The sequence below is a fragment of the Ictidomys tridecemlineatus genome, chromosome 5 (assembly GCF_052094955.1).
Source record: "Ictidomys tridecemlineatus isolate mIctTri1 chromosome 5, mIctTri1.hap1, whole genome shotgun sequence".
NCBI lineage: Eukaryota > Metazoa > Chordata > Mammalia > Rodentia > Sciuridae > Ictidomys > Ictidomys tridecemlineatus.
The window spans coordinates 131,789,547-131,856,774 of NC_135481.1; the positions used below are offsets into that span (position 1 = coordinate 131,789,547).

Consider the following 67,228-nt stretch of genomic DNA (forward strand, 5'->3'; position numbering starts at 1 on the left):
ATTACATTCAAGTTTCCCAGTGGAAATGTCAGGGCACACTGACATATTTGTAGTGGAGATGTTACAGAGATACTGAAATACTGAACCTTTTAGTCCCTAGTTAGCATATCTCATCTGAGTGGGTCACACAAACTTCACTACTGGCTATATTTGGCATGAAGTGGGAAAGGCTTGCTAGTTCTGCTCTATGGCCCAGAACTTTGGGGTTTTAATTTAATACAAAAATCAGAACAGTCATACCTCCTGGGGAATATGTGTTATTTCAGCCCACCTCTGCAAAGATTCCTAGCAGGATGAGAATAAAAGCCAGTCTTTTATTTATGTGCTTATTTATTGATTGATATTATACTGAATTACATCTCACAAGTCTTTTGTGGAAAGAGATAGGGTCTAAACAAACAAATGTCTGTCTCTTTAATTTTCCACCAAGCTATATTGAATATGAAGGCTTTCTCTCTCTCTCTCTCTTTAGGACTAGGAATTGAACCTAGTATGTTGAGCTGCATCCCCAACCCTTTTCACTTTTTATTTTGTGTTAAGTTTCTGAAACTGGCCTCAAATTTGCAACCCTCTGGCTTCAGTCTCCCAAGAGGCTGGGATGCAGGTGTGTGCCCCTAGGCACGGCATGAAGGTTGTCTTTTCCATCGAAGCACAAAGATATGGACTTGAGATCTCATCACAATCCCCTTTCATGACCCATATGATGTTCAAACCTTGTCAAGAGACAGGTGAGAGGAGTGGTTTGAAAAAGATTGGTCAAGGGATGTGGTAGACACTCTTTCATCTAAGTTCTCAAAATTCTTGTCCTGCATTAGATTAGAAAGTAATGCACTTGGCTGTCACCTTTGCTCCCCTCAGAAACATCACCCTGAACTTTCCTCAAGTTTCATGAAGAGTTGAGATTTTTAAGACACATAAAAACAAACAAACAAAACTTATTGTGAATCTTTTGCTGATACCCTAGATTGTAAGGTCTGAGAGTAGGCATTATCTTACCTTTTGCAGTTTTAACAAACACCTTGGGGTGCTGTGGGCAAGAAAAAATTACATGCATGTATGTTGAGTACAAAAAAAAAAAAAAAAGACCAAAGTAAAGTATACCAACATGCAGCAACCTTTTTTTGGGGGGGTGGGGGAAGTACCGGGGATTGAACCCAGGGGCACTTAATCACTGAGCCACATCCCCAGCTGTCTTTAAAAATATTTTATTTAGAGACAGGGTCTAGCTGAGCTGCTTAGGACCTTGCTAAGTTGCTGAGGCAGACTTTGGATTTGTGATCCTCCTGCTTTAGCCTCCAGAGGTATTGGGATTACAGGCATGCGCCACCAGTCCCAGTTTACAAAACTTTTTTTTTTTTTTTTTTTAAGGAAATCTAATTCTGTGAAGCTAAAATTTGGCTTTAGGTGAACAGTTTCACCAAGTGTGAATAACTTTAAAACAGACTTCAAATATGTAGTCTGAACAGGCTTAAAAATAAAAAAAAAAAAATTTACCAGGTTTTTAAGAACTAAGTTTAAATAGTTCAGAAACACCTAAAAATTGTTTCAGTAGAACGTCTTCAACAAAGTTTTCAAGTTTACTGAAATCAGTATGGGTAAATTCATCTAAATGAGCGTGCTCAAAATTCTTCTTCTAAGAAAGCTACAACAACAACAAAATTCTTCTCCACACGCCAGAGTTAAACCGCAGGTGGAGTGGAGATATGGCAATTTCCGAGCTCCTAGTTGCCTTACTGCCTGCCAGGCCAGGAAAGGACCTCCTGCCAATTCCCCAAAGAGAATTTAGGCCCGCCAAGGCAGGAGGGAAAAGGGAAGTGCAGAGGCTGGATGAGATTGGCACCAGAGCACGCACAGTTTCAAGGTATTGAGTTATGTTTGGAAAAATCATTTAGAGGTGACTGCCAAGATTATAGTGAATTAAAAGATGTGGGGATAGGAAAGATAGTAGAATAAAACAGACATTATTACTATATGTATATATGTGACTACACGACCAATATGATTCTGCAACATGTCCACTAAGAAAAATGAGATTATATCCCACTATGTATAATAGAAAATCTACCCACAAGAAACAGAAAAGACAACCTCACCAAGGTTTATTAAGAAATACATTACGGCCTCGTTACAACAGCTGACCCTTTCTAAGTGTTGATGGACCTTTATTTTATTCTTTTATTTATATGCAGTTCTGAGAATGGAACCCAGTGCCTCACACATGTTAGGCAAGCGCTCTACCACTGAGCCACGATCCCAGCCCAATAGCTGACTTTTATAGATACAGGAATGTTCTAAAAGTGAAGTCATGTCCCTAGAAAGTTAAGAATGTTGCTTCATATGCAGAAACATCTACATGGAACTGGGAAATACATCCATGATTGTCCCATCCCACATCTCTAGTACCCCTTATGGTGCGGACACAGGTCAGAAAGTAGCACAGACACCAAGAGCCAAACACTGAAGGTTCATTTTAATTCCTTTCCAGTCGTTAATTTTCTTTTCAATAGATTCCCAAGAACCACCATCCGACACAAAAACTTGGATTTGGGTAAGGAAATACCAAGGGGAGGGGAGTGAGGGGAACACTCACTCAAGAGTGACGCCTGTGTCCCCCTCCCAGTCCGTTCGCAGTATCAGCCCAGCTGCCCAGCTCTCCGGAGTAGCGCTCCAGCACGAGGCACGAGGACGCGCTCTCCAGGCCCGGGAAGGCAGGCGCCCGCGCCCAGCACGGCGGCCCAAGGCGGGTAGCGGGGAGCCCCGCCCCAGAAGCCGCCCTGCGCGTCCCGCGGGGGCGCCGCGGCGCGGTAACCCGGAAGCGGCGGCGGGCGTGCGGGAGCGCGGGCGGCGCGCACAGCCGGCCCTGGCCGCCGCCGGCTTTGTGTGCCGCGCGCGGGCCCCGGCCGCCCGCGCGTCGCCCGGGCCGCGGGGCAGCCGCTGACCCGCCCTCCCGCTCCTCCCTCTCGCCGCGGGCGGGCCGCAGCCGCCCTCCTTGTCGCGCCCGCGCGCTCCCTCCTCCCCGTCAGCCACCAGCCAGCCGGGTCGCCGGCGGGCGCCAGGCCGCCCGGATGCCTGAGCCAGGCCCCAGGATGAACGGCTTCTCGCTGGGAGAGCTGTGCTGGCTCTTCTGCTGCCCGCCCTGCCCGAGCCGCATCGCCGCCAAGCTGGCCTTCCTGCCGCCCGAGCCCACCTACACTGTCCTGGCGCCCGAGCAGCGCGGCCCCGGCGCGCCCTCCACGGCCCCCGCTCCGGCTCCGGCAGCTGCGGCCCAGCCGGCGCCGCAGCAGCCTGAGGAGGGCGCGGGCGCGGGGCCCGGCGCGTGCAGCCTGCACCTGAGCGAGCGCGCCGACTGGCAGTACTCGCAGCGCGAGCTGGACGCCGTCGAGGTCTTCTTCTCGCGCACCGCCCGGGACAACCGGCTCGGCTGCATGTTCGTGCGCTGCGCGCCCTCCAGCCGCTACACGCTGCTTTTCTCTCACGGCAACGCCGTGGACCTGGGCCAGATGTGCAGCTTCTACATCGGCCTCGGCTCGCGCATCAACTGCAACATTTTCTCCTACGACTACTCGGGTTACGGCGTCAGCTCAGGCAAACCCTCCGAGAAGAACCTCTACGCCGACATCGATGCCGCGTGGCAGGCGCTGCGCACCCGGTGAGCCTGGCGGGGGTCACCAGGCCCGGCTTGCAGCAGTAGACAGGCGGGTGGGGGTCTCCTCGGCGGTCTTCAGGGAGAGGGGCCTCTCATCTCCGACTGGGGCGAGTAGAGAACCCCAGGTGGCTGAGGATTCGCATTTCGTCCCCACTCGTGTCCTGTTTTCACCCTCTTTCAAACCTGCCAGCACTCGGGTTGCTGGAGAGCTTAGATCCCGGCGCTGTGCCGCTGTAGCACGCCCAGGTGCCGCAGGTCTTGGGGCTGGGTCTTTTGTGGCTCTGGCCACCGCAAGTGGCGGCGTGGGGACGTCTAAGTACTGGGCAAAGAGAACCAACTTGTTTCGTGCTTAGTTTGTATGAGCTGGCCATCAAGACTGAAGGTCCTTAGGCAGAAGTGACCTTGGGCAAGACATAAGTCTCTAGACCTCTGTTTCGGCCACGTGAAACAGGAGGCCAGATGGGATGGCCTCGAAGACTTTCTGATTGTGAAGTGTGCCCTTGGAGCAAAGCCTGGGCAGCGTTACAGACAGTTGGGGGGTCGGATGGTATGAAGAGTTTGCCTCCCAGTGGAGCAGAGTAGCTGGCACTGTTTGGACAGGAAGTTAGCTGGTGACCTGGCACCTTTCATAGAGCCTCAGTAAACAGCCCAGAATGAGTTTGAATCATACAGGGGTGGGGAATGTCTTGACCTTGAATTAGTACTCATGGAAGGACTGGAAAGTATTGAGGGCCTTTTTATGTACCAGGCACAATCTGGGTTCATGATTTAGGGGCTAGACCTGGTAACACAAGCAAAAACCTGAGTTTTGTGGCCAAATCAGGTCACCTGCTTGTGCTCCAGTTTAGATGTCAGTCACCTTTCTCACCTACCTCAGCAGTAATTGGTGAAGATACTTGAGGTCATGTCTATACAGAGGTTGGTTTTCTTCAGAGGAAAGAGTCCTCAGAATAAACACAATAGGCACTGTGTTGCTGTAGACCTTTTTATAGTTCTTATCTAAAGCTTGTTTGTTCAACTCATAAGCATGGCCAGTGTTAATGATTTTGTTTCCATTTGTGTTTATACATAGGTTCATAAATTACCCATTGCCTTTCTGGGAAATGGCTTGTCATGTTCTGAAGTCCTGATGGGATGTCCTCATTTAGAGTATATAGCTTTTGGAAATTGGTTTAGGCAAATGAGAATTTATCATATGCTCATGTATTGAGTCAGAATCCACAAGTAGTTAAAAGCCACCTGTTCAGGAAAGGGTTTCAAAAGTATGTGCAGATTGCTAGAATTTGCCATTGGAATAGGTATTAAAATGTAAGGTTGGTTGGCATTAGATCTTTTTTAAGTGAAACATAAAAATTCTACTTTGAGTATGTTATTCAAAAGTTTCTGTAGCATTAAAATGAAAGATTTTCGAAAGAACCCTTGCCCTGAGCAAGTAGGTGTGTCTGAGTTGCCTCATATGTAAGGCATAGTTAACTTCCTGAAGTCTTCTGTCATCTTTAGTTTTGGATTTGAATTATCTTATGGTATTCCCAAACTTTGCTCTCTGATATTTCCAAATTTTGCTTGTGATTCTCAACTAAAATAGGTTAGAATTTAGTGGCTATAAGTGAGAATCTTAGAATTTGAAGAAAACTTACAAGTTCTCTGGTCTAGTTCTTTTCAGACTTTGGATCCTACAGTAAAAAAAAACTTGTTTTACATCTTGATCAAGCACTGTGCTACATATTTAAAGTGAATGTTTCACAAAACAATGTTTTTCCTTATGAGTGATTCACATAGCAGAATGTGTTGTGTTCTGTTTTATTTCACTTAAGAAAGTAAAGAAAATGAATGCTGGTTGTAAGCTGTTAGATGGATTTCCCAGCTCATGCATGGATCCTGCTCTTGTCCACCCACTTCATTTGAAAGAATGATAATCTTACCAGTAATAGGTCTCTTGGCTACTAGTTTAGAATTCTTTACACTGTACCTTGTAGTAATATATTTTACATATATGTGACAGAGTTGTTCTATGAAGCTTAGGCATCCCAAACTGCCTTCCCGAGTCTTTCCTCTCTTTTTGTTTCCTATGATTTTTCTTCTGTAATCTGACCATTGCTGTCCTTTTATAGCTCTGTTCAGGTATTTTGGCAAGAATACCTTCCATACCATGTGTCCATGGTAAGGAACCCGCCTCCTCTTGAACCCCCTTCTTTTCTGTGGAGCTCTGATCTCCTGGTTCTGGTATTGTTCAGAACACTTGATTGGAGAGCTTGCCTTATCCTGAGTCATCTTTATTTCTGTCCTTAGATTATATCCCCAGCAGGACTGTGCTGTGCAGCCCCCATAGAATCAGGCTGAGTCCCTTGCCTCATTTCTGATGCTTATATCTAGCCTTTAAATATGACCTAGTATGCTGAGACTACTGCACCCTGACTGGACCCTAAATGTATTCCCTGTGCTTGCACTTTCAACAGTGTTGTTACTTCTGTTACTTAATTGAATCCCCACTCAATTCAGAGTTCTTAAGGAAAGGGATTCTATCTTGTCTTCTGTGTTCCCAGCAACTGGCAGAAGTGCTTTTAAATAAAAGGCATTCATTAAATATTTGTTCAATGAATTGCATGTGATGGTTACCCTATCAACAAATGGGAAACATTTAATTTTTCTTAAATGTTTAACATTTTTTAAATTGCAAAGAGTTGAATCCTATTTTACTTCTAGAGTTTAATATCCGTACATACAACCATAGACAAAAAGGGGTTCAAATGAATTATCCTGAGGTATGATCCACTTTGGTCCATTATCTTGGTGTTCATGTAACACTGAAGTGTCAGCATTGAAGAACAGAGCAGCAGGTGCCTTGCTATCTCAGTAGGTAAGCCATCAGTCTCATAATCTGAAGAAAGAGAGCAGCAGGAACCCTTCACTTATCTTGCTCCTTGTCTTCTATCCACTACCTGTCTGTGAGGTCTCCTCTCATGCTTAGTGAGTTGCGCAGCCCTGAGTGAAGAACTTGAAACATGAATGCTTTTCAGTGTGCGGTCCCCACGTGGATGCACAAAGCAATGAATGAGTCCCCTCAGAAGAAGGTTAAGATTAAGATGTGCAAGTAATTTACAATAAGGGTTTCATGAGGCAAGAAAGATGATTTGCTCCTTGACCAATAGATGGTTATTTTAAGGATTCATACCATTACTGAGAAGGACATAGAAAGAGAGGTGGGGGGTTGAAAGAGGCAGGAGAAGTGTGGACTCAGTATAGAAGAAGGAAAGTTGGTGTGGAACAGGAAGGAGGGGCAATAAATCTAAGCATGATGGAAAGTGCCAAGATTAGGACATGTTTTACATTTGTGTTATATTGATGGACTTTGTAAGTATGTTGTGAATGGCAAACAATTGAGGGCATGAATTAAAATCACTTACAGGTGTTTGTGAAAAGGGCACTGTAAAATTCAGGACTTCCTTACTGAAACCTGTGAGTCAGGGAAGTAAAGTGATCAATCTGTGTAGGTCAATGGAAGAACACCTGGGTTCAGCTCCCTTGATGCACAACCTTTGAAGATATCTTCCTGGACCTCAGCAGTTGTAGACTGTGCAGAAGTGGGACTGTGATTCAAGTGGGAAGGAATCTAGCTGGTTTGAAAGTATAAACCCAAATAAGCAAACAATCCAAAGAATGAGGTGTAAAGCAGGCAGAGAGGGTTTGAGCTGAGACATTTTAATCAGGAAAAACAGAAGAGTGGGGCATTTGTGATTTAGTTTGTTATTGGTGTTTACCAGTAACACAGAAGTCATCTTTGAAACTTCTATTTGATACTGTTGCCAAAGACGGTGAAGACAGAAAACAAATGCCCAGAGAGGAAGATAAATAAAAGACTTTGTGCCTAGGTGCAAAAAGCAAATTACAAAAGAGTTAATATTTCATTATTTTATTCATTTGACCAATGGACCATTAACCACTAAGTACACATTTAATAATAGTACTGTGCTTATTTCAGACACTGGAGGTTCTCTTTGAGTATCATTAATCCTGACTCTTTCTCCCCACCGCCTTTCCTTCTTTCCTTCCCTCCTTTCATGAGAGGACAGAAAGTCCTCTCATGAAAGCATTTTTAACACATACATGGTTAGCTGTTTTATAACTTTGATGTCTGTGATTCACAGGGTCCGTGACTGGGGAATCCATGTCCCCAGAAGACTGTAGTGGCCGGGGGTGTTGGGGTCCTTGGAAGCACCTTTGTTGATTGTGAATGGTGTTTATAGTTGCCACTCTCAGGGTGGAATTGCCCTGAGAGTAGCAAAACTTGCCTTTCCTTGACATAATGGCATAGCTTCTTTGTTCTCAGTTTTCTCAGAGGGAATACTCTGGGGCCATTAAAGGAAGAGAGCCTAGGATTTCTACTTGACTTAGACTGATCAGAGCCAAGAAAAACAGAACATGTTATAAGTACTATTTGACATAAGATGAAAGCACAATGATGTCTGTAAAAAGGAAATATATTCCTTAGTATCCACAGAAAGTTATTTCCAGGACACTTTGTGTATATCAAAATCCACAGATGCTCAAGTCCCTAGTATTAAGTAGTATAGTGTTTGCATATAATCTGTGGACATCCTTACACATACTTGAATCACCTCTAGATAACTCATAACACCTAATGCAGTGTAAAGGCTACATAAATAGTTGTTGTACTATATTGTTTAGGGAATGATGACCAAAAAAAAGTATATCTGTGTTCAGTACATATACAGTTTTTGTTTTTCAAATTTTTTTGATCCTTGGCTGGTTGAATCTGCAGATACAGAACTTGAAGATATGGAGAAGTGACTGGCAGAATGTTGGTTTGCATTTCTAGGCATCAATATGAGAATATCCTATTAGGAAGAAGATGATTTTTCCTAAGAACAGACCTGATGATATGTAACTAGGGCTGGGCACAGTGGTGCACACCTGTAATCCCAGTGACTCAGAAGGCTGAAGCAGGAAAATCACAAGTTCGAAGCTAGCCTTGGCACTTAGTGAGACCTTATCACAAAATAAAAAATAAAAAGTGTGTATATAGCTCAGTGGTAGAGTGCTTCTGAGTTCAATCCCCTCTACCAAAACAAAACAAAAGTAGGTCACGTATGTTTGGGGGTCAGCTCAGAGCCCTTCCTTCTTTTGAGCCTTTCTTCTCTTCCTTCCTGGCTCTTCAGGCTCCCCTTACTCTGCCATCATGCAGATTTTGTTCCTGTTAGCAGTACCAGAATCTGAGCTTCTGCCTGCATCCCACCAAAACTCACTTATGGTTCTATTTTGAGGGACTGCACTTTTAGCCAATAATCCAGTTGAGAAAGATCTGAAAAACACTTCCATTTTCTGTGTTAATGGGCAATAACTCTTTGATGTGTTCTCTTTTAAGCACATTTGCTTTTATTTAGGGAACTCTTGGAGACTGTTTCGACTAAAACTTACTCTTAAATCTCTAATTGGTGGAGAAAGCATTTTCTTTTCTTTTGCAGAAGTAAATTACATCATACTGTCCTGTGATTACTTAGACCTTACCTTTAAGGTCATTCACGCCCTTCTGCTGCTTTCCCTCCTCACCCTCCAAATTGAGTAACTTCTGGGCTCTGGCCAGCATTGATAATCCCATTTAAGACTTCAAAGCCCGACTTGAGGGATTGCGTGGTTCCCTTTGGTAGTAACTTTACGCTATGCAGACTTTTGCTTAGGCTCATATTGAAATTACAAATCTGTTCCCCTTTAAGAATCCTGTTGTATAGGAATCCAAAATCTCAACACAGAAAAACATAGGAGATTGTTATTTGGATAACAGGGTGATTTGTTTATAGGTGGTTTAGTCAGTTTTTGTGTCACTGTAACCAAAATACTCAATATGAACCATTTAGAGGAGGAAAAGTTTATTTGAAGCTCACTGTTTCAGAGGTTTAATCTTTTTTTGGCTGACTCCATCACTCTAGGTCCAAGGTGAGGCAGAACATCATGTTGGAAGGGCCCAGTGAAAGAGTGTAGAGCATTTCTCCCTTGGTAATGGTGTCAGAAGCAGAGAGGGGAAAGGAAAGATTCACCCATCCATACAAAGAGGGAACCAGACTTGCCCTTAAATAGTGAGCCCACTGTGCAGTGAGGCATAGTCTATTTGTGATGGTGGAGCTGTTGTGACCTAATCCTCTCTTCATAGTCATACTTTTTACTCCTGTAAAAACGGGAATTTTATTTCAGTATGAGTTTGGGAGGAACAGACATTCAGATTAGCTTCAATGAAACATTTGACACTTTTGGTGTCCACATTCCATTATATTTTTGGGGGCGGGGGGTTGCAGATACCAAGGATTGAACCTAGCCCTTTTTATTTTTTATTTTGAGATAGGGTCTCGCGGAGTTGCTTTGAGCTTCAGTAAGTTGCTGAGGCTGACTTTGAACTTGCAGTCCTCCTGCCTCAACCTCTCAAGCCGCTGCTATGCCTGACTATTCCATTGTTTTAAAACATGGAACAATGAAATGTAACCCAACTACAGGAATTTTGAGGTGCCTTCTGTAGGTTTATATTTTGTAACTTTCAAGAGATGCTCTTAGTGCTTTTGAATTTGCTTGTGTATCTATTGAGAGGTTTACTTGGATGGAACCCAGGGGCACTCTACCACTGAGCTACATCCCTATCCTTTTGTATTTTGAGGCAGGGTCTCACTAAGTTGGCTAGGTAGGCTTTGAAACTGCAATCCTCCTGCCTCATCCTCCATAGTAGCCGGAACTACTGGTACGCATCATTGTACATGGTTGAATTTGCTTTTCTTGACCACACTGGGAAACTTGGTAGATTTCATCTGGTTCAGTGGATCTCATCCCTGGCTTTTCTTTACAATTTTCTAGGTTAATTTTTTTTTTTAAATGTATGTTTTAGTTGTAGGTAAACACAATACCTTTATTTTTATGTGGTGCTGAGGATTGAACTCAGTGCCTCACGTGTGCTAAGCAAGCACTCTACCACTGAGCCACAACCCCAGCACCCCCGGGTTATTTTTTTTAAAGTTTGTGATGTGATGTGATGTGTGTGTGTGTGTGTGTGTGTGTGTGTGTGTGTGTGTAGCCAGAATTGAAATACACAAATTTAGAAACATCCAAATGCTGGTGTACAAAGGTTGGCCCCCATAATAACTGGTTAAGAGTGGAAGAAAAGAGGCTGTTAAAGATCTTTGGTGGACAGGATCACTCTAGAATAAACCATATGAGGAGGCAGTAATTGAAAAGAAATATATGTTTGTATTTGTGAGTGTCCCCAGAGACTCACAAGGCAGTGCAGCTGGGATCCCGGAAGCCCTTCACCTCTCTCCAGCTTCCTCTGCCTGCACTGGCTTGGTGTTTCTCAAGTCCTTTTCTCTGCCTGCCTGTCCCCTTGCTTTTTCCAAACCTCTATATTGCTGAGCCCCGCCATCTGACTTCCCTCTGACTTGGTGGCCGCAGAGCTGGCTTCCTTCGTGCTTGGTACCCTTCCTTGGTTCACCCCTTTGTACCTCCAGGTTAGTGACAGCTGGTGCTAGAGCAGTCTAAAGAAGCATGGCAAGTTGGTCAGGAGCCAGGGGCAGGTAAGAATGTCCAGATGTCTCTGCTACTCTGGCCTTTCTGTGAGTCACATTACTTCCTCTGAGGAGGAAGTGGGCTGTAGGAATTGGATCTGCTTGCCATTCAGCTCCTATAATGTGACACAAAGTTCCTTCTGAAAGGAGAGCTTCAACCTTGAAGAATAGACCACAATTAATTCTTTAAACCAGGTCAGTAGAACAGTGACATCATTGCCCTTTTGTGACCACATGTGTAGGCACACATTGGAAAACTGGGAGCCAAGGCTGTAGCAAAATAGGTCTCTTGCCTTTTGGTGCCTCTTCTCCTATCCTACCACACATGCACCGTCCACCATGGACTGCCAAAAATGGCCTGTGGTGTGGACACAATTCTGAACAGCCTGTGGGGCAGGGAGGACAGGTCAGGCATTGGATAAAGAATGCAAGCAAGAAAGGGGCTGAGGCTGTAGTTCATTGGCAGAACACTTGCCTAGCATTGGGTTCTATCCTCAACATCACATAAAAAAAATAAATAAAATAAAGACATGCTGTCCATCTACAACCATTAAAAAAAAATGCAAGAGAGGGCCAAAGGCTGAAACTGCACAGTGCAAATGGATCTCTGTGTGACTCAGCTTAAAGATCCAGGGTGTGGTATGACTTAATGATTTATTTCTTCATTTAGGTGATTTACAGCTGGAACTGGTTTCTGACTAAAACTGGTAACCCAGGCAAGGTCATTTCAAGGGTAACCTGGGGAGGAACATTCCCTGCAGTTCTTACTCTCTGTGATGTATTTGGTACTGAAGGGCAAAGGATTTAGATAGATAAACTTGGGTTTAGGTCCTGCCCGTGCCGCTTTATTAGTTGCTTGTCTCATCAGGCAAGTCTCCTAACCTTTTCAGACCTTAGTTAAGATAATAAAAATAATGATAAAGCAATAATAATCTTGGTGCAGACATTTCATGTCAGGTGCTTAACAATGTTGCCTTCCACACAGTAAGGGCTCAATGAATGGCTTGTTGTGTTAGAATTTTTGCTCACACTGTTGGAGCAGTAATAACCAGATGCTCAGATCAAGCTGAAAACCAGACGCTAGGTCATAAGGAGAGGAGCCAAGCTGTAGATTTTGCTTCTTTCCCTATTGTTTGTAGGTAGAAACAGCTAGGTCAAGGCTGGCTGAATGGGTCTGCACATAGAGGAACAGTAAAGATGTTTTGGTTTCATTTACAGCTAAGGAGAAAGAAGTTCTTTGAATTCAGTTGCTTGTGTCCTCGAAAGCTTTGAGGATTGATTACATTAGTATTTTAAATCTGATAGCACTTCATCTCCCAAGGTGTTTATATCCCCAAAGGAGATCTTTAAAGGAGAGGAAACCCTACCTGTAATCCAACACTTGCCATTACATTGCAAACCATTCTGCACCTGCTTCCTCCCCTTTGTGTCCAGGCTTAGCTATGGGATTGGAACAGGAACCAGAGGCTTCTTCATCATGGGGTCAGGAGTGGCAAGGACTGGAAGTGAAACTCTGTCTCCTCTGCACCAGAACATTCTGGTTGCTCTTTACTAATGGGGCAGCCTTAATCAGATAGAGCTGTCCTCTTTTACCAAAGAGGGCCAGCAGACCTGCTTTTAAAATATGAATGCTCCCATAATGCCTTACACCTTAGATTCAAGTGGAGTTTTCAAGACTCTGTAATGGAGCTCATTGATAACTTCCACATTATTGATTCACTTTAAAGTGTTAAAGGACCATGGCACCATGGTGAAATTGGAAACCTCTGTTTCCAGGAAGTCTAGGTCATTCAGATCCAGGGCTCAGTCTAGTAGTTAACTGGTAGGTATCATTTACTTGCTGAATCACTGAGAAAAGCCCGTCCCCAGAACTTCTTGTTGTCAGAATACTGTGCACATTTTCAAAGAAAAAAGGAACACAAAGAACCCCCAATATGGATTATTCATTTGTTTTCTTCATTTTACATTTTTAAATGGTTTTAACAAAATCTGGGCAGTTATTCAGTGTGTGGGGTGTGTGTATGAAGTAAGCTCATTCAGAATATATCCACAGAGAGTGAACTTCTAGACATTAAATATAACTCTACTAGCTAGAACCTCATCATTATGGTTGGTAATCAAGACAGTCCAGCTTATCCAGAGCTGTCTTTAGTGATTGTCATGGACATAACAACCTGTGCAATAATAATTATGTTGACTGCAAAGGTCTGTGTTGCCAGAACAAGCTTTTTGTGTGCTGGTTGACCTTAAATATTTAATTTGTTTGTATTATCATAAATTACTCAAGGATATTTCAGACTCAGTGGATTACCATGATGCTGAACTATTACTGTTGACCTTAAAACTTTGTAAAACTTGTTCTATTTTAGTTTTAACATATCTGTTAGGAAGGGACTATTCACAGGCTAATCACTTCTAAGCACATTTTATATTATATAAATAGGCTGGGTGCAATAAATAAGTTAAAAAAGTAATATGTGCTGTCATATAGTTAATTGGAATAAAATAGTTTTTCCTACTAAAAACGTCAATAAAATCCTATAAATATAGATTAGGAATGTATCAAGCTAGAAATAAAATTACAGGGAGGGATAAAATAGTTTGGGCTGTCATCTGTATTCAGGGGACTTCTCTGTCCCTGAAGCTCAGTGGTAGCTTATAGTCTGAAGAGTCTGTCCATCTCTGGACCATGTCCACTGGGCAGTCCTGCCACACTGTGGGTTCAGTGTACTGTCAACACAGCTTTCACTGTTTTGACCATTAGTGTGCTCACTTCCATTTATTCAGGCTCCAAGTTAGAGGGCTCCTGGTACCTTCCCTCCTTCATTCACACACCCCAATAGCCCCAAGTTTCTATGGTTTTTCCTTTGAATGTTTTCTCCCCCCCCACACACACCTTCTTCCTTTGATCTAGGCCTTCCCAATTTCCCCCATTCTTCTCCAAGTGGGCCCCCAGCCCTGGGGGCAGGCTTAGGTCTCTTGACTGCCATTGCTCTCTTCTTCTTCTCAGCTCCTGAAAGTATAAAGCCTGGCACAAGAGGAGCACTCCTTGAAAACTTGTTGAGTAAACAAATGAATAAGTTGATAGCCACAGAGCTCACAAACTTCAGGGTTGGAATTATCTGGGGAGGGGGATACTTGTTAAAATATATGCTGGGTGAGGCCCTAAGCCACTTGGCGAGATCCTGTCTCAGAATGAAAAAGGGTTGGGGATGTGGCTTAGTGATTGAGTGCACCTGGGTTCAATTCCCAGTACAAAAAAAAAAACAAACAAACTAGGCTCCATCCATAAAGGCTACTAGAGAATAGGTGAAGCAGGCCTAAAGTAAACCATTTTAAACCAGCAGGCCCCATGTAAAGGTCAGTTCCTCTGTATTTTAGGAGCCCTGGGACATGTAAGCTCTTGAGGAGGCAGTTAGAATACCTCATATGGTGACTCAGGGTTGTATATTACCCCCTCTCTGAAATTTGCTGTAATTCTCCTTCCCTGGAGTAATAGCATGCATTGTAAAACTGGTAGTCCATAATTCAGGGCTTTTTAAATTTTATTTTGAAGTAAATATCTGCTTTTATAAACATATATGGATATTATAAATATACAGTTTCTTTAAAAGCTGTTTGTAGCTCTTGTTCTCTAGGATATGGTTGCATATTCCTCAAAGATTTGTACAACTGGATCACAATTTTCTTTGTCACTCCACCTTCTGCTGTTATCCTGTGCAATTTAAGTATTCTGGGATATAGAGATGCTATTCAGCAACTCTGCCTTGCTGTCTTTGCCCTCTCCCTCATTATTTTCCTCCTTCACTCTACCCCACTCCATAGTCCATACCTGTGGCCACTCTTTGTGATTACCTGGACCGCTCTACTTCCAGGATTTTGAATTCCCAAAACCTCTGACTCACCTCATCTGTTGGTTCTACTTATTAACAAATGAATCAGTTGCCCTCTATAGGCCAGCTGTCTTCCAAAATAAAACAAACAATTACTGCTCTTGCAAAGTTTCCATTCACAAATGCTGATGACAGATGAATCATTAATAATTTTTATGTAAATGGTAGTTTCTTAGAACATGGCAAGTGATGCAGAAAAACAGAACAGGGGGCACTGGAGAGGGGTTTAGCCTGTGCACTGTAGTTTAAAAGGATGGTCAAGATTTGCTTCATCAAGAGAAGGATACTTATTTCAAAGCAATGAGAGCCTAGCTATGTGTAGGAAAGGGCTGAGAGACAAAGGTCCTGGGGTGGAGTATGGTTTACAGTTTCAAAGAACATAAGGAAACCAGGGTGGCCAGAGCAGGGCAAGTAAGGGGTGCAGAGGTTAGGAAGATAACAGAAGAGGACTGAGAGTAACTGAGGGAGGTTGCTACCTACAGTCTTACCAATCATTGCAAAGACTTTGTCTCTTACAAAAGGAAATGGGCGCCCTGGGAGGGCATTGGGAAGTGAAAAGACATGATTTGACTTAGGTTTCAAAAGGATCACTCAGTATTGTGTACATGATAAATTAGAAGGGCTGGTGTGCCTCTGGAGGAAGAAAGGAGACCATTTAAAATTGACTGCAGTATGTTAGGTGAGAGATAATGGTGGCAGACCAGGGGTGGGTAGCAACAGTGGTGAAAAATACTTTAGTTGTGGGTGCATTTTAAAGGGAGAACATACAATAATACAGATGCAAAATGGGAAAAGGAGACATCAAGGATGACTGCAAAGATGTTGTCCTGAGCCACAGGAAAGGTGGCTTGCTGTTTATTGAGACGGGGAGTGCTGTGAGTGGCTCTGGTTGGGAGTGGCAGGGCATAGTTCAGGAGTAGGGCTTCGGATCTGTGGAGTTTGAGATGCCCATGTCTACCTGTAAGTGGATAGGTAGAAGAAATTAGAAAATTTAGTTCTATAATAGTTCAGGATTGAAGTCTGAGCTAGAGATAAATTTGGCAATTGTCCTTTCAAAGAAGGAAAGCTATGAAACCAAAAACAAACTTGAAATGATTGGCAGTTTTGCCTGGGATAGACCTGCTTCTGCCCTTGTCCTTGCCAAAGTCAACCTGTAGGAGCTTCATGGAATTCATTCATCTGGTTCCCTGGCATCTGTGATCAGCATTTCCATTTGACCTCCAGGATCCCAGTGTTTGGAGGGTCGGGTGCTCCTGTAAATGATTGAATGACAGGTTTCTTTCTTATTAGGAGGGAGCTCCTTGGTATCAGTGGGCCAAAAGTGGTGGCTCTTTGGTCAGTCTCTGTGCCTAGAGAGCGATGGCAGATTTCCCTGTGATCTCAAGCACCCAGGAGAGTGACAGGATTACACAGAAGTGTGATTTTTCAATAGAAGGTGACCAGCAGTCTTTTAGAGATCTCTTCCTTACTGCATGTTTTCAGGTTTCTACTTTATTATTTTTTGAAAAATTTTTGTGTAAGATTACAGTTTAAATTTTTTTTTTTTTTAGTTGTAGATGAACACCCAGTATCTTTATTTATTTTTATGTGGTGCTGAGGATTGAGCCCTGTGCCTCACACATCTGAGGCAAGTACTTTACCACTGAGCTATAGCCCCAGCCTAAGATTACAATTTTAATTTGCATAAAGCCTCCTGCCAGTCTGTTTCCCTGTTTCCCTCTCTGAACTGAAAATGGGACAAGAGTTCCTTGGGGACTTTTTTTTTTGCAAGCATCTGGATCTTCTGTAATCCATTCTTTTCTTATTTTGAGTTATCCTTTGGCTTCACATTTACTAAAGAACTGCAGAGTTAATTAAATGAGCACCCCAAACAATAGGCGTCTAAATCTCTTAGGAGTTGTCCATTCCATCGCCACTCTTTTCTCAGAAGTGCTACTTAGAATGAAAAACTGCTGCCTGTGTATTTCTGAAAGAAAAAAAAATTATACCTTGGCTGGTCTGTACTCTTTACCTGGAGTGCCTTCTCTGGCCATCATGTGCTGGCTGGGGATTCTCTGTACCATTCACATGTCCACCGTGCAGACAGAGCCTTGTCAGCAAGGTTGGCTGCCCTTCCTCTGCTCCCGTAGCTCTGGTTATACTTCTGTTCTAGTTCTTGTCACCTGGTCCTTTGGTTAGTTTTAATTATATCTGATTCATCTTTAAGAATGTAATCTCCTTGAGGGCAAAGCTGATTCTAGACTTACCCAGAGCCAAGTACATTTCTCCTTGCAGAAAAGGCTCTCTTGTATTAGTTGAAGGACTGGGTGGAGTTGTTGAAAGGTCTTGTTTGTATTTAGAGCTCCTTCTTTTTTTAGAATCAAGATTCTGAGTCTTAACCTCTTTGATTTTGGCTGGGTAGACATCACTGTGTCACTCACATAGCTGTTACAGACTCAGCTTCCTGCTAAGATTTCTCCTCAGGGTTGAACATGAATGTGTAACCTACCCATGTGATAAGGACTAGGGAACTGAGAGACCTTTGCCACATCCTGCCATCCAATCCCTCAAATGCCTGCTTTCCTCCTGGAAAATAAAGCTTGCTTTCTTAAGAAAAACCTTACCTGTCCATGGGAGCATTCAGGAAGGGTGACCAGAGTACTTACAGGAGAGGAGGACATTGGTCTTCCTTGTGAGAGGAGAATATGCAGGTTCACCTGCTACCAGGGCAGTACCCCATGTCGTCAGGAGGTATCCTTGACTGTCACATTGAATAATGTTTTTTTTGTTGTTGTTTGTTTAATTATTTGGAAAAAGTAGTTGTGGTTGATATTATTGAGGGTATATTTAAAGTCAGTTAACAATAAAGAAATTTTACAAGAGGGTTTCTAGTTGGGTGCAGTGGTGAACACCTGTAATCCCAGCCACTAGGGAGATTGAGGTGGGAGAATGGCAAGTTTGAGGCCAGCCTTGGCAACTTTGTGAGACCCTGTTGCTCTCTGTAAGAGCGCCCCTGGGTTCAGTCCCCAGTACTGGGGGGAAAAAAAAGAAAAGAAGAGGGAGGGAAAAGGGGATGGTCATGAACTGAAATCAATTTCCATGTGTGTATGTGAGTTTGTCTACTATAACCCTAAAGCTTTAATTAAAAAAAGAAAGAAAAGAATTTTCTGTTTGTAGTTTCTCTGACTGCCAGCATATGACCTAATCTCCTAAAATCTGAGATCCACAAACTCCTTTTTACCTTGCCGTGTTGCTTGTTAAAAACAAAATTTTATTATGGAAAAATCCAAGTTATATGCAAAGTAAAGACAATATGAAAATAAACCCCACGATATTAGTGTTCATCTTCGGCAGTTTTTTTTTAAATTTGTGTAGTTATACATGGATAACATGCCTTTATTTTATATGCTTATTTTTGTATGTGGTGCTAAGGATCAAACCCAAACCCAGTGCCTCACCCATACTAGGCAAGCACTGTGCCACTGAGCCCCAGCCCCTTCAGCAGTTTTTTTAACATTCTGCCATTCTCATAGCATGACGAGCTCCACTCATACTTCATCCTATCTATTATTATTTTGTGTAGGTCTATTTTGTTTTGTTTGTTTTTGATACTGGAGATTGAACCCAGGGGTGCTCTACCACTGAGCCGTATCCCAGAACCTTTTTATTTTTTATTTTAAATCAGGGTCTTGCTAAGTTGTCAAGTCTGGCCTTGAACTTGTGATCCTCCTGCCTGAGCTTCTTGAATAACTGAGATTGCAGGCATGGGACACTACTACTGACGTGTGTGTGTGTGTGTGTGTGTGTGTGTGTGTATGTGTGTGTGTATGTCTGTATAAACACTGAAATGCAGAAATTGTGGCTAATTTCAAGCAATTCCTTTTTGCTACCCATGCCTAAACCCAGACTGGTGCTAAGTCAGCACAGGGGCAAGCCTTCCTTCTCGAGTGGTGGGAATAGTGTTATACCATGATTGGGGCATGGATTGCAATAGGAAAAGACTGAGGTAGTACTAAATAGATTTAATACCATATATCAAAGACTGTGCACTGGGTTCAGAAAGAAAATATCAGAACTTATATTTATGCTTATTTTTTTGTTTTTCAGTCTGTCTTCATTCAGAGTTTATGGGTTTTGTGGTTTTTTTAAAAACCACGCATGTGGGTATGCACACACACTAGAGCATGGAGTCATTTTTATGAAGAAGAATACATGATTAAATGTTTAGACACCAGGGCTGTTAATAAATATTGTTACTTAATCTATTTTTGGATTTCTTTTTCCAGAATTGTAGGATCTGAGCCTGATAATAAATTAGAAATTTTAGTCTTTCAACAAATTGGGTGCTCAGCATATGTCAGGTGCAGGGCTGAATACTGAGTACAGTCTTCAGCATGCGTGCGCACGCGCACACACACACACACACAAAAAAAAAATTAATTTGCATTTTAAAAAGATGACTTTGAATATCCTTGGAGAGACCTTTGCCTACAGAGTTCTGTACAATTGTCTAACTGTATTCTGACAAAATGTCTCCTGAATCTTTGAAAATCAATTGAAAAGAAGAAAAGAAATATGTCTTTTTTGGTGAAATAGTCACTAGGATTCCTTTTAACACGTGAATTGAGTGGCTCTGACTGCTCTACTGTTGTGCAAGTGTGTTTGACAGCTGGAGGTGGCTAAGGACTGGTAATCAGAATCTTAATGACTGTAGGTGACCAAGTGCAGAGGTTAAGAGCAAGGGCAACAGAGCAGACTGCCTGGGTTTGAATTCTACTCATGCTTCATTTTCTTTTGTGAAATGGGGAAATTATAGTGTGTATATAATACGGTTTATTTATAATAAGTGACTATTTGTAAAGTGCTTATATATGTTTGATAAGAACAATTTTTAAAAAATCTAAAAAGAGCTGTGGCGCATGCCTGTAATCCCAGTGGCTCAGGAGGCTGAGGCAGGTGGATTTTGAGTTCAAAGTCAGCCTCAGCAAAAGCAAGGGTCCAGGCAACTCAGTGAGACCCTCTCTCTAAACAAAATACAAAATAGGACCAGGAATGTGGCTCAGTGGTTGAGTGCCCCTGAGTTCAATCCCTGGTTAAAAAAAAAATCTGAAAGGAAGGAGGGAAAAGAGTTTATAGTAGTAGACAGCCCTCAAAAAATTTGAAAAATAATGAGCCATTGTGTTTCTAAATGGGTTTGTAGGGGCTGGGGATGTGGTTCAAGTGGTAGCGTGCTCGTCTGGCGTGCGTGCGGCCCAGGTTCAGGTTCCTCAGCGCACCACAGCACCACATACAAACAACGATGTTGTGTCCGCCGATAACTAAAAAAAAGTAAATATTAAAAATTCTCTCTCTCTCTCCCTCTATTACTCTCTCTTAAAAAAAAAAAAGAATTACCAAAAAAAAAAAAAATGGGTTTGTAATCTTCAAAGCACTTCCATATGCGCTCTGTCATTGTTCCGAAGAACAGTTGTGTGGGGAAGTTTGGTGAGATGGTATTATTTTCATTTCATAAATCTGTCGACAGCAGTTTAGGGAGAGTAAGTGGTTGATTCAGCCTAGGTGTCTAACTGTGAATATAAGGATTCAGTGTATTTCATTGGACTTTTAAACATTTCTAGTGTGTAAGCTACTTCAGTCAATTTGTTGCCATTGGTGGTCACTTGTGTATGAGGTGGGAGGGGCGCACTGGGGATTGAATACCGGGTGTTCTACAACTGAGCTAACATCCCCAGCCCTTTTTTATTATTTGTTTTGAGACAGGATCTCTTCATGTTACTGAGGCTGGCCTTGAACTTGTTAGCCTCATACTCCTGAGCCCCTAGGATTACAGGCGTGCACCACCACACCTGGCTGGTAGTCACTCTTATAGTTTGCTTTCTGTTGCTTTGTCAGCCTGTAAACAAAGCAGTTGCACCCAAATGGACCAGCTGTGTAATCTTTGCTGTGTGATCTTATTGTGTTTTAATTCTCTCCTCTGCTTATTGACTATTCCTGTTTAGAGAGTCAGGTAACCTCTTTTAAGTAATCCAGAGCACTGTTTTATTCCTGATCATTTCAGCAAGGACTGAATTGCATTTTTTTCTTTGAGGGGAGTTAAAATCTTTAAAACCTATTTTTTTTTTATGGAGCCCCTACAGTGTACTTAACTTGGAGGGATAACTAAAAAGAGGGGTTCATCATCTCCTAGAGTTTGATTTAGCATTGCAGGCAGCTTCCTGGAGTCACACACACAGTCATTCCAACTGTGCGGAAGTCTGGTGCATGGCTTTTTTCAGTGAGGATCTATTAACCTGATCCCAGTTTGCAATCCTGACCTACTCTGTCCCAAAACTACTCAGACAGCAAGTGAGCTAAATCCCTGTGACTTTGTTGGAAGCTTCTTTTTTTCGTGATTTCTTAGCAGTCTATATATCTCTCATACTTTCTTAAGAAATGATGAAAGGGGCCTTTTAAATACCCTAAAATGAGAGAACTCTGGCAGCAGAGGCACAAGAGTCCTGTCTAGAACATCAGTGTCTTGGCAGGATGGACCTTTCAGGACTCAGACACCATCAGTAAAGGAAATTATGAAATCCCTCCCCTCTGCCCACCAAAGTCTCATCTTCTTGAGTTGTAGCCAGAGATATTAAAAGGCATGGTTAAATGTGCTGTGTCTTATAGTCCTGTGAATTCCATTGTTTATCAGTGGACTTTAAGGGTTTTGCTCTTGCACTGGGAATCCAGTGACAGTGTAGTCAGAGGCCCTCAGAAGGGACCTAAGCGTTGACCCATTGGATCCCTAATGCCAGTCTTTAGTACAGGAAGATATTTTTTGCTCATCTACAGCAAAATAGGAAAAGCAAAGACAATAATAGTTTCCTGAAGCCAGATGTATGCAGTAGCTCCATTATACTGAGATTTTTAAAAATCTCTTTTGTTCCTTGTCGTTAAAATAGTCTTTATAAATATTTTACTTTGCGTTTACTTGTTTTATTGAGGGGAGGGAAAGGCAGTTTGTCAAGTGCATGAAATCCAGAAGTCTAGGATTTGCTCATTTGGTCTAAGTCAGATTTGACTCAGGAATTCCTTGAACTTTTTTTAGAAAGAGTTCAAGTGTAAAATTTGATCACAATCCTAGGTTCTTTATACATTTCATGGCCCTCTATCAGTTTATGTGTGTTTGGCTTTTATGTTTGTTTTGTTGATGTATTAGCTATCTCAGATCCTTTATTCTGGATAAAACCTAGGGAAATGACCAAATTATATTGTTCTAATGACCAAATTATATTGTTCTATTGTGTGCATATATGAGTATGTAACAATGAATTTCACTATTACATATAAAACACCAATAAAAATATGCAACAACAACAAAATGCTAGGGAAATGAAATAATTTGTCTTCATTATATGGTTCCTATCCTATTGCTTGCTCTTCCCACCTCCAACCCCTCTGCCTCTTTCCATTCCCAGGTAGTTAACCATCTAACCCTGAAGTTATCTTTGCCAACAATTTCTTTATTGTTGATTGTCATTCAGGCTCAATAAATATTGTTTAAAATGAATAGCTGAATTAATGTCAACAACCATTGTAAGTATAGTTTTTCTTCTGTTAAGCTCATTTCTGTCTTTTAATTTTTTTTCTCAGTGGTCCCAACTCTTGGTTGCCATTTCATTTAACTGCTGTGAGGTGTGGAAACTGCTGTCCTATAAGCTCCACAAGGGCAAAGGTGGCATCTCGTTGATACTGGAACTCTCCACAGGACCTAGCATAAAGCAGAACCTCACTGAATGTTGGCTGAATTAGATTAAATTCTTCACTTACTTAATCATCTCTTTTACAGGTTGAAAATCCCTGTTTCTTTTGACCATTCTTTGAGGTATTTTCAGAACCTTTACCATTTGATGGTCCCCTCTGAACTCAATCTTGTTTAGTGCATTACTGAGAGAGGCCTATGAAAACAGGAATACTTTAGGCATGGTTTGGTCAGGGGAAGTACCGTAGAACGGTTCCTCCCATGGCCTCCACTCACCAGCTAATGAGGCTTAAGGAGAGCAGGCAGCCTGTTACTGTCACAACATGCATTTCTGAAAATAATGGATCAAGCAGAACTATAGACTTCTATGTTCTAGGGAAGATTTCATTCACCAACAAGCCAAATTGGAAAAAAAATTGTCTCTAATTATATCTTGATGTTTAAATTGTTTTTAAACTGACATTTATTCTTGGTTTTTCCTATGTGTTCTTTAAAAGTTCTTTTTTTTTTTTTTTTTTTCAATTGGACTTATACTATCAGACAGAGGCCAGTGAGCATATTAATGGAGGGGGAAAAAATACCTCAGTATATCAAATACTTTTCATATTTGCCTCATATAAACATGTGAGTCCCGAGGTTGTAATTAATTTTAGCACTTTCATTATTCCGTTTTCCACTCATTTGATAAAATCAGAACAAAAGGCACTGAAACACTGGTTCTAAAATCCTTATTTGGCAGCTGAACCCTTTTTCTTCAAGCAGTAGGGTTGTACCACATAGGAAGCCTAGAGTGTTCCCTTCACTTGGGTTTCCCAGAGCTCAGGTGCTCCACACAGTTCTGAGATGGTTCTAACAAAAAAGTGAAATGGTTTCGCAAGCATTGCTAAGTTAGGGTGCCACTGCTGACCCAGCTACGTCATTGTCTGGGAGCACTGTCATCAGATACTGCAGAAGTCCACTGGTGTGGTCAGGAAGGTGAGGGTAGGGAAGCAGGGTTGCTCTAGAGCATCGTTTATGATAGCCTTGGAAACATCTCCATCAGACTTATTTTTTGCAGTGCTGAGGGTTGAACCCAAGGCCTTGCTCATGCTGCATAAGTGCTCTACCTATGAGCTACATCCCTAGTAATCCATCGACTTCTGATCAGTGATAAAACCTCCCCCAACTTGTTCTTCCTGACATGAACTATTGCCAAATCAGGTTTCTAGCTCAGGGTTTAATTTTTTAAGCCAGATCTGAAGATTTGAAAAATATTTATCTATATTAAATGTCTTCTTGTAATTTGAAGCCCCATGCTTTGCCTATCAATATCTCCTTGCCACCGACCTTGTTAATATTCCGTCTTGATTTTTAGTTGAGAGTCTTAAATGTAATTATTGCAAATTAGCATCTGGTGACTTGGAGGGCGGTGGCATCCTTTCAATAAGTGGCGTCATTTTCCTAGAGCTTAAGAGACACAGTTGATTTGTAAAGGGCAGAATAGAGGAGAGAAACAATAATTTTGTCAATCAGTCTGAATAATGCCTGCATTTCATTTCTTCTTTAGTTATGGCTGGTGGAGTATAGGGTCGTAACAACTGCCCTTGTTTTATTTTTAAAGAGTGTCATTATGGTGTCCTTCATGGAGAGTATGCCTCATAAATATAGTAAGATATGTCAGTAGGCACCAGGATAGGCCAGAGTGCCAGTAGCAAGTGGCAGGAGAGGTGAGTAGCATTTTAATGAAAGAATTTGATTTTTACTAAAATGATATTATGTAAAATAACAAGTCAAATAAAGATTAGGATGAAAGCAGATGCAACCCTGTACCTCCTTATTCTAGTATTTAGCAGCACCTCGAGGCAATTGTTTATTGACTTTATGTGAAGGAACATGAGGAATTTTTAGTTTTCCAGTCCTGCCTTATTTTAAGTACTTAGTAGGCTGTGTTTATGATTTTAAGTAATATACTTTTTTTTTGGAGGGGGTACTGGGATTGAACCCATGGGCATTAACCACTGAGCCACATCCTCAGCCTTTTTTTGTATTTTATTTAAAGGCAGGGTTTCGCGTAGCCTCTCTAAGTTGCTGAGGCTGACTTTGAATTCAGACTCCCTCAGTCTAAGCTTCCCAAGCTGCTGGGATTACAGATTTTCACCACGGTGCTTGGCCAGTAATATACTTTATTTCTAGCTAAATCTGCTTTCATGTGTGCCTCAGCTCATTTCAATTTCTCTACCCTCAGCTCCTGCCTGGTGTGAGTCCTGCCTTTGCCACTACAATTTCAGGGTTATTGATGTTCACATTCTTTCTAGTAATCACCTGTGACATTCCACTGAGTTTCTATCATTTGGATCTGTAAGTTTAAAAAGACTGAATACCATTACTGTTGGTGCACGTGATACAGTAGAAGAATGTTCTCATCTCTACACTCGTGATTTCAGGGCTTGTGGACCACTCAGGTCAAAGATCACTATTCCTGGATCTTTCTTGATTAGTGCAAATGTGTGCTCCAACAGTGGCTTAAAACCACTACCATATATTTAGTTTCATAATTGAATTCTGATTTCTGTGCACTATGTTTTGCTTTCCTGAACTTCATGATAACCTTTTTTTTTTTTTGGTTTGAAAAAAATAATAATCTTTCATCATAGACCCAGATGTTTCTTTTTCTTTTTTCCTGGTTGTACCATGTTTTGCATCACTCGCCCCCTTGCCCTCTGAAGTCCCTATACCCTCTCCCATTTTATTTATTTTTTTTTGATTGGGGTCTTGCTATGTTGTAGGCTGGCCTCCAACTCTGGGCTCAAGCACTCTCCTTCCTCGGCCTCTGGAGTAGCTGGGACTGCATGCAGATATAGGTCACTGTGTCCAGCTTCTCTCATTTTAGGTAGTTGTTTCCCTGCTGTGACTCAGTGCTCATCCTGGGGCTTTTTTTCATTGCCCGCCTTGGTTGGACCTACTATTTCTGGATTCTATGTATTCTTTCTTGGATTCTATGTGTTCTTTCTAGTTTTGCTAGAGTACATTCCTCAAAGGAAGCATTTAATGGGTTCTTGTCTGGGTTGAAGATCAGTTAACCTAAGAATGTAGAGGGCAAATAGACTTCCAAATTCCCAGCACCTTGAATGTATAGCCTGGTGCTGGATTGATTCTTGTTCCTTTGTAAAGGGCTGTTCTTTTCTTCCAAGGAAATTTTGAGGACCTTTTTTTTTTAATATTCTGAAATTATATAAAAATATTCCAAAGGGGAGACTTTTAAAATTGTTACTAATTAGTTATACTGGACACTTAATGAGATCTTTTACCAACTCTTAATCTGACAGATTTTCTTTAGTAGTTTTTTGAAATTTTCTTCTTCCGTTTTCGTAGATACCCCTTATCATAACATCTATTACACTGACCACCTGGATTTTCCTCTGTCATTCATGTTCTCATATTCTTTGTCAAGTTTGTTTGACATTCTGGGAGATCTCTCCAAATTGATTTTCTGGCCCTTGAGTTAAATTTTGTATTTTAGCTCTCAATTTTCATGTCTTTTTCCTCTTGACTTCCCTTTTTCATAGCATCTTGTTCCTTTTTTTGGAGTTGTATTTTCTCAGATATATGAATAGACATCTTTTCTAAGGCCTGGATATTGGTCCCTTACTTGTCTGTGTTCTCTGAAGCTGCATTTGGGTCTTTCTTGCTGCTGACTTTCCTCATATGCTGATAGTTTAGCTTAGTGATGAAGAGCTCGGTCACTGGCTCAGACTGGGATTGAACCCTAACTTTGTTGTCTTCTTATGCAATACTTTATAATATATCTACATGCTGGGGTGTTTAGGGTTAAATGAATAAATATAAAGCTTTTACAATTGTGCCAGATAAATGATAGGTGGTCAGTGAAAACTAACTAGCTGTTGTCATCACTGCTGACCTCTCAGTCTGTATGAATGGCATCTCCAGCATCTCCTTGAAACCAGGTACATGACTGCTGGTGAACTTCCTGTTGGATGACACCCTCTAATTTTGTTCACAATAACAGTCAGTTGGGGTCTAATAGTGAAGGAACGGACTAGATCATGTTGTTAGGGGCAGTGCTTGCTTATCTTGTGGACCTACCACAGTCCATGGGGATTATACTAGGTGTGGCACCAGGAATACCAAAATGCTGCCTTATCAGAATTCCAAAGTTAGTCAGACACTGCCACGCACACTAATGGACTCTCAAGACGCTTTAATGTTTACAACATGAAATATTTAGGTTAAGCAGATACCTGCATTATTGTAAACAGGTTTCTGTACAGGTGAAATTCAGTGAAAGCCAAGTTACCAAAAATTTCCTGGGACAAATGGAATCGGAACACTTGACAGCCTACAGTGGCACTGATCCCCACGCCTGAGGTAACCTGGGTATTTGCTATCACATGGTAATGTGCCTTGAGAATTCATGTTTAAAGTTTATTTATTTGTAGTACTGGGGATTGGACCCCAGAGTCTTGCACATGCTAGATAAGCACTTTACCACTGAGCTATAACTCCAACCTAGAATTAATTTTAAATGATTTTCAAAATAAAATGTTAGAAAGCATTCTATGTGCTAAATTCTAACTGTATCTAAAAGGCAACAGAGAAACCGTTTATCCTGTGGCTTTTCTCTTTATTATTTGTGGTATTGGGTATTGAACCCAGGGGTGCTCTACCACTGAGCTACATCCCCAGCCCTTTTTATTTTTTATTTGGAGACAGAGTGTCACCAAGTTGCCTAGGCTGGCCTAGAACTTGTAATCCTCCTGCCTTAGTCTCCCAAGTAGCTGGGATTTCAAGTATGTACCACCATACCCAGCTTCATGGTAGCTTTGAAGACCCAGAAAAGGAACCGGAAGGGATAGGGATATAAAGAGAGGCAGCATTTGTAGAGCACTTACTATGAGCCAGGGATGTTGAGAGGCACTGTATTTCCTTTCAATCAGTCTCCAAAACAACAATTCTTTGAAATAGGTCCTGGGAGCTCCCTTATATACAGGGGAAAAGAGGCCAAATGGCTCCATCATCCCTAGCACAGGGATCTTCTCTGTCCCCCTGGCTAGTAGGTCTTAACTTTCTCCTTTAGGGTGGCAGATGAGTGAAAAAGATGCTTTTGGAGAAGGCAGGTGTAAGAGCCAGAAATGGTTTTGTTTTCTCGTGTGAACCTTGGGAACTGTGGTGAGCTGGGTCCCAGCACTGTGTGGGTCACCTGTTCTCTACCATGGGCTCCAGGAACAGAAGTGCCTTGTCCTGGCTGATGAGAGAAGCCAGCAGCAGGCAGGAAACATGGCCGATGAACTTGATTCAGATGGAGTTTTTATTTTTTATTTTTAGTTGTCAATGGACCTTTATTTTACTTATTTTTATGTAGTACTGAGAATTGAGCCCAGTGCCTCACACATGCCAGGCAAGCACTCTACTACTGAACTACAACACCAGCTCTGATTCAAATGGAGTTTAAAGGCAGGGGATGTATTGGGCCAAATTATATTATTATATTGTGTGCAAGTGTGAATGTGTAACAACAAACTGCACCATTATGTATAACTATAATGCACCAATTAAAAAAAATATATGAGGAAGAAAGACAGAGGAGGGCAGTAAAACCTGCACCTGCAGGCCTCAGAGTCTCCAAGTTGGCTGTTGCCAGCACAGTCACAGGATGGAGTTTCCCCAGCCACATGGACATTTTGAGTAAATTTGACTTTTTTACTGAGCCAAGTGATAATATTTGCGGGAGGTTCAAGTTTAATCCCTGGGATTCCTGGGGTTTCCATTTACTTGGAAGGCATTTGAAGTACTGTGCTGAGGGTCAGACACTCAAAAATGAGAGATGTGTCCATGTAAATTCCAGAGTAGAACTGTATATATCCTTTTAAGACCAAAGTTTACAACAGTTTGTGATAGAATAGGTCTAAAATATCTTATGTACTTCCTAAGCAGAAAATAAGCTGTTTAAATCATCTATTAATGATGACTCTGGTCATCATTATGGAAATTGAGTGTTGTACTATTCAATTTGTGATTGATGACTGATTTCTGTCTTGTCTAGGATGAGGTATAACTTAATTCTTTAAGTTACAACAAAGAAAACATAAAATCAAGACTGAAAATGAAGCGTAGCCACATGGGAGGTTTAAAGATGCCTCTCATTGTGACCCACTGCCTTCTTTAACATATATATTGGGTAGCTTTGCCAAGCTCTGGGGGCCTGAGGGTCTGGGAGATAGTGGATGCCCCCACCCCAATACCCTGGAAAATTTTCTTCTTCACCTCCTCTCTCCCTACTGCTCCTCTTCTTTTTCCTAGTGTTATCAAAGATGAAGCTTTTTGCTCCCGGGCTCTTCTTGGAATCTTGATTTGTGGTGAGTTTCAGTTTGGTGGTGGTAGTTGTGGGGTAGAGTAACATTCCTGTGCTTTGCCAATCTCTAATACCATTTCTATCATTGACCTTTTAAATCCTGCACAAAGTCATTATCTTAGTTATATAACGACTGCGGTTGTGTTCTCACATTCTGTCAAACCATCAAAGAATTGTGGGGTTGGGAAGGAGGGGAGGAACATAGGGACCTACGGGATAGTTTCATTCAGAGATTCAAGTGTCTGTGAGTTTCAGATTTCCAGTCTGTTAGAGGGACAAAAATGAATGAAACCAAACACACTGAAATTTGCCCAAAACTACCCATAAATACAGCTCATTTCTTCTGCAATTTCTAAGAGGTAACAGGCCCTGGGAATAGAGATTCTCTAAAAGTCTCTTCTTTTCTGTCTTCCTCTAAGGATGCTGTTTGTCTGCTCCACACACTTTCCAGGTGTGGATATCTGTATATCTGTTACCTGTGAATTTCATGTTCTAGTTTAGTGTTGATTGCTTTGGTTATTTTGGTGGTCAGGGTGATGGTTATTATATTATATTGCCTCTCAATACCTGGAGTTTTCTCTCTCTCTCTCTCTCTCTCTCTCTCTCTTTTGGTGGTGCGGGACATGATTTCCAGGGCCTCACATGCACCAGGGAAGCTCTCACACCCAGCCGCACCGGAGTCCCACATCATTAGTTTTATTAGTTTTTCCATAGGCTATCATTACCATTTTGATTTCTCCATTCAAGATTTGTTTAGAAAAGTAGTTGTTTGGTGTTTTTTTTGTTTTGTTTTGTTTTTGTTTTGTTCTTCTGAGGATTGAACCCAAAAGTGTTTTAGCTGCACCAGCAGTGCTTTTTATTTTGCTGAGGCTGGCCACCAACACGATTCTCTTGCTTCAGCCTCCCAAGTAGCTGTGATTACAAGAGTATGCCACCATGCCTGGAAGATTTTTCTTGTATTTATTGTCCTAAAATGTCAAGGATTTCCTCTTCTTAGTTAATTGGTTCTTTTTATTTTGTTATTATTTGCATCATGGTCAAAAAACTATCATCACTTTCATTTACTTTGATTTTTTTCCCTAGTACTGGGAATTAAACCCAGGATCTCCCACATGCTAGACAAACACTCCACCACTGACCTACACCCCCATCCCTACTTTGATTCTTAAGATTGGTTCCTTTTTAAAACTTTGCAGAATCTTTTCACATGTCTAGAACTTTCCTACTATTCTCTGTTCTTTGAGTGTATCTGTAGTTGCCTATTATTAGGAATTGAAACAGGTCAGTAAGATGTCATATGTAGCCCTGTTCCAATCTTGTAGAGGAGGGAAGAAAGAAATGTTTAACTAAGTGCAGAAATGAAAAATGTGACTAACTTGTTTCAAAACAATTTCTAGTGGGTATGCTGAATTCTGAAGGAGACCTGGCCTTGATGCCTTTTCCAAGTCCTTGAAAACTGTAAACTTTAAACTTTTTAGGTCTTTTCCCACATGGTAAGAGATCTGAGTCACTTAGTGTGGCTCAGCAGTTCAGGGCGCTTAGGAAAAGATGTGGGGCAACTAGCCAGTAGAGAGTGTGTTACAGGATCTGGTTACTTGAGAAATTTAAGGTGAGAAATTTAAACTATCTGGTTGTTTGGCAGGTGGCACCTCATAGCTCTGTGCACTTTTGATAAAGGACATTCTGTCTGCCATAGTCAGGCTTTCCATCCTTCAGGGCATGAATGCTCCAGATTCCTTTGAGCCACTGTTGATCCTCTGACTAGCAATCAATGTCATAGCATAGCATTCTTTTTAAATTAGAGTAAAACCAGTCTCCAAAAATAAGAATAGTTTCCTTGAGATAACTGGGAAAGTATTAGGCTAGAGAAAGGAGGAAGGGAACTGAACAGTGTGAGAATGCTTTTCCAAAGTGTGTGCTGTTCTCAGGGCCGCACACAGAGTGTCTGTGCTTGTTCCACGTGCCAGTGACCAGTCTGGTAATAGGTATTCTGTTCATTGGCTCTCATTGCTGTTGCACTATGAATTCTGGGTCTTCCTAGCAAGATTCAGATGCTTCAATGCTGAAAAAATTGGAGTGTGGTGTTACAGGCCCAGGTGGCATCCTTAGGTCCATCTCTGAAGAGATTGCGCAGCTTCCTGAGTTCCTGACCTTCTTCCCACCCTGCCCTGGCTGCCCTTGTTGTTGGCTCTGTAGAGAGGGCTTAACTTTGAAGGCAGACATCTGACCTGGTTCAGAGCCAGGCTGTGCCACCCACTAGCTTCATGGCCTTGGGCAGAGACCTTAGTTTTCTGATCTGTGTAATGGAGCTTGCAGGTAGTTGTTAGGATTAGAGATGGGGTAGGTAAGGCTTATTCTGATGTGTGCCAGGTACTATCTAATGACAAACCAGAGCAAGACCTGCTGTTAAGGAGCTTCATAATCATTAGCACACACACATGTCCACACCCACCTGCAAATCACAGGGTTCTTGGTCTCCAAGGGTCAGGGCCATATTCACAAGCAGATGAGGGACTCAGTCTTCACTGAGTAGTACCCATGGTCTGTTTTTGCTTCAGCATGCTTTCTAACCTTGTAGGACTGAAACTGTAGAGGGGAACGGTGACAGTGAGTAGCTGAGAAGGGAGAGGGGCTGAAGCAGCAGATCTAGGCCTAAGACGGGTAAATCACCTCCGTGCTAATGTTCCCACAAGGTCAATGCTCAGGCATTTTCATGGGGCATTAGAGTCAGGATTAGAGATTTGTTGGCTCAAGGTCCTTGACCTCTCTGTAGTACATCCAAGTCCGTGAAACCAGGTAAACAATGACATTTTCAGGACCTTAGTATCTGAATAAAACTGATAAGTGTTTAGAAGAGCAAATGGCACCCTTCCCAGATAACCAAAGGAGTCATCAACAAGCACAGGTCTTCCAAAGATGGTACACATCCAAGAGTTAATGAGGCTTGCAAGTGTCAGCTGAATGAAGCAAATGGGCAAGACTTTAAAGCCAGTGCATTCATACTCAGATCATGAGACTAGAAGCCCCAGGAAGGCAAAACCTAAATCTTCCTTGCTCGTTACCACATCCTCAGCCTGTGGCATCAAAGGTATACAAAGGGGCTTAGTGACTACACAAGGAATCAGTTCTTCCTTTCTCTGTCTTTGGTGTTGGGGACGCCTGACAGAGAGACCCCAGGCAGCATGTATGAAAGCAACCAGGGAGGGAAGAAGCTCAGTAGGGGTGTTTTTTAAGCCATACTTGATTCAAATATGAAATCTTAATAAAATTTTTAATATTTTCATACATACTTTGGCTATATAGTCCCACATTTTCTTCAACCTGAGAAATTCTAATACCCTATAGCAATAGGTACAAATGTGACCCTTTCAAGACAAAACTACATACAAATAGATCTCTGTAATGGAAATCATTTGTTTTGTACTTTGTGGAACGTTTTATATCCATCTGATTTCTTTCAAGTTCTGGGTGAAAAAACATTTCTTGACTGCCTTTAAAATTACATAGTAAAAATTCTTTCTGATTTGCTTTGCTCTGATGGAAACTTGAATGCCATGATAAATTGTCAATAGGGAGTCAGATGTATTGGAAGAATAATGAGGGCCAGGCATGATGGTACACACCTGTAATACCAGCTACTTGGGAGACTGAGGGAGGAAAATCTCAAATATAAGGCTGGCCTGGACAACCTTAGGGAGAACCTGTCTCAAATAAATAAATAAAGCCTGGGGACATGGCTCAGTAATAAAGCAACCTGAGTTCAATCCCCAATACCAAAATAAACAAAAAGAAATAATGTGGGACCATTCCAGGAATGAGGAAATGAATTTGTAAGTTTAACATATTAAAATACCCATTGACATTTTGGATAGAATTTTAGAGAAACCAGGAGGGTTTGAGGCCCACTGAGTTTAGAAAGAGGTAGCTAATGGGAAATAGAGTAACTGCTAGAATTGTATTAAAGACTGACACCATAAACAAAACAACAACAACAACAAAAAAAAAAAAAAAACAAAGTGAGCACCTAGAATGGACATGTGGGGATTATACATAAGCAGGGGAGTGGAATAAATTTCATATACTCAGAACAGAGGAAACTAGATCCGACAACATTGCCTCAACTAGAGGTACCCCTAATCATATCTGACCTCACCACACTACTTCCATCCCTTGCCTGTTTTAGCCTGTTAACCCCAGCATCTGAGGATAGCCCTTGGGTCCTAATGTTCACTCTCCCCAAAGCCCATGATATCTACTGATGATATGGCCTCTTTGAGTTCCTCTGGATGTGGAGGGAAATCCTCTCTATCAGGCTCCATTGTGTGATAAAGGCACCTAGATATTGCTGTGATCTGAAGTTTTTGCAAAGACAAGACAGTTTCTCTTCAGAATGGAAAACCAGGTCTGCGCTGTCCCAGTCATCACTGGCACACAACTTATAGGAGGTTTCTGTATGTGTGAAACAACCTGAAATGTTTAGGCACAGAGGTGAGTGTGGGATGAAACATGGACTTGCGGGGTAAAAGCCTGAGCATTTCTTACTTCTGGGCTTATGTATGATTTTGCACACTTGTGTTGTCTGTGAGAGTAACTAAATCTGCCCTTTATGCTGCCGAGTCTTTGGTCATTGTGTTTTCTCCAAAGACTGCATTATAAGAATGTGGTAACTGGTCACAGTGAAGTGTAGGGAGTGGAATGTGGTTAGCTGAACATTTTGAATTATTAATGTCGTGATGCACAGTGTTCTTAGTGCCCTGTAACAGCTTCCTGTTTACGATAAAGAAGGATGTAGGATTTGCATCGTTGAGTTTATACACTACCTAGTATTTTAATTCAAATTTAACATTGAAGTCACCTTGAAGTCTTATTTTAGGTCAGTACAGTAAAAGGAAACAGCATGTTCTATGGGTTAGGCTTCTGAGTCACAAAGTCCCTGTCCACTGTTTGGAGGCCATGGAGATTGGATCTGGCAAGGATAATCCCCAATCCCGTGCCCTTGACAGTCGGGTGGGGGAGATTTGTTAGAATGCAGCCGCTCTCTTTACCAGCTGCCCTTGAGTGTTCAAATATAGAAATGGGAGTCTCATTACTGTTTTATTTAAATGAAAGATACCGCTGAAAGAAATACTTGCAAGAAATACTTGCGTCTGCGTTTCCACTCAGTATGTGTGTGTGTGTGTGTGGGGGGGACTGCCTTTTGTGATGGTCCTGCGGGAGCCCTTTCATCTCCAAGAGGGGAGGGTGGAGGAATTGCTGTGCCTTCCCAAGGAGTGGTTTTCCTTTGTTGTGCTTTTAAGAACCCAGGCGAGGAGGATAAGTAATGGAAGGGTCTTCATGGCAGGGAAGTCAATGTTGTGTTTAAATAAAATAGAGTTATTTTAAGATCTCAGCTTGGTTATCATCACTTCCCTGAACCCGCTGACTGCCCTCTGAGATATACCCTGAGTAGAGTATTCTACCAGATTGGTCAGAAGAAAACAGTATTTAGTGACACACATATTTTTATAAGCTTTATAAACATGTTACTGGTAAATTTTAATGTTCTTGGATGGATTGATCTATCTTTCTTTCTTTCTGATTTGATACTGGGGATTGAACCCAGGGGTGCTTAACCACTGAGTTACACTCCCAGCCCTTTTTATTTTTTATTTTGAGGCCAGTCTCACTAAATTGCTGAGGGCCTTGCTAAATTACTGAGGATGGCCTTGAATTTGTGATCCTCTTGCCTCAGCCTGCAGAGTAGCTGGGATTACAGGGGTACCCTTGAATTTTAGAGATTTTACAGTAAAAGGTAAGATTTTACTGTTTATTCCTAATTTTACCATTTATTGTTTTTACTTAGTATATATGGTTGTAATATAATCTCATTTAGCATTCAGGAGAGTGCTTTTCACCATCTAATCAAGAAATGATTCACGTAAATCAGATTGAAGAGAAATGTCACTTTTTTTCCTTTTTAAAATTGTGGTAAAACATATATGGCAAGTTTTTGCCACTATAACCCTTTTTAAATATGCCATCCTGTAGCATGAGAACCTTGGCACCGTTGTGCAGCCATCACTACTATTTATCCTCTGGACTTTATTTTCTTCCTCAACTCAGATTCTGTGCCCATGAGTGGGATATTCGTTTCTAAAACAGCATTGCAGTGCTGCAGCTGATGCTGGGTACATGTGTGGTCTGGGCTGCTCCTCTGGCCAGAGGGGTGTGTGAGAGAACTCAGTGTTGAGCAGCCACTTGTCATGGAAGAGCCTTTTTCACACACAGGTAACAGAGCCCAGAACGGAGCTGGAGCTTGGCAGCCGCAGCAGGAATTCACACAGGGTTTGCCTGTCGGAAGCCATGAGCTACTTCAATCCGGTGATGCGTCTTCAAGCTTGATTTGTAATTCATAGGCTTTATAGTTCTTTGCCAAGTCTGTTTAGTCTGTAAGTCTGGCTCTGATATACTTTTCAAAGCTGTCTTGGTAATTAGGCTGTGAGTTAAGTCAATAGCTGTGCTCAAAGCTTGAGTTTCCTTATCTATAAAATAAATTGGTGCATCTGTATGATCTCTAAGGGCCTCTCCCTGCCTGTCCTGTGGTTTGAGATATTTCCATAATGGATGCTGTGAACTTTTAAATTATTTATCTATTTATTTATGTACTTGTTTATTGATACTAGGAATGGGGTGCTTAACCACTGAGCCACATCACCAGCTCTTTTTAGTTTTTATTTTGAGACAGGACCTCTATAAGTTGCTCTATAAGGACTGGCCTTGAACCGATCTTCCTGCCTGATCTTCCTGCCTCGGCTTCCTGAGTCACTGGAATTATAGGCATGTGCCACCACACCCTGTACTTTTAAGAAGGATGAAAAGAGAAATGGAAGGTTCTAGAAGCAGAACGAAGAGTAGGAAACAAGGAGAAAAGGACCATGGCAAGCACACTGGCAAGATTAGGCCTGGAACAGATCTGAAGATGTCATTGGGCAGGGCAGGGTGGGGTAGGGGGCAGTGAGCTTCTTCATGAAGTTGCCCATTGGAGCCTGTTGGACATTGGACACACTTTCACTGTGAATTTTGCAGGAGGTGTTTGAAGGACTATCAGGTGAAGCAGGACCATTCCAAGCCTCAGTTGAGGGGAGAGAGCCAGGTGTTGTCTCTGGTGTTGGGGGCCATCTGGAATCCCCCCCAAGCCACATTCTGCAGTGGAAAATAGGTGAGCAGCCCTAGAGAGAGTGAAGAGGGGAAGAAAATCATGAAAGAGAAGGAACTTAGCACACCTCTTATTGTTTTGAAGTTAGTCTAAGCATGGAGACTGTCCTGCCTGTACCTAGCAGTTTCTTTAACTCTTTCATATAACTGTCACTGCAGTTGCAGGAGGCCAGAGTTATTAGATCCCTTTATGGCCAAGACAGTGGTACTGCAGAGCATTCAGATGCAGGGTGGAGCCAGATGCAAATGTTGAAGCCAAAGCCTTCTCCAGCTGTGCCCTATTCCTCAGTTCTCCACCCTCCTTTCCTTGTCTCAGACTTCCATGTGATTGTGACCTCATACTCCCAGGGCTTACAAATGTCCAGTGTTTGTCCTACTTCGAGAGAGAGAGAGACATTCACACTCTACCCAGATTGAAGCACAAGACTGGATGCGGGGCCTCCAGTACATCTGGATGTAGGCTCTCACTCTCCTCAGCTTTGCTCTCTGTCGTTATTCCCAAGGAGGCCCTTTCTGTGTGGACGACAAAGGCATCCTGCCCTATGCTCAATAAAAGTAGTGCAGACATCTTGGGGGTGACTGACTAGTCCTTCTGGCTGGAGATCCAGGTGTCATTGGCCAGTCCAGAGGTGTGTGCACACCTGGAGTTCCAGGGCTGGGAGGTAGGTAGGTAGGTGCTCCACAAAGATGGAGTGGTACTCTCTGCTTGCACTGTGTTGCCATCTAAGAGTGTGCCAGTGGATAGCTTGGCAGTGTTGGTGCAAGAGCTACTGTGGTCTGTGAATTGCAGTCTCAGGTCCACAGTTCTTGTGACTCAGCTTCAAGGTTCCTAGCCATCTCAAATCATGTCTGCCATACTTTTTTGAGAAGTCATCTTACAGCAAGTTAAAGCAATTAGGCATTGTATGTTCAGGTTTCTAGTTCTAAGGAAGAACTTTCAGGCTTGGCCATGAAGTGGATCATTAAATTGGATTTTTAAAGTTTATTTTCCCATCAAAGAGATTTTTTTAAAATCGGTACCTTACTTTTCAGTTCAGTTTCTTGGAGGTAGAATCATGGGTCTTTCAGAGCTTCACTTTAGCAAGCTTCTGTCTTTGTGTTGGTATGGATGGAAGCAACATTTATTGAGGATTTTTTTTTTTTTTTGTCAGACACCTTTGTTGGGATTTGATATAAACCTGCACCTATAATCCTCTGAGTAACCCTATATGGTAGGTGGTATTCTAGCTAGTAATAAGTATTTGTGCAGCAATAATCAGGAGTGAGCATTTTCTGAATTTTCCCACATGTTAGATAATTACAGAATTCCAAGAGTCTCAATTATCATTAGAACAATTTCAGCACAATTATGTTCAGATAAGTTAAAGCAAATTATTTTATTTTAGTTGTTAACAGCTCCAGAGAAAGCTGTTAATTTTATATTCTTTAAAGCTGTAACTTTTCCTCTGAAAGGTTGACTTTTAAAATATTAAGCCATTCCATCAGGTCTTGTTTACTTTGCTTTGACAAGGAGAGAGTTGTAGGACTAAAAAAGGAAACAGCCTTCAATGTCAGAAAGAATTGAGTTGTTTTGAAGGTGGACTTTGACCTGACACAGAAAGCCCTCCCTGAACCAACAATTAGAAGAAAATTGGGAGCATCTAAGATAGAATGAAGTATCATCATAAACAAGGGTGCTTTACAAATATTAGATGATACATGTAGATATGCTTTGAAATAAATGTGTTTAAGAAGGGCTTCACTGAGCCTTTTTTGTAAGTGACGTTTCCCCATAGTGGTTTTTTTTTTTTTTATTGATTGTTCAAAACATTACAGAGCTCATGATATATCATCTTTCATGGTTTTATTCTCTGCATTGTATCACTGCCATCTCACATGGGGATTGTGCCCCTTGATTCCTCCAGAGCCTCTGCCATTAGCTACACAGTGAGTCTTTTATGTCTCAAGGTACCACACATATGGGTTCCGCCAACTGCAGATGAGAAATGTTTGGAAACAATAACTCCAACACATTCCTGAAAGCAAAACTTGAATTTCTTCCCTGAGTACTATACAGAATCCATTTGTGGTATACAACGCATAGCTCCTGCCTTTAGCATCTCAGCCCCTCTCCAGCAGTCGTCTGAGCCTAGTTTGCCTTGTCTTTCTTGTTTGCCAGCTGTGTAATGCGGCCTACTGTGGTCACATCTTTACTGAACATGTGCAGACTTCTCTTCTCGTACCAGGGATTGAACTCAGGGGCTCTCAACCATTGAGCCACATCTCAGCCCTATTTTGTATTTTATTTAGAGAAAGGGTCTCACTGAGTTACTTAGTGTCTCCCTATTCCTGAGGCTGGCACAGGCTGGCACTCACAGTCCTGAGACTGGCATTCACAATCCGGAGACTGGCATAGGCTGGCACTCACAATCCTCCTGCCTCAGCCTCCCGAGCAGCTAGGATTGTAGGCATGTGCCACCAGGCCTAGCTCAGACTCTTTTCTCTTGCTACTGTTCCCTGAATCATACAGTGTAACGATTACTTACATTAGCACTTCCTGGAGATTATTTAAAGTATATGGAGATTATATGCAAATATTATACCATTTTATATAAGGGACTTGAGCATCCCCACAAGGGGCCTGGAATCAAATCCCCTGGATGCTGGGGGACAAAAGACTTGTTTTCAGGCTGTTGCTTCTTCTGGATACTCGTCCTCCTCTGTACTCCAGCAGGAGGTGGAATGAGGTGAACTCAGCTTTGTAACAAAGATGTCAAACAACTCTAGGAAGATTTTTATTTTTAATTAACCCTGAGAGGTTGACTTTTGTATGCCCTGCTTAGAATATTCCACAATTGCTTGATACTCACTATGTTCCCAAACTGAACTTATTCCCTACTGAAACAGAATTTAATCACCCCATAATCTCTTTCCCAAGATTTCCAATTTGAGCCTGTTTTCTCAACACTTACCTTAGGGTTGTCTTTGAATGTCTCCCTTAGTCCTTCCTGCCACATACTTTTCTGAAATGAGTAACTCTTTCACAGAACACTTCTTCCCCACCATGATCTTCTTGCTTTTTTTTTTTTAATATTTTTAGTTGTAGATGGACACAATAACTTTATTTTATTTATTTATTTTTATGTAGTGCTGAGGATCAAACCCAGTGCCTCACACATGCCAGGCAAGCACTTGCCACTGAGCCACAATCCCAGCCTTGTCTTCTTGCCTCTTGCCACAGCTTGCAGCCAGTCTCCATATTCTTTGATCTAGGCACAATCCCCAAGCTCTTCCATATCTGGCTCCACCTTCTTTCCACACTCTGCTGCTTATCAGCATAAACTCCTCACTGATCCCAGCCCAGCCAGACTCCAGGCCCAAGGTGTGGGTGCTCTGCCTCCCTTGCCTTTCTTTTGACATTTTTTAGACTTTCCTCCCTTGACCTTGGCTTCAAGCTCTGCTTTCTGCCTGAAGCTGTTCCCCACTTCCCAGTCCCTGCCCTGATCCTTCTCTTAGCTGAACTCTCTGTAAGCTTCCTGGCCATACTATTCATTTTATCAGTACCTGGTTTTGGTGTTATTTATTGCTTCGAATCTCATTTTCTTCTTTTTGGTACTGGGTATTGAACCCAGTAGTGCTCTAACACTGAACTACACCCCCAGCCCTTTTTATTTCTTATTTTGCATTAGGGTCTCACTAAGTTGCCAAGGCTGACTTGTGATTCTCCCAAGTCACTGGGATTACAGGTGTGCACCATGTGTCCAGCATAACCCTGTTAGAGTCTCACTATGTTTTCAAGGTGGGAGCCGAGTGTGGTGGTGTGTGCCTATAATCCCAGCAATTTGGGAGGCCTGAGGCAGGAAGCAGGAGAATCATCAAGTTTGAGGCCAGTCTTGGCAATTTAGCAAGATTCTCATTCACTTAGTGAGAACTTATCTGAAAACCCCAAAAGATTTAGGGATGTAACTCAATGGCAAAGAACCCTGGGTTCAATCCCCAGTATCGGGAAAAAAAAAGAAAGAAAGAAAGAAAAAGAAAAAAAGTTTCCAAGACTGGCCTCAAACTTGCAGTCCTCCTGCTTTAGACTCCTGAGTTCCTGGGATTACAAGGATGTGTTACCATGTACAACTCAAAAGGTGTGTTTTAAGAAAGAAAATAATGCTTTAGGTGATTGATATTTTCCCCCGTCTTCTTCATGTAGGGCACATGTTTATTAAGCATTTTTCTCAGAGAGTACAAGATTGGTTTGCCATTTCTATGTCTGAAAGCAAAGAGATCCCACATGGCCATCTGTGCTTTTGGCAGGTCCTTCATGTATACACCTGCTTCCTTTGCACAGTCGGTCTTTTGCTCTGAGGCTTTGGTCCAAAGTTTATGAGGGTTTCTCCATATCCTCAGACATCATCCTTCAATTAACATTTATGTTATTTGTGTATTTATCTTTGTCCTATGTCTTAAGATATTTCCCCTAGGAATTCTAGCTCTGAAATATTTAAAATGTTGACTTCAAAAGTCAGCAGAACTGTGCCAAATGTGCTGCTTCTGAAGATAAATGGGAAGGCTCTTGACAAAAAGGACAAAGTCAAGGCCTATTATCTTAAACAGGATGCAGTATGTCTCAGGCTGGTTCATGGCTATAGAAAGAGAAGAAAGCCTTACATTGAAACAAAAACAAACCTATTTTCACCTTATAAATGGCCATTCCCATGGAACACCATCTCAGCCCTCTCAGCCTCTGTTTGTGGGTGTTCCTGCCCCAGCCCTCTCTCTTGCTGCTGAGAGTGTCACAGAGCCCTTGGCTCCAGAGTGAGTCATGTCCTGTGTAGAAATTGAAAACTTCATTCCAGTGATCCACCTGTGCTCCTCATAGCTTGTGATTGCAAAGTCAGTGGGCATTTGGAGACATTGACAGCAAAACTCGTGGCCTTCCAAGGGAATTTACAAGTAACACTGCTAGTTAGGGTAGTTATTCAGTATCTTGTCTTTCCCTCCTTTGATTCCTTGTGCTATGTGTTTTTTTGTTTTGTTTTGGTTTGGTTTTTTTTGGTACCAGGGATTGAACTCAGGGGCACTTAATCACTGAGCCATATCCCCAGCTCTATTTTGTATTTTATTTAGAGACAGGGTCTCACTGAGTTGTTTAGTGCCTCGTAGCTGCTGAGGCTGGCTTTGAACTTGTAGTTCTCCTGTCTCGGCCTCCCAATCTGCTGGGATTACAGGCATGCGCCACCTCGCCCAGCTCCTTGTGCTGTGTTTTAAGAAAATCTCATATCATGCCTAAAAGCACACATGTTTACAAGCTCACTAAGAATTAATGTGGTCTTCATTCTTGCTACTTTGCAAACAAGAGATTCTGCTCCTATCCAGATCCCTAAGAGGATGTTAAGCTTTGAACAGCTTTTTATATCTATTGGAATGATAACTCTGCTTGAAATTTAGTTTTAATTTGTTCAGAAATAGCCTTAGGCTAGAATCACTTTCTGTTCAAAGTAAGAGGTACCTCTAAGCTCACTGATTTCTGGGCTTGGGTGTTAACTTCACCAAAGAGGAAAACAGTTTTACCTAACCTTGTGGAGCTTACAGCCTCATTGGCAGTATAGGGCTCTCACAAAGTGGCTTATTACTTACACTTTCACATATGTAAGCACCTTAGTGAATGGCTCAGGGAAGAAAATACTGTAGATAGGTTGGAGGCATTAGGATTACTATGGAAAAGAGATAGGCCTGGAAGGGACCTGCATGACCCAGGGTTTTCTAATGATGGATAGTAGCAGTGGTTTTTATGAGCCAGTTAAGAGGAGCCCAGCCTTCAGGAGCAGGAGCTTAAGTAACTTGGACAGAAAAGGAAAAAGATGGAGTAATTCGTCAGGGCCAGATGTAGATTAATTGAGCACATGGACTTTTATCCTTAGTGATTTGCTGAAGGGTTTGATTAGAAAAGTAACATAACAAAAGTTGTTTTGTTTCCAAGGAACACATGCAATGAGGATGCACAGGATGGATTGGAGTGGGGAGTGTGTCAGTTCTTATAGATAGAAAGTGGAAGGAAGGTAGGTTTGGAAGAGAAAAGCAGAGGTCAGCCATGGATATTGATTAGGCCTGGGGGATTCCAAGGTTCTGTCCTGGAAAAATGAGAGAGGCCAGAATGAATGCTGGCAGGCTGTCAGAATGCAACCATTAACATGAGTCACAGCAAGACAGGGATTAAAACCAGGTCAGCAGTCAAGAACTAGGACACCTGATTCCTCATCGGCCATATGATGACACACAGAACCAAAAGGACAGAACAGGATAGATTGGTAGCTTGAGCAGCGAAGGACCCACTGGAGCAGTCTAAGCATCAAGGAGATGGACATAGAGGCAGCAGTAGTAAGGATTTCAACAAGACCTCTGGGGGCCAGGCAGTGGGTACCTGTAGTAAAGAAACTTGTCATTGGGCAAACTGCCCGTTTATATACTGATCCCACAGGCAGACCCTGATTGGATGACCACAGGTTGCTGCCATGTGCAGTTGCTAGCCACAAAGCAACAAGCTGGTGTCAAAAGGTGACCAGTCTAAAAAACATCTCAAAGATAGACATGGAAGGACTTAGTGACTAAGAGTATGTGAGGGAGAAGGGAGAGAGAAGGGTGAGATTTATCCTAATTCTCCGCCCATGAGGTGAAGTGTATGGTGGATTGGAAGAAATGAAAAGATGGAAAATGAAGAGTCAGTTTTTGAGAAGGGTTGAGTGTGAAGTGATGGGATATTCACAAGGAAATAGCAATAGAAAGCAAAGAACTGGGAGACTGGAGCCAAGATGAGGCACCTACAGTGAAGAAACAGATTTCAGAAACTGAACCATCCATTTACTCATTAACAAATATTTATTGCAAAACTATCATACATCTGCTAGGTATGATAGATGAAGGCCTAACCAATATATCCATGCCTGACCTCTGCTTTTCCTTCCTTCCACTTTCTATCTATAAGAACTGCCACACTCCCCACTCCTCACTGAAGAATTCTGCATGGAGATAAATATGAAGAGAAAAAAGTCCAGAAAAGGGTAAAAAGTGCGGCCAAAACGTGAGAGAAGGAAAAAGGAAATAGAAGAAGAGTGCTCAGAGAAGAAATCTGGCTACTGTAATATTAGGGGAAGTAGAGAACATTTTTCAGAATGATGTGGTAGTTAATAGCAAGCACAGTTTGCGTAACTTCCCCTAGTGCAGAATTTTTTACCCCTTCCTTCAGAAGTGGGGAAACCTTCCTAGACCACTGAACCCTCAATCCATGGGTAAGCTCCCAGGCCCCCACATAATGGCTCATTTAGCATGTCTTAGTGATGGCCCTGCATCTGAGTTTTCTGTTACGTATTTATTGGCACCCACCTATTTTCACCTCTTGACTTTGTGTCATCCAGGCATTTCTGTGAACTTATAGGTGATCCTCTGCCTGGGTTCTATTGCCATAACACTCTTCCTTTTTAGGTAGTTCCTTCTTCCTTTTCAAACTGTTGGTGCTGGGTACCGATTGTGCAGATGCTTTGTGCCTTCTGACCTTTCTCCTAGTTCCCCTGTCTGGCTTCCTTATCCCTGCCACCAAGTCTGTGCCTAGGTTTGTTTTCACATGTTTTGTTTTCTGGCTTTACTCTTCCCACACATTCAGACCTCCTGATGCCACCACCTAGCCAGCAGCTCTAATCTTGCCACCTACTCAGACCAGTAGTTTACGCTGACCTTGTTACGTGCCTCTGCAAGTCTTCTCCCTGCTGGCCCTCCTCATTGCTGCCATGTTGGTATCCTTCCCCCTAAGCTATGTCTTTGAGTTCTTGGAAGAAACGCACTGGGTTTTGAGCCTTCTTGTAGACTTCTATCAGAAACACCATAAGTTCCATTTTCCAGTTAGAATAAAATATGAAAAAACGAAAAATCATTCTGTTTTACCATGGAAGAAAATCATCATTAAAGTTATTTTCACATGTTGCTTTCAAGTTCCTTTTCCCTTATATAGTTTTTTTTTTTTTTTTTTTTTTTAAGGAGCATAATTGCAACCCCATTCTTGTAGGTTGCTTTTTTGGGAACATCCTAACATGACTTTTTCCTTACTAACTAACTATGAAACATAATTTTTAATGGCCTCCTATTCCTTAGGAAGTTTCTTTTTTAGCACAAAATCTGCCATGAGTTCTAACAATGTTGGGAGAGCTGTGTCCATAGCTAAAGGATCGGGATTTTTTTTTTTTTTAAACCAGGATTAACCAGGGCCTCAGATGCTCTACCACTTTCCCAAAGCTACACCCTCACCTCTTTTCATTTTATTTTGAGACAGGGCCTCGTTTAGTTGCTGAGGCTGGCCTCAGACTTGGCAATCCTTCTGCCTTAGCCTCCCATGGTTAATGTTGTTCTTGGCACATGCTTTTAAAATTGGATTTGAATTGGTATTGGAATTGGAATTGAATTGGTATTGTTCTAAAAATTATTGCTGTGGTTTCAATATTTGTTACCATCAAAACTCAAAAGATGAAATTTAATTGAAATATATTGGAAGGTGGGCCTTTAACAGGTGATTAGGACATAAGGATTTTACTCTTGTGAGTTGGTTTAATGCCTTTTCCCAGGCTGGCCTGGGACTTGAGATCTTCCTGCCCTCACCTCCTGGGTTGCTGGGATTACAGGCATGTGCCTATGTGCCCTGCGTGTCTGGTATACTTTAAAAATTTTTTTTTTGTTATTGTTATGACAGTGTAAGTTCATAAAATGCAAATGTCCAGCTTAATGACTTATGACAGGATTACCTATGACAAGGCAGAGACCATAACCATTCTTCATCTTCCAAGTGACAGGCTCCTTTCCAGATGTAGCCCTACCCCTTCCCCTGTCTGTAAACAGTGTCCTGACTCCTGGGGATTCACTTCCTTATTTTTCTCTGTAGTTGAACAACCTTAATTAAATATTCCTAAACGATAAAGTTTAATTGGGGTGAGTTTAGATTTTTTGCAAACAGTATCATATAGCTGCATTCCAGTTGTTTCTGCCCGTCTTCTTAATAGTTGGTCTTCAGGACTTGCTACTGGCCAGGTGTGGTGATGTACATGTTGAATCTCAGTGACTGTGAGGCTGAGGCAGGAAGATTGCTAGTTCAAAGCCAGTGTGGACAACTTAGGGAAACCCTGTCTCAAAATAAAAAAATAAGAAAGACTGGGAATGTAACCCCATGGTAGAGCACCCTGGGTATTTTTTGGTGGATATTTCTGTAGTGAATATGTCTTGGAATAGGTCCCTGAGTTTGTGTTAATTTATCTTCAGCTTTACTTAATATTGAGAAACTGTTTCTGAGTGCTTCTCTCAGACTGCATCCCCATCAGCAGGGAATGAATGTTCCTGTTGCTGACATCCTTGCCAGCACCTGCCATTGTCAAACTCTTAGGTATTTCTCAATCTGGTGAGTATCCGGAGTGTCACATTATGACTTTAGTTTGTATTTCTTTTTCTTTCTTTTTTTTTTTTTAACTAATGAAGTTGAATCTGTCTGTCTGTCTCTCTTGACCCTCTGGATTTCTTTTATGAAATGTTTATTTTGTAAAATTCCATTCCATTTTTGATTGTTTTCCTTGTTGATTAGTAGTTCTTAAGTCCTCTGTTGGTTATATATGTGGCAAATGCCCTTTCTCACTAGATGTCTTCCACCTGTACTTTTTTAATGATGTCATACAATGACCAGAAGTTCTTGATTTTAATGTAATACATTTTCTCTCTCTTTTTTTCCTTAATGGCTTGGTGTTCTGTGTTTTGCCTGGTAAAATTAAAGTAAAAACTTTGACTCATGGAGCATTGACTGTCATGAATGATATGCATCTGATGGAACTCAAAATAGAATTTGTAAAGATGGCGCTTCCTGGGGCCCATAAACAGAAGTTTTAGAGCTGTGAGTCCTTAGGTAATATAGTTCCAACTTCTCCATTAGACACTGGAAAGTGATAAGGGCTGGGTGTGATAGTGCACACCTATCATCCCAGAGACTCTGGAAGCTGAGGCAGGAGGATTGCAAGTTTGAGGCTAGCCTGGGCAACTTAGTGAGACCTTGTTCAAAATAAAAAGGCTGGGGATGTAGTTCAGTGTTAGTGTACACTGAGTTAAATTCCCAGTGCCACCACCATCACACACACACAAAAAGGAGATTGAGATCTCTGAGGATGGATGGTTCGAGACACTCAGAAGAGAAAAAGCTGCCTTGCAGGTAACCACAACATTCATCTCTGCCCCACCTAGCAAGCTTGCATCTTTCATCTTTGTTCACTTCTCCCTGAGCTTATTCATTCACTGTAACCCCTGAGCTCATAAAGTCCCATGACATAGAGTGTAGAAGAGCCAGAATTTTGAAAGAACACATTTGACTTAATAAAAAATGGAATGAACATTTCCTCATAACTGTCATAAAACCATGATTGCCTACAACCCTCATAATTCCTCAGATTTGATCAGTAAAGGTTAGTCTGATGCCATCTTGGCAGTCACTTACTTTATTCTTGATTTTTTTATATAATTTTTTTTAAGTTTTAGGTGAACACAATATCTTTATTTTACATTTTTGTGATGCTGAGGATCGAACCCAAAGCCTTGTGCATGCTAGGCCAGCACTTTACCACTGAGCCACAATCCCAGCCCCCTATTCTTGCTTTTTAATATTAACCATCTCTTTTTTAATATTTATTTTTTAGTTTTCGGTGGATACAACATCTTCATTTTATTTTTGTGTGGTGCTGAGGATCGAACCCAGGGCCCCGCGCATGCCAGGCGAGTGTGCTACCGCTTTAGCCACATCCCCAGCCCCCTCTTAATTTTTTGTTTCTTCATTCATTAACTGCCTTCAGTTGTCATTTCCCCCTTTTCTTTCCCCCTTCATTTTATTTAATTTATGATTTATTTTCTACAGCTGATAGTAAAATATCCTATAATAGGAGTGGCAGTTATGGAATGGGTCCTCACCCCAGATGTGGAAATGGGGGGCTCTTTTTTCTGCAGGCACCTCATTATCCTCCATCAGTATCCAGTGGCCCTTATGCTTTAGGTAGACATAGGCTACTCTGAAAATCTGAAGACTGTGAGGGGAAATATTTATGCTCAAATATTTATGCTCTCCCCAAGAGGTTCCTAAACTCCAGGTTAAAATTAGAAATTAATGTACGGATTTGGTGGCAGTTGCACTGGGGGAGGCTCCTGGAATAATTTCCATTTAGCCAAAAGCTAAATAATTTCCTGAGCATGGCTGTGCTTTTAAAATCTTGGTCTCTAACATAGATTTTGGGCACAGGATGCTGCTGCTATCAATTTCCCACTCACTCCTCACCATCAAGGCTCCTGTGTCCATTTAATAAACTTGTTCTTCACTGGGAAGGAAGCCCCAAGGGAGAACAGTGGGTGAGACCTGCTTCCAGCACACTTCTGCTTGGGCAGTTGTATTAGAAGGTGTCAAGTTCCAGGGATCTGGGCCACACAGACACTTCACTTTAGAAAATAGAGGGTATAGTCTGTTTTTTAAAAAAATTCTAAAAATCTTTTGTGTCCTCCTCCCTGTAGGATCCCTCACAGTCTCTTAATTGATCTCCTTGTTTCCTTTTCATGCCTCTGTCATCTCTCTTCTTGACTTGGGAAAGAGAATCCTCCCAAAACACAAGTTTGTTCTTGTCACCTCGCCCTTTGATACTCCAGTGGCCCTCACCTTCAGGACAGATTCCAGCCTTTAACTTCCCTTTAAGTTCCTCCCAACCATGTACCCCCCCTACCCCACCCCCCAGGCCTTTGTATTTCCTTGTGTTTGTTTCAGTCCTGCCCTGGCATAGCCCGGATGTTAATTCTCTGTAAAATGCATCACAAGACTTGCCAAACCAGAAGTAGCTGCTCCCTCCCCAGATTCCTTCTTTAGGCCCCTTATTTTCCTGTGGTGTTTTCCTAGAGCTTGAGGTGGAAAAGGTGGGGCTAGAATCCTGTCATTCTCTTCAGCTGTGGATTGATAGTTCTTCTCACTGAAGTCTCTTATCAGAAAGCATTTCATATCACCTTAGAAACTGTAGTTGGTACTTATTCTGAAAAGTAGGATTGTCAGATTCCACTTTGGGCTGCTGGGAATCTACTGTGGATTGCTTCAACTTTACCAAATAATATCAAATTGTTTTTCCAAGTGCTTATACCAATTTACACCCAGCAAGGAGTTCCACTGTTCCGTGAACTTGTCATTCCTTGATGTTTTCATTTTTATCTCTTGGGTGTAAAATAATCACTCCTGCCTTTAATTTGCATCTTCACAGTCTGACACAATGAAGCCATCACATCTTTGTGTGTGTGTCAGGTGTGTGTTTCCTCCTATGTCCCACATCTTCATTCCTTTTGCCACTTTTGTCTTTTTCATGTGTAGGGCTTTTTTATAGATTGTGGCTATCCTTTGTAGGTTAGTTAGAGGACACACACATTTTCCTGGACTTCTTCAGTTTTGTTCCACCACCATACCTAGGGTGTTGCCTTCTTCTCCATCTTTACTATGACATCTGCTTCTCATGCACAGGAAGGGAAAGGAAATGGGAAGCACGCTTTTCCCTCTAAGCTATGACCTGGAGGTTGCTCACCTCATTTCTACCCACATCCTATTGTCTATTGATCTCTGGCCAAACCAAGCTGCAAAGGAGGCTGGGAGGTGTAGTCTGTATTCTACACAGGCCTTTACCCAACTGAAAATTGAAGAGAATGAATTCAGGGACTGCTGATGGGTTGAAAGACTTGGAAAGGTTTAGCCATTGAGAAGAGAATAAAGAAATACAGTTGTCTTCAAATTAATTTTGTCTCAGTAAATCTTTTTCTGATACTCATACCCTTCGTATCATTAAAACGTCACCTGCAGAGCTCTTAATATTATAATTTGCAAGCCTATTTTCATTTTTACTTCAGAAATGCGTTTATTGCCAGGTGTTGTGGAACACATCTGTAATCCCAGTGGCTCAGAAGGCTGAGACAGGAGAATCTTGAGTTCAAAGCCAGCCTCAGCAAAAGCGAGGTGCTAAGCAACTCAATGAGACCCTGACTCTCAATAAAATACAAAAATAGGGCTGGGGATGTGGCTCTGAGTTCAATCCCCAGTACCAAACAACAACAACAACAACAAAGTGTGTTTATAATTATCAAAGGAAATATAAAGAAGGAATGTTAGGAAATAAGCCAGGCATGGTGGTACACACCTGTAATCCCGGAGTCTCAGGAGGCTGAGGCAGGAGGACCTTATGTTTCAGGGCAGCTCAGAGATTTAGTGATTTAGGCTTAAAAAACTTAGTGAGACCCTGTCTCAAGAAAAAAAATAAAAAGAGCTGGGAATGTGACTCAGTGGTTAAGTGCCCCTGAGTTCAATCCCTGGTATCAAAAAAAAAAAAAAAAAGGGAAATAGGATGACTATGTAGAAGCTGAAATTTCTGATGCATTAATTTAGTTAATTTGCCAGGGGATAAAAGTTACATTAAAAAAAAAAATCCATCTTCATTTATTTTCCATTAGTTCAAATGTTTAAGGGGTACAGCATTACATGGATTCTGTGTCCAATGGCCTTAGCAGGAAGGTTGCTTCAGAATTTGGCCCAAACCATGCCACTGTTTCCATGGGCACAAGTTACCTTTCCCCAGATTACTCTGGTTTTGTTTGGTTTGCCACCAGAAGTCACTGTGTTTTTTTTTTTGCTTTGTATGCATAAGCACATCTTTTGCCCAAGCAGAACTTGGCTTCATCTCTGGTAGAAATAAGTTCAATTTTTAGAAGAGCTTTGTGCTCACTTTGGTTCTGGAAACCCTGCTTATAGCCAGCAAAAATGGCTTTGCACCACAGCCTTTTAGAAGTGCTGTTCCCTGCAGGCCTTCACAGGCTCCAAGATGGCGGAAAGAGCTATGTTTGTTATTTTTGCAAACTATTGCAGAAGACAGAATCTTAGTTACTCAGTACTGGAAAAAAAAAAAAAGCCTCCAACTTTTCTTTTTTAATCAAGTTCATGTTTTTTTTTTTTTAAGTTGGACAGCATGCCTTTGTTTTGTTGGTTTATTTTTATGTGGTGCTGAGGATCAAACCCTGTGCCTCACACATGCAAGGCAAGCGCTCTGCCACTGAGTTGTAGCCTCAGCTCAAAGTTCATGTTCATTTTAATCAAAAGCATATAAGTTAGATGTTATGGTTTTAAGCTGGTAGCTGTGGAAGTTTTATAGGGTTTAAGATTCTGTCTCACTATCTCCTCTCTCTCTTCCTGCATTAGCTAATGGCACGCACCTCTGATTTCCCCAGGTATGGCGTAAGTCCAGAGAACATTATCCTCTACGGTCAGAGCATTGGGACTGTCCCTACTGTAGACTTGGCCTCACGGTATGAGTGTGCTGCTGTCATTCTCCACTCCCCTCTGATGTCTGGTCTGCGTGTGGCTTTTCCGGATACCAGGAAAACCTACTGCTTTGATGCGTTCCCCAGGTGAGCTCACGTTAGTACAAGCGTGAACTTGGCCAACAACCCAAGCTCACATTGATACTGCCATTAACAGTGAAACTTCCAGGTATTTACTAAATATATCCACACCTTGGGCCCTGTGCTGGAGATATGAGGCAACTGTGACAAATATACCATAGAGACTTTATCCTCTAGGGCCTACCTAATTTATGAAAATCTCCCAGAGGATGTATAAGGACCTTGAATATGCTGATACCTAGGATTAATAGATAAAGCTGTACCACATAAAATAAAAATAGCACCCACATATCCCCCAAAGGAACTTATAGTTCAGCATTTGTTCATCTGGAGGAAGCCACATACAGAAAGAATGAAGAAGCAATTAGCAATTGTTTGGATGGGTACTCAAATAAAATGACAAGTAAACTCAACTTTGAAATTTTTCTTGCTTTTCCAGTTATACAGTACAGGTAAAAGAAAGGTGACATGCTTGGTTAATCTTTGTAAATAGAATTAAAAGTTTGGGCTAGGAGCAGTGGTACATGCCTATAATCCCAGGAAGTTAAGGCAGGAGGATCACAAGTTCAAAGCCAGCCTCAGCAATTTAGCAAGACCCTTTCTCAAAATAAAATTAAAAGTGTTGGGGATGTAACTCGGTGGTAGAACCCTTGCCTAATATGCATGAGAACCTGAGTTCAATTCTTAATACCAAAAAAAAAAAAAAAGATAAAATGGATTACTTGCATGCCATGTTTTGATTTGTGGTAACTGTCCTCAGGGACGGTAAAAGTGAATAAACCACCACCACTTTTTCCTCTGCTCTCTCATTTTTAGTAGGAGGCATTGTCCTGCAGAGGTGCACCCACCAGGGGAAGTATAAGAACAAAAGCTGTGGGCTCCCCTGCCAGTCTTTTAGAGGTGGCAGAGCACTTCTAACCTAATTCCTGCTATTTTCTAGTTCCTACTGATAGAAGGAGGAAAAATATACTGCAAACACAAAAGCAATGAGCACATTGGTTCTTGAATACCTCTGTTTGAAAATTCCTATTTCTGTTTTTGTTTGTTTGTTTGTTTGTTTTTGGTGGTGCTGGGGATTGAACCCAGGACTTTGCTGGGATTGAACTCAGGATTGAACCCAGTAGGCAAGCACTCTACCAACTGAGCTATATCCCCAGACCTCCGTTTCTGTTTTTTAATAGAACATATTTGCCCCCTAAACTTGTTTCACAGGTATGTTGTTAAAGCATCCTGAGATTGTTACAGCAAGCTGGCTAAAACATACTACCATTTTATAGAAACAGTCTCCGAGGAAGTAATACAGTTTTAGAACTTTGAATGACCTATTAATTGCTGTCATTCTGCTATTACTGGGTGTAGGTGGGCATTATTTGGCTGCATGAACATGTGCTGCACAGACTGTCTGGTCTCACAGGAGCAACCCACTGTTCACACCTTGTGTGAACTTCAGTTCTATGCAGTTTACCCCAGGACTCAGTGAAACTCAGCCTCATGGGAAAGTGGATTTCTAGTAGTGTGGCCAGGAATGCTAAGTAGGGCTAATATATGTCTCAAATGTGTCCTTATTTGTGCTGAATCAGTAATGAGAGACCAGTTTGTTAAAAGACACATATTTCCGCATGTTTATAGAAAGCAGTGCCAGGAGTTACCCTGGCAACATAATGAATAGCTTTTTCCTGGCTTCTAAATTAGCCTATACCTTAAAGTGCAGCCAGGACTAATTGCAACTTATCGATTAATAACAAATCAACAAGTTAGACTGAGTTTTTCTGTTTTACTAGTCATTGGGCTGTGAATTTTAAGTTCATTTTTCCCTTCAGTCATCATGGCAGCCTTAAGAAGTTGATCCAGTTACTGTACTCATTTTGCAGATGAAGAAATTGAAGTTTAGAGTTTAAGTAATTTGCTTACTTAAGGTTGGTGATTGGAGACAACAAAATGAATCAATTTTTTTATATTCAGTGCCATAAATTATTAATATGATAAATTTCAAACCACTAATGGTTGCATGAACTTTAATCATTAATTGAATTTGGTAAACATTTTCTTCCGGTGTCCACTGCTACCCAGTGGCAGAATTATTTCTGTTTATGTTCCACTCATGTTCCACTCCTCAAAAGATGATACTTTCATATTTCCTTTTTGGTATTAAAAAAAAAAATACTAGGGCTGGGGTTGTGGCTCAATGGTTAGAGCGCTCGCCTCTCATGTGCAAGGCACTGGGTTCGATCCTCAGCACCACATATGAATGAATAAATAAATAAATAAATAAATAAATAAATTAAATAAAGGTATTGTGTCCAACTGTGTGTGTGTGTGTGTGTGTGTGTTTTTATTTATTTAACTAAAAAAACAAAATACCCAGATATGGTGTCACACATTTGTAATCCAGCTACTCAAGAGGCTGAGGCAAGAGAAGCCTTGCAATCACAAGTTTCTTTCTTTCTTTCTCTCTCTCTCTCTCTCTCTCTCTCTCTCTCTCTCTCTATCTCTCTCCCTCTCCCTCTCTCTCGTACTGGGACTTGAACTCAGGGGCACTCAATCACTGAGTCACGTCTCCAGCCCTATTTTGTATTTTATTTTGAGACAGGGTCTCACTGGGTTGTTTGCTTAGCACCTCATTTTTTCTGAAGCTGGCTTTGAATTTGCCATCCTCCTGCCTTAGCTCCCTAAACTGCTGGGATTACAGGCGTGCACCACCACACCCGGCTTTGTATTTTTTTTTCCCTTTCATCTCTTTTACATTTAGGCTAAGAGCATGGCATTAAACTTCAGTACATTCTTCAGACAGAAGAGATTCCCTTAGGAGTGCAGCATGGGGCATAGTCCTAGGCCCATCGTAACCACTGAAACCATTGAGTAAATGTCTTTTTAATTGAATATAGTTGAACTCTCTTAAAGGAGGTCACTTTTAAATTTCATAAAGGGGGAAAGTAGGTTTCCAAATAAGATTGCTAATATACAATTAAATACTGCCACTGAGGTTTTGATCTTTGAAAATTACATAGCTGATGAGCTTTTGCAATATTTCTGGGATACCTTGAAGTGGTTAGCAGCTTCATGAGTTGTTAATAATAAAGACTGTGACAATTCTTCATAGACCTTTGTAATGTGTACTTGATGTTCGAACTTTTAATTATCTCCACAGCTTCGTGCCTGTTATTTAATAAGCTCTCTGAGCCTCAGTTCCCTCCTTGATAAACTGGAGCTGGTCACTTCTCTCTCATCATGTTTCATTGAGGATTAAATGAGATTGTGTGTAAAGTATAAAACACTCTGTTATAGTAAATGTTTAATAAGTGTTAGCTGTTACTTTTAACAAGACTTCCACGGGATCTCGTGAAAATAGACGAGATCGGGCGCGTTCAGGGTGGTATGGCCGTAGACCTCGTGAAAATAGAAAGGAGATGAGTAGAGAAGAGGTAGGGGATCAAAAAAAAGGAAACAGAAGAAATTGAGAAATGAAATTGATCCAATTATGCAATATGCATGTATGAATATATCACAATCACATCTTTATGTATAATGATGATACAGCCATTATCATAAATATAATTTAATATAGATAGCCAGGCACTGCGGCACATGCCTGTAATACCAGTGACTCAAGAGGCTGAGGCAGGATGATCACAAGTTTAAGGCCAGACTAAGGGAGACCCTTTTTCAAAAAATAAAAAGGGCTGGGGATGTAGCTCAGTGGTAATGCACCCTTTAGGTTCAATCTCCAGTGCAAAAAATATATATGTACATTTATATTTACATAAATAGAAGAAAAACTACTAGAGGAAGGGCATCAGTGGAGGGGATGGGAGAGAAGGGGAGGTACTGGGGAATGAATTGGGGCAACTTATATGCATATATAAATATGTCACAGGGAACTATACTATTATATATAATTATAATGCACAAATAAAAATATTTTAAAAAAGATTCCCACAAATAGTACCGATTCTTTTTTTCTTAATATATATATTTTTTATGAATACAATATCTTTATTTATTTAATTTTTTTTTATGTGGTGCTGAGGATCAAACCCAGTGCCTCACGCTTGCTAGGCAGGTGTTCTACCACTGAGCCACAACCCCAGCCCCAAATAATACCAATTCTTATCCTTATATAACTTTGATTAGGCTCAGACATGGAAAGAGAGTAAAAATAAGAGGGTCTTTAGTGGGAGAACAAACTGGAGAAAGATTCATTGCTCTTGATTCATTTGTAGGTTAAATGAATGTTACCCGCATCAGAGAAGCCCCCCAGACTCCTAGCCAAACAAACACTGTTAGTCCTTCGTGTCCCTCCTTGAGATATGCTTTAGAGCCCGAAGCACATTCCTTTGAAGATCCTTAAATATTCATTCTTTGAGAATACATTTGATTTTTATAAACATTCAGAAGTTATTTGAAATCAAATCTAAATCATGTTAAGCTTTCAATCTGAATAGTATAATTTTTATCTAAAACTGATACCTTAGCTTTTATGAAATGTAGTTCTACATCTTGTTAATCAGTTTTCTTAAAAAATGGTTTCTGAGAACTTGAGAGGCAGTGGATCAAGATATGTCAAGGGCTGGCCTGTTTATTTTTATTTTTTAAAATTCTTTCTGAAAACATGAATATATCAAAAATATTAGTTACTGATTTGTTGGTCTGATGCTTTTAGGAGTTCTATTTTTAATAAAATACTTTAACAAAAACACAATAGTTAAATGCAATGTGGTATTCTTGATTGGATCCTGGAACAGAAAAGAGACATTAGTAGAAAAACTAGTGAAATTCACATGAATTCTGATGTTTTTAGTTAATGCTAATGTATTCAAATTAGTTTCTTAGTTTTGACAAATGTACCATGGCAATGTATGTCTTTAACCTTATAGGAAGTGGATTAAGAACATGTAGAAACCCTGTATTACCTTTACACCTTTCCTGTATATCCAAAATGAAGTTATATTAAAAAAAGAAAAAAATAAATACTAGAAAAATGGCAGAGGAAGCCAAATCATCATGGTGTAGGTTCATTAACTAAGAGTTGGATTACTCTGGTAGGGTTGTTGATAATGGAGAAGGCCGTGCATGTCTTGGGCCAGAGGATACACGGGAATATTTATAACTTCCTCTCATTTTTGCTGTGAACCTAAGACTGCGCTTAAAAAAAACAAGTCTTTAATTGAAAAAAACAAAACAAAACCCATTGTTAACTTCCTCATCTTTGGTGACGTGAGCATAACTAAAAGGAGCCCATTTCTCCCTTCCCCTCTGTTTTGCAGCATTGACAAGATATCTAAAGTCACATCTCCTGTGTTGGTCATTCATGGTACAGAAGATGAAGTCATCGACTTCTCTCACGGCCTGGCGATGTATGAGCGCTGCCCCCGAGCCGTGGAGCCTCTCTGGGTAGAGGGAGCTGGGCATAATGACATAGAGCTTTATGCACAATACCTGGAAAGACTAAAACAGTTTATATCTCACGAACTTCCTAATTCCTGAAGACAACAACTCGATCTTACCTCATTTACTGTGAACAGAAGAGTCCTCTGTTTTGCACATGCTTTAACTGGATAGCTAACTGGCCCATAACCACAAAGAAGTGCCCACCTTTAGGGTGCTCTGATCAAAGAGGTGAACAGACCTCAGTCTTTTGTATTAAGAGGTTGTTCTACTCAATTCCCACAATACATTAAACTGAGCAGCCGTGATTCCCAGCTTCGTTACCTGCAGGAATGGGAATGAGAGCTGAGTGTGGGGAACATTTTCTAGTGCTGTATAAAGTGTGCTCTCATCTGTTTCATGCCCTTGCCCGTCATTTCTCATTCATTGACGCAGGACTTGTCCCTCTCTTCCCCAATGTGCTCAACATTTGATATGTGGATCTTTCTCAACCACTGGATTTACCCATTTGTGAAGCCGTGATGGTGTAACTGGAAAACCACTGTGGTGGCAATCCTTTTATTAATTTTTGTTAATGTGCTGATCTTTCCCCAAACACATAAGTTGAAGGGTGATTTACTGGAACTATCACGAGCAGCTTCATCAACTGTAACAATATAAATATAACTGGAAAATTCTTAAGCAAAAGGAAACTGGGGGTTTTTTTAAGTGTAAATTTATTACTAGCCAACAGAGTTTTAATATTTTGATTGTCTGGTTGGTCTATCAAAGAGCCTAGCTGACTTTCCTTCTGTAAAGTCCTCCTAATAGGCTTTTTTAAAGTACTGTACATATTTGCAATTACATTGTGCATAGATTCTTAATGGGTAGTTTTCTTTTGTCAGGCTACAACAACAAACTGCAAATTCCTTGTTTGTAATGTAAATGATTGAATACATTTTGTTAGTATGTTTTTATTCCTATGTTTTGCTATTAAAAATTTTTATAACATTTCCAAGACAAAAATTCCAAGTTTATGCTTTGAAGAATTTATGTAATTAAAATTTCACTAAACTAATAATCTTTTTAGTTTAGGAGTTATTTGGGTTTTGACACTGGATTTGCGCCAAATGAGCATCAGAAATAGAAGATGCTTAAAATTGCTACACTACTTGTATTGGTTGGGGGTTTGGGTTTGGGGGTCCTTTGTTTTACTTTTATTTTCTTTTCAAATTTAAAAGCCTTAAATGTACTGTAAGCCTCAGATTGTTGTACAACTGGATTGCGGTTGATTGCCAGTTTGTGTACTGTTGCTTGGATGCAGCACAGTGGTTGGTAATGGAATAAAGGATGCATGGATCAGAATGTGTAGGCTTGTGCAGTTTTTTCCTTTCTCTCTTCATCAAAGAAAATAGTAAGAAAGCATTTTGTCTTCGTTTGAGAAGAAATTGGGGGGCTACATCACTGTCTTTCTCAAGCTATATCCTTTTCCTCTATAAAACACCTTAGATGCCCAGGCATAGTGGCACTTGCTGGTAATTCCAGCAACTCAGGGAGCTGAGACAAGGATCTTGAGTTCAAGGGCCAGCTGCAGCAACTTAACAAGTCCCCATCTCAAAAAAACAGTGGGAAGAAGATGGTGCTGGGGATGTGGCTCAGTGGCAGAATGCCTCTGGGTTCAATCCCTACTACTGCAAATAATAATTATAAATAAAGAAATAAAAAGACCTTATAAAGCCAAGCCCTTGTCCTGGAGCTTTGGAATGGCAGCCCATTCAGGCAGCAAGCACAGGTCGCAGCCTTTTCCAAAATTAGCATAAATTCGGACCAACAGTGTTCACGTAAGTGCTATATAAACCCCTAGACTAGCACACTCCAGCAGCAATTCCTCTTGGATTCTCTCTTGCCCTATCCAAGTTTTGTTTCTATTTACATTTGAATAAATTATGTTCTTACACCTACTCATCCTGGTCTGTGGATTTGATTCTTTGAATTTGGGAGACAAAAACCCAGCAAGAAGAAATTTGCAGTGGGCTTCTGGGGTCTGCTGCAATACTAGAGGGGATAGGTCACCATTAAGTGCTGCAGCATGTTTCTCGATTTAGAAGCCTGCAGCTTATGCAGAGCCCACCCTCCAGTGGAAGCAAGAAACTCCAGCTTCACTTTTTGGAAGCAACCAAGATTATAAAACAGGTAAAGTGCAGACAAGTAGAATATGCAGTGGATTTGATTTACAAAACAGGAAAAGAGTCTCACTATGACCCAGCTAGGTAGGGAGCAAAGTGCTGGTTTCTTTGGAAAGTCTGAGACAGGGCTATTCCACAGGTTCTTTTCAGCCCTGTGACCATGTGACCAGCAAAAGAACCACTGAGGGATGCTAGTTTCAACTCTTAGAATACCCTTCCCTGAGTGTGAATTAAGAAGAAATAACTGTAATCCCAGCTACTGTGGAAGAGGCAGGAGGACCAAAAGTTCAAGGTCAACCTGAGCAACTTATGAGACCCTGTCTCAAAAAAAGTAATAAGGGCCGAAGATGTAACTCAGTGGTAAAGCATACCTAGGTTCAATCCCCAATACCAAAAAGGAAATAGTGTATAGAAGAAGGTGCGAGAATAGGAGGGTGCACTTCTGAATATGTGTACACATGTGGAGGCTGCTTCCTGGTCCAAAATTGGTACCTGTGATGTGGAGCCTTAGAAGGATGGGAACAGCTTTCCTTCCCGGAGAGGGAATTAGCAAAGCTCCAGAGGTGATGCCTGTTTCAGAAGTCTGAGACTTCTAGTCAGGAAAGAAGCCTCTTTGGGGCTAGAGAGCAACTAACCCAGGATTTCAAAGCCCTGATTCTGATCCTATTTGTGAGTTAGTGCTTTGATTCTTCTGTAACCATTTTTTTTCATTTCAAAAATGATAATGAGAAACCATACAGTTGACAATGAAAGAAAGGGTGGCAGAGACTTTTCACTTCATTGCATGGTTTACATCCATTTGAACCAGCTCATGCTTTCCCAGAACTCAAGGTTGTGACACAGGAATGGCTTTCCTCCAAGGAGGCCTGTGTGGTAACTAGGAACCTAGGAAAAGAGCCTTGGGGGACTCCAAAGAAGCAGCCTCTTGGAACAGCAGGCTCCTTCCAGAGCTGTGTTCTATCTAGATCTAGAATAAATTCATACTTGGTTTTTAGGAAGTGAGGAAGTTTCTTCCTCTTAGAATTTCTTTCTGTTTACTCAAAAAGGAGAAAACAATGGCGGCATGAAATCCTTTTTGAGTATAGAGAAGGTATATTATTTCTAATATGAAAGCATGTTCTATTCTTGTAAAAAATCCTTTCATAAATACTTTTTTTTTTTATACTGGGGATTGAATTCAGGAGCACTTAACACTGAGCCACATCCCCAGCCCCACCCCCCCCCTTTTTTTTTTTTTTTGCATTTTATTTAGAGAGAGAGTCTCACTGAGTAGCTTAGTGCCTTGCTAAGTTGCTGAGGCTGGCTTTGAACTCAATCCTCCTGCCTCAGCCTCCCTAGCCGCTGGGATTACAGGTGTGATCTACCATACCATAAATACTTTTAGAAGGCCTAGAAATAATGTTTAGAGCAGGATATTGTGACCATGTTATCTTCATTCTCCTGATCATTACTTTATGAGCCCTGAAATTAAGCAAAGTAATACAAATATGGATCAGTCATTATCACAGAACATTTCAAATCCAGGCTAGTAGTGTGTAGCTCAGTGGGAGAGCAGTGCATAGCATGTACAAGGCTTTGGGTTCAATCCCTAGCATCACCAACCAAAAAAAAAAAAAAAAATTTAAATAACTATAATAAAGAGAATGTACCATTTACAATAGCCTTTAATTTTTTTTCCCAGTACATGTCTTGTACATGATGTGTTAGATCATTCTTGGATACTTAGTGTATTTATTTTCCACATCTTGCCCAGAGCTCACCTAACTAAATAGGTACTGTGGCAGAGAGCCAGGCAAGCAGCTATGGGAAAGGAGGCCTGGCCTGGACTTGGCTGTGTTTCCTTTTCAGCCAAGGTCCTGTGATCCTGGTTGGGCCTCAGAATCTTGTGTGAAGTAAGGGGTCCATTTCACCTGCAATTCTTTTTCTGTGTGGTGTTTTATATATATTATAAGTAAAAATTGCCTTTACAACTTCTTTTAGGTTTGCAGTCCCGTGACATTAAGTACATTCCTGTTGTTGAGCAACCATCTCCAACCATCCATCTCCAGAATCTTTTCATCATCCCAAACTGAAACTCTGTATCCATTAAACAATAACTCTCCCTGCTCCCCTCACCCTAGCCCTTGGCAATTACCTTTCTCCTTTCCTTACATGAGGTCCCTAGAGTGAATTTATCACTCTAGGGACCTCATGTAAGTGCAGTCATACAGTATTTGTCCTTTTATGAGTGGTTTCTTTCACTTAGCATATTGTCCTCAAGGTTCATTCTTGTAGCATGTGACAGGATTCTGTTCTGCTTTAAGGCTGAATGATTTTCCATTGTATACATAGACCACATTTTCTTTATCTATTAATCCACTGATGCATATTAGAGTTGTTTCCACCTTTTGGTTATTGTGAATAAGGCTGCTGTGTACTTGTGAGTACAAATATTTGTTGTAGTCCTTGCTTTCAGTTCTTTGTGTGTATAACTAGAATTGCAAAGGCTGGGTATTTGAGGAGTTTCATACTCCCCATCAGCAGTTCTTGTTTGTTTGTTTTTGGTACCGGGGATTGAATTCAATCACTGAGCTTCATCCCCAGTCCTTTTTATTTTTGGTTTTGAGACAGGATCACCCTAAGTTCCTCCAGACTGTCCTTGAACTTGTGATCCTCCTGTCTCAGCCTGCCAAGTAGCTAGAATTTCAGGGGTGCACCACTGTGCGGCCCTTTTTCTGTGATTCTTTTTTTTTTTTTTTTTGGTATCAGGAATTGAACCCAGGGGTGCTTAACCACTGAGCCACATCCCTAGCCCTATTTTGAATTTTATTTAGACAGGGTCTCACTAAGTTGCTTAGCACCTTGCTTTTGCTGAGGCTGACTTTGAACTCGTGATCCTCCTGCCTCAGCCTCCCAAACTGCTGGGATTATAGGCTCGAGCCATTGCACCTGGACTTGATCTGCAATTCTTAATAGGAGTCCTGGTATCTATGATCACTTTGAAATTGCATGTCATATTTTGGACATCTATGGGCATTTTTCTGGGAACAAGATCCACTGTTTCAGCAGAAGTTATCATTATTCTGAAAAAATAAGAACAGAGTTAGAGAGTATTTGCAGACTCTTTTAAAACCAATATTTTCAGATTCTGAGAACTGAGTACAGGCTACAGAGAGGTTAAGGAGCCTGAGTTTACCTTGCAACGAGCCCAGGAAGAGATAGACTTTTGCCAGGACTCTGTGTTAGGAGGAGACTCTGTGAATGAGAAGGAGGTGCCTGGATATACCAGGGTTGAATGCAGAAACATTTACAAGTCCAGAGAGGACAAGACAGAGGGAGGGGTCCAGGATTCTGAGGCAGTAGGTTTGGCTGGTAGTTCTGTGGCACAGTAACCATGTGACCCTAGGCAAACCTTTTAACTGCTCTTGGCGGGTTCCTTATCTCTAAAATGGTACAATACCTACCACACAATCAAGAGAGGATCAGATGCAATTCTATAGATAGAAATGTCTTGCAAGAGATGGGGTTTTGGACCCACTAATTAAATTGATAGTCAAAATCTAGGTTTAGAACAAAACAGAAAACACTTTGGAAACTCTAGAGTAAGACAGTTTACCCTGTCAGCGCCCTTGTTACATTGTTACTTAATCATCACTCTGCTGTTAAATGGTTTACCATTGATGGGTCTTGGCTTGTTCATAGCCATAGGTGTCTGGCTTCATCTGTGTGTGGGTGGAGATGGGCCCAAGGCTTCCAAACCGGCAAAGATGTTGTCTCCTGCCCAGAATCCCTCAGGCTTTCCTTCTCTAGTCTTCCATGTAGCTCCTGAGCCCACCCAGCACTTCCCAAGATGGGTGGGACCTGGCATGGAGCCAGGGGATTTTGGAATAAGAGGCCCAGATGAGTAAAAAGAATCCACCTCTGATCTCAGCAATATCTGAAAGAGCCAGCTCATAAAAGAGCAAAGGATTCTAGTGAAATGTAAGTTACATTTGAGGATGCAGAAGAACTAATATGAAAGATTTTCTTCAATTTTTTTAAATTTTAACTTTCAATATTTTATCCAAACCAGTGGATTAAAAAAAAAATACTTGTTGTTTAACTGGGGAAAATGAACATCTCTAGTTCCACTATTGTACTTAAGAAACAGAATATTACCAAGAGCTTAGAAACCTGCTTTCTGCTCCATTTTTCCCCCAATTACATTCTTTCCTCCCTAGTACCAGAGAAAACACTATCCTGAACTTCCTTTTAGTAATTCTCTTAATTTTCTTTATAGTAAGAATGGTTGGGGTGGATATACATATATCCATATCACATATGTGTATGGTATATGTGCATATAATCTGCTCTTTAATATTTTCTATAATTGTACTGATATATTCTGTATTTGATTAATCTTTTTACTCAACAGTATAGCATTTAGGTTTGTCCATGTGTGTTAAGTGTTCCATTAGTGTAACAAAATACCTGAGGTACTGTTTGTCAGCTTTCTGTTACTGTGACAAATACATGAGAAAATCGACTTAAAAGGAGGAAAAGTTTATTTTGGTTCATGGTTTCAAGGGTTTTGATTCTTGGTCACTTGGCCTCATTAACTCTGGGCCTGGGGCAAGGCAATACATTATGGTGGCAGTGTGTGGCAGAGGAGACTGTTCACCTCATGGTGTTCAGGAAGCAAAGAGAGAAAGGGGAAAGAGATTATGTGGGGTCCCAGTACCCTCTCCAAGGGCGGTCCTCCAAGGAGCTGACTTCCAACTACTAGTTCCCACCTCTTTTAAGATCTACCTCTTTCCAATAGCATCATGCTATTGATAACACATGGGCCTTTGGGGAACATTCTCAATCCAAACTAAAACATAATCAATTTTAAAAAAGAAAGGTTTATCTGGCTCACAGTTTAGGAGGTTTCCGTTTACAATCAGTTGTCCCATTGCTTCTGGGCCTGTGGCCAGGCAGCACATCAGGCAGGAACATGTGGTAGGGCAACCTGCTCCTCTCGTGGTGACCAGGAAGCAAAGACAGAGGAAGAGGAAGAAACTTGAGTCCCACAACCCACTTCGAGGTCACACCACAGATGAACTAACCTCTTATTAGGCCCCATCTAAAAGTTTCCACCAATAGCACCAAGTTGAGGAACCAGGTTTTAACACATGGCCCTTTGGGGGACATTCCAGATGCAAACTGTAAAACCATCTTAATCCATATGGCTGTCGTTTATTACATTTGTTGCTGTGCAGTATTGTATGACTATACACCGGTTCATTTAGTTTACTGTTGGTGGGCATTTGGATTCTTTTCTAGGTTTTTGCTATTAAAGATGTTTTTTTAATATTTATTTTTTAGTTTTAGGTGGGCACAATATTTATTTTATTTTTATGTGGTGTTGAGGATCAAACCCAGTGCCTCACGCATGCCAGGTGAGCACTCTACCACTGAGCCACAACCCCAGCGCCTAAGGATGGTTTTGTATGTCTCACATTGTGAGGGATTTCTGGTTGATGGTTCTTAATCTTGGTTACCTGTTAAAATTCCCTGAGGAGTATTTAAAAATAAGGATGTCTGGGTCCCACTCCCAGAAATTTTAATTTAACTGATCTGGGGTTTGGCCTGGGCATCTGACTTTTAAAACTCCTCAGAGGTTTCTAATGGGCATCTAAAAGTCTGCCGAGGACCACTGCTCTAGAAGGTCTTTTGTTGTTGTTGCTGTTATCATTGTTCTGGGAATTGACCAGGGATACTCTACCACTGAGCTCCATCCCCAACACTTTTTATTTTGAGATAGGTTCTTGCTGAGGCTGGCCTCAAACTCACTATCTTCCTGCCTCAGCCTCCTGAGCTGCTGGGATTATAGGCGTGTAGCACCAAGCCTGGCAAGAATCTGCATTTCTAAGAAACTCCTAGGTGATGCTGATCCATAGCCCCATTTAGAGTAGTGCTGAGTAGTGAGGGATCTTCCTTCAACTTCACTAGGTTAATTTCCAAATAGCAGCACCCATTTCCTCTCTCACAACAGTGGACAGGAGACCTAGTTTTTCACACTTGACATCCTCATGCTTTGTATATTTTTGCCTAAATAGAGGATATAAAAATGTTATGTTCTGATCATTCGTGAGGATAAGCAACAATTAAAAAGCATAGGGGCTATTTGTAAGCTCTATATTGTGAGCTGTGTGCACATGACTTCTCTGCTTATCTGATAGGAATACTAATCCTTTACTTAGTTTATTTGTATTTAATTTACATGTTTTAACTATATTCATTCAATTTCTCTCTTGACTAAAATTTTCTTAAGTCCTATACCTCAGCAGTATCCTAGGTGACAGCCTGTTCCCTGATTAAGAAGGAACCTTGATGGGTGGAGATATGACTCCAAGGTAGAGTGCTTTGCCTAGCATGCACAAAATCTTCTTTGTTTTTTTCAGTGCTAGGAACTGAACTTGAGGATCCTGAATGCCAGATAAGCACTCTATCACTGAGCCACATTCCCAGCCCTATCTATTTTCTATTAGAATGTAAATCCCAAGAGGTTAGGAGCTTTGTTCAGAGGTTCATCCCCAGAACCAAACAGAATACTTAAGAGTCATAAATATGTGTGGGATGAATGAGTAGATAAATGAATGGATTTTATATGTCACTCACCTTGATAAGGTGATAATGGAACCTGATTAAAAGAATGTTGATTAATTAATTAATATATCCCCAGTCCTTTTTATCTGAGATTTTGGGACAAGATCACTCTAAGTTTCTCCATGTTGGCTTTAAACCCATGATCCTCCTGCCTCAGCCTCCCAAGTAGCTGGAATTACAGGGGTGCCCCACCATGCTGGCCTAGATCTGCAGTTCTTAATAGGAATCTTGGGATCAATGACCACTTTGAAATTGCATGCCATATTCTGAATGTCTGCACCTGTGGGCATTTTTCTGGGAAGAAGACCCACTGTTTCACCAAAAGTTATCATTATTCTGAAAGATTAAGAACACAAAGCATAATATGTGCTGTCAAGGAAATAGGAAATACATTGAGAAAGTGGTTAAGAGCTTCAAATCTTTAGGTCATTGAGAGGATGGGGCATTGTGCTTTGGCATGCATCTGTGGAGTCTTTCACTGGAGCTGGAATTTCAGCTCTACCAGCTCACAGCTGTGTGTCACAGTGATGCTGGTTAACTTGTCTGTGCTTCATTTTCTTTTTTTCAACTGTCAAATAAGGATGATTTGGTACTTACCTCAAAAAATTAATGTGAAGATTATATGAGCCTAGAACACACTACTAAACTCTGAACACTAGCTATTATCACTTGGAGAAATAGAACATGTTATTCTTTACTGAAAGGATTTTACACAGTAACACATGAGTAAGAAGCATCTTAGAAATGTATGTGGAAATGGCATCATTTATTTGATATGTAATGAGTCTGTATATTTCAGGCCCTAAATCATGAACAGAGGTGGCTTTTGTGTTCATAAGAGTTTCCTCTGGGCTTTGATTTTTATTTTTCATGAAGAATTTTCTTTGTAAAACATCATTTTATCTTCAGAATCACAGAAAGCATTTCATTTCTCTTCTACACATTGACAATGAGCGGTCCCACCTCTGAAGGCAGCCACATGAGTTTACTAACAGGTTTGTCTTCTGAAAACGGCGTATACCACCCTCGTCCACTCCCAGAATCATGGTGTATCTTAGAAAAACCAGAGTGAATGATATCACCCAGGACTTATAGCCTTTTCCTTTACTGTGTGAAAGGAAGTCTCTGAAGTCAGTACACACTGTCTCCCTCCAAACGTACACTGTCCACCAGTTGTTTTGTAAATTTGGACACCTCCTGTATTTTCAAACTACATAGGCTTATTGCTGTGGCTTATAACTTGACCAGAAAACTTCATGTGCTGAATTGGGACCTGCCACAAGCATAGAATCTCCAACCTGGGCGAAATCCCTAGGATGCAAGTCCCCAATGTGAGATGAGCCACAAATTCTGGGAAGGTGGGAAAAGAGAGAGAAGGGGAAGCAGGAAATTATGACAATATGTTCTGAAATTCATGTATTCTAACCACAGTGTGTAGATGGAGTAAACATTATGCTTTGCCTATATATTTATCATTATTTTGAAATGTATATCGGTATAGGTATGATTAATAAGCCATTCTACATATTGATTTAAAGCATTCTTGGACTCACTGGTATTTCATTGTGTAAAATATTTTCTTTTTTTTTATATTTATTATTTAGTTTTTGGCAGACACAACATCTTTGTTTGTATGTGGTGTTGAAGATCGAACCCGGGCCACACGCATGCCAGACGAGCGCGCTACCGCTTGAGCCACATCCCCAGCCCGTGTAAAATATTTTCTTAATCAACAAGTAATTAAGTAAAAATTCTATCACTATCCTAGGCTAGTGTTTGTCAGAGAGTGGTTTCCAGCCCACAGTATCAATACTTCCTAGGAATGCTTTAGAAACAAAGATTCTTGGTATCATTCCAGTGATTCCATATGATTCATGTTAAGAGCTAAGACTCACTGAGCTAGAGTTTTAAAAATATATATTTAAAGAAAAAGAAGGATCCAGCACAGTGGTACACACCTGTAATCCCAATAACTCAGGAGGCTGAGGCAGGAGGATCACCAGTCCCAGGCCAGCATGGTCAGTTTAGCAAGGGCCTGCCTCAAATTAAAATAAAAATGGCTGGTATTTTGCGTTCAATCCCCAGTACTCTCCCACATACACAAAATCAGGGTCGGGGGAATCCTACTGAGCATTAATAATTCTAAAAATTGTCTCTAACAATAGTTCCTAGGAAGGAAAAAAACATATTGCCTTTGGTCATTGTAACATGTAACCAAAAGAGCCAGGTTTTAAAGTTGCCCAGTCTTTCAAGTGCAGGCTTCAGAAGGCCA

At 41.2% G+C, this 67,228-nt stretch overlaps 1 protein-coding gene and 1 pseudogene across 2 annotated transcripts; one reads left to right on the forward strand and one right to left on the reverse strand.

The window, feature by feature from the left end:
- Positions 1-2,872: 2,872 nt before the first annotated feature.
- On the forward strand, positions 2,873-57,526 carry Abhd17c (abhydrolase domain containing 17C, depalmitoylase). Of its 2 annotated transcripts, XM_005320211.4 has the most exons (3): positions 2,876-3,649; positions 50,624-50,803; positions 56,062-57,526. In XM_005320211.4, exons 1-3 carry the CDS (start codon positions 3,066-3,068, stop codon positions 56,279-56,281), a joined length of 984 nt encoding a protein of 327 aa, XP_005320268.2. In that variant the 5' UTR covers positions 2,876-3,065; the 3' UTR covers positions 56,282-57,526. The 2 variants fall into 2 exon arrangements, with proteins under 2 accessions (XP_077907218.1, XP_005320268.2); XM_078051092.1 differs by lacking the exon at positions 50,624-50,803 and having other exon boundaries at positions 2,873-3,649.
- LOC101970712 (large ribosomal subunit protein eL33 pseudogene) lies at positions 49,600-50,477 on the reverse strand (annotated as a pseudogene).
- Positions 57,527-67,228: the final 9,702 nt, after the last annotated feature.

What these genes read in the sequence shown, in the direction of transcription:
- Abhd17c (XM_005320211.4), top strand. Translation starts at nt 3,066, where the DNA reads ATGCCTGAGCCAGGCCCCAGGATGAACGGCTTCTCGCTGGGAGAGCTG. An exon ending in TGGCAGGCGCTGCGCACCCG is followed by an intron (nt 3,650 to 50,623) that starts GTGAGCCTGGCG and finishes TGATTTCCCCAG; the next exon opens with GTATGGCGTAAGTCCAGAGA. An exon ending in TGCTTTGATGCGTTCCCCAG is followed by an intron (nt 50,804 to 56,061) that starts GTGAGCTCACGT and finishes TCTGTTTTGCAG; the next exon opens with CATTGACAAGATATCTAAAG.